The 68,477-nt window shown below is 31.6% G+C and overlaps 4 protein-coding genes across 5 annotated transcripts; 2 read left to right on the top strand and 2 right to left on the bottom strand.

The window, feature by feature from the left end:
- The first annotated feature begins 8,066 nt into the window (after window positions 1-8,066).
- On the top strand, window positions 8,067-14,533 carry LOC139497937 (vitelline membrane outer layer protein 1 homolog). Of its 2 annotated transcripts, none has more exons than XM_071286188.1 (4): window positions 8,067-8,485; window positions 11,087-11,187; window positions 12,028-12,132; window positions 13,846-14,533. In XM_071286188.1, the coding sequence occupies exons 1-4, from the start codon at window positions 8,158-8,160 to the stop codon at window positions 14,086-14,088; spliced, it is 777 nt and encodes a 258-aa protein (XP_071142289.1). In that variant the 5' UTR covers window positions 8,067-8,157; the 3' UTR covers window positions 14,089-14,533. The 2 variants fall into 2 exon arrangements, with proteins under 2 accessions (XP_071142289.1, XP_071142288.1); XM_071286187.1 differs by having other exon boundaries at window positions 12,028-12,216.
- A 10,878-nt stretch (window positions 14,534-25,411) lies between these two features.
- LOC139497761 (putative nuclease HARBI1) lies at window positions 25,412-27,580 on the bottom strand. The gene is made up of 4 exons (XM_071285998.1): window positions 27,475-27,580; window positions 26,575-26,861; window positions 25,927-26,111; window positions 25,412-25,472 (listed from the first exon to the last, which is right to left on the bottom strand). Exons 1-4 carry the CDS (start codon window positions 27,578-27,580, stop codon window positions 25,412-25,414), a joined length of 639 nt encoding a protein of 212 aa, XP_071142099.1.
- A 37-nt stretch (window positions 27,581-27,617) lies between these two features.
- Window positions 27,618-28,028, bottom strand: LOC139497760 (putative nuclease HARBI1). The gene has a single exon (XM_071285996.1). It carries the CDS (start codon window positions 28,026-28,028, stop codon window positions 27,618-27,620), a length of 411 nt encoding a protein of 136 aa, XP_071142097.1.
- A 1,193-nt stretch (window positions 28,029-29,221) lies between these two features.
- On the top strand, window positions 29,222-36,975 carry LOC139497936 (vitelline membrane outer layer protein 1 homolog). Its single transcript, XM_071286185.1, has 4 exons — window positions 29,222-29,691; window positions 31,205-31,305; window positions 31,885-32,073; window positions 34,705-36,975. The coding sequence occupies exons 1-4, from the start codon at window positions 29,373-29,375 to the stop codon at window positions 34,945-34,947; spliced, it is 852 nt and encodes a 283-aa protein (XP_071142286.1). The 5' UTR covers window positions 29,222-29,372; the 3' UTR covers window positions 34,948-36,975.
- Window positions 36,976-68,477: the final 31,502 nt, after the last annotated feature.

Raw genomic sequence — 68,477 nt, 5'->3', positions numbered from 1 at the left:
ATAAATATTGTAATTACCTTGCTGTTATCACAGTCCCGTCTTACAATTCATTCCAATTACCCTACGATGTTTTACATACTATTGCGTATCTAATACTTTTTCTGTTTACCTTATACATGTACACTGTCGTTATAATGGAAAATACTGCATTATTAAACTTCTTTATAATGTTATAAAATGTTGACTAACTTTAGATATGTTTACTCTGCACTTGATATTGAAATGTCATAATAAGTATGATTATACCTAATATATTCATTAGGTGTTTCAAATTTGTCTTAGTCTGCATATCATTTTTATTGCATTTAATTCAAACCACAAAAGAAATCATATCGATCTGTAACCAAATACTCTTTGCAAATCAGAACTTAACTAAGGAATATATCTTTCATTTTGATTTATTATACGATTACATGCCAATGAAAAAAAAGTACTTATGCATAATATTTGAACCCATTGTACATTACTTTTTATTATACGGTTGAAAATAGCATATTATGAAGATTGTAACTTATATTAGAGTCTCTCAAATTTCCGTTATATTGACAAAAATGTGCGAGCAAAACAAAATAACATCATAGGTAAACATGAAAAAACAGAAGAGTACATCAATCAACATTATGTTATAATTATAATCACTATGACCACAAAGTAATAGAATGACGCATAGGAAACGCACAAGATCAGAAATGTCACAGAAGTATACAAAAATAAACGATTCATCCGTACGATTTGCAGTCTTCAAAAAAGAACTCCAAAAAGCAAATAGTGCTACTTTTATGAATTTTTATTTTTGTTATTATGTATATTATTTTTAACTTCTCTGTAACCATTGTATTTGCATGGTTGTATGAGAATAAACTATCTATCTACACAATTATCGCTCACTTGTTTAATTGCTTTAGTTTTTTCTACATTTATCCGTTCGCAAAAATCAGAAAATCTTAAATGGAGATCACAAGCTTTTTCTATTCATTTTGATTATTTCATATTTCATCAGCATTGCTTTGTATATATCTTATATTTTCTTGTTTTATCATTGTAACATAATGATATATACGAGAGAGGGACGAAAGATACCAGAGGGAAAGTCAAATTCATAGATTGACAATTAACTGACAACGTCATGACTAAAACTGAAAAAGACAAACAATAGTAAAGACACAAGATATAAAACTAAAGACTAAGCAACACGAACCCCTAATACAACTGGTAGTGATTGCAGGTGCTCTGGAAGAGTAAAATGATTCTGCTCCACTTGTGGCACCGTCGTGTTGCTTTCACAAATCCGAATTGCTTATGTTAATACAAATCCGAATTGCTTCTACGAATTATCAACGATCTATCTTCACAACCAACATGTCTCAACAGTTAAACATACATTTGGAGTTATGGCAAAAAATGTGTGACGAAAGACAATTCATATTATGTCTTTGAATATCCAGGGGTGAATTATAAACGGCTAATATACATTGATAATAACAAATATGAAATAACAAATACACCATATGACAATGATCAGATGATAAAATGCACTATAAAACCTATTAATTTTTTTTTTCAATTAATCTTAACGTATTACGGATTAATTTTTGAGTTTTTGAAAGAACACGTGTTTTAAATGTGGAACTTTATTATGATATATTGAAAACAAATATTTAATTTTGTATGCCAATAAAACATGTAAACATGGACAGTTGAAGTTATTTCATACATACAATATATAAAATTAAAAAAAAAAAAAAAATACGCACAACTTTAACATTTTTAAAGGACGATCAAAGGGTTGCAAAAGAGACAAGGGGGATTTTGAAACAAATAATTGAAAATGAAACGACAACGTCACTAACGTCAAAGGTAGAGATACTTTTCTAATTTGCATAGCAACCATTTTGCCTTATCATGATGACAACCATTAAAATAGGAATATACATGCCCTTTAAATAAAAATGTCTAAATCCTATGTCGAATCACTAATTTGTCCGCATACAAGTGAATTGTACAAGTTCTTTTGCTTCTTCTCGTGTACAAATGAACATTGTCCACTTTGAAAAATGTTAGGCCTCTTTAGCTTAAAATTCGGAAGCCTAACCGTAGTATAATTGCTATATATATAATAACTAATATCTTATAAAGTCCTAAAAAGCAAGATTCAAAATAGAAATTAAGATACAACATCACTTGTTCATGATTTTTCGGCATAAAGGGAAACACCTTATAGGTTGAATTGTATAGTTAAATAAGTTTTAATTTACCGTCTTTCTTCCTAACTGTTTTAAAAACATGATGATTTTAACCTTCCCGTTTTGCAAAAAGTAAATGTTTAAGCGTTTGTCTTAGAATTATTCAACATTTTTTTGTAAATATCCGCCAGAGGAAATTTTCAAAGGTTCATGACTGAAAATGACTGGATAATCCGCGAATTAGACATAGTATCCTTGTATTTCCTAGCATGATTTCCTTGATAGAGGATTGATTCTCACGAGAAAGCTATTAAACCAAGAGTTCCAACTGGTGAAGTTGAAATCATCCCGTCGTAAATTTTAGGGACGCCATCACGAGTTGGTTGACCGTTGTGGAGTAACCGTTTCGCAGATGATATCGGATATGTTCCTTATGTCGTAACTACCATACCCTTTCCCTTTTCACGAATGTAACCTTCCGAATAAGACTATTTACCAGATTTGTAAAAACATAAGCAACACGATGGGTTGTAGAAACTGCTTACCCTTCCGGAGCACCTGAGATCAACCCAAGATTTTGGTGGCGTTCTTTTTGCTTAGTCTTTGGTTTTCTATGTTGTGTCTTCTTTACTATTTTTTAGTGTTTATCTTTTTATTTTTAGCCATGGCGTGTTCAGTTTATTTTCTATCCATGCGTTGTGTTAAATATAAACTAGGAAATATAAGTTTTTTTGTTCACGCATCGTTGTCAACTGTGATACGTTTGAGATATTAAGCTAGCTATAAAACCAGGTTCAATCCACCATTTTCTTCCAAGTCATGAATATGACAGTTGTAATATATTCGTTTGGTGTATTTCATATTTTGATTTTTACATTTGATTAAGGACTTTCCGTTTTGAATTTTGCACGGAGTTCAGTATTTATTGTGATTTTACTTTTTCCTTACAGATTATTTCTAGTAAATCAGAATACTTGTTGATCACCAGGTACAACAGCGAGGAAATGAATAGAAAACCATTATATTTTGTTTTTTTTTCGAGAAACACAACTAAGGTAAAATAACGTAGAGATACGAAAACTTCATCTGAGTCTCGTACTAATTTTTTGCCATAAATTTTTTTTTTTTTCAATACCTATGCATATATCATCGATAAACACATTTGATTTATTTGAATCAGGTCAATTCCCTTTCACTGTCAATTTTGATATACCATAATGTCTTTATAAATATAATTTGCAACTTTAATGCATTATTGCATCATTCTATACATTTTATTTGATAATATTGTTGTGCCTGGACACACTGTTTGCATCATTCCAACAGGATAATTTAAGAAATAATTAATGGAGGCTTGAATATATTGTGATTTTACCACGAGCTGTCCCTTTATGACAAATATTGATGATCGTTTTATAACACTGGTTATCTTTTTTCACAAGATGAATTGAGACTTCAGCATACTCAAGATGTTTTTTATTATAACTACGATCAAACTCCAAAGCAGTGGGGCAGTTGCTACGCTAAACTAATGAAGTCAACGAAGCGTAGTGCAAACTCCTAAGCAATGGGGACGTTGCTATGATCAATTGTAAAGGTCAACGAAGCGTAGTGCAAACTCCTAAACAATTGGGACGTTGTTATGCTCAACTAATAAAGTCAACGAAACGTAGTGCAAACTCACTAACAATGGGTATGTTGCTATGCTAAACTAATAAAGTCAACAAAGAGTATTGCAAATTCCTAAACAATGGGGACGCTGCTATGCCAAGCTAATAAAGTCAACGAAGCGAAGTGCAAACTTCTAAACAATGGGGACGTTGCTATGCTGAACTATTGAAGTCAAAGAAGCGTAGTGCAAACTCCCAAACAATGGGAACGTTGCTACGTTAAACTAATAAAGTCAACAGAGCGAGGTGCAAACTTCTAAACAATGGGGACGTTGATATGCTAAACAAATAAAGTCAACGAAGCGTAGTGCAAACTCCCAATTAATGGGGACGTTGATACGCTAAACTAGTAAAATCAACGAAGCGTAGTGCTAACTCCTCAACAATGGGAACGTTGCTACGCTAAGCTAATAAATTCAACGAAGTGTAGTGTGAACTACCAAACACTGGGGACGTTGCTATGATAAACTAATAAAGACAACGTAGCGTAGTGCAAACAATTGGGACGTTGTCATGATAAACTAATAAAATCAACGAAGCGTAGTGCAAATAATTGGGACGTTGTTATGATAAACTAATAAAGTCAACGAAGCGTAGTGCAAACTCAAAAACAATGAGGGGGTTGCTACGCTAAACTATTAAAGAAAACGGAGCGTAGTGCAAACTCCTGGGCAATGGGGACGTTGAAACGCTAAACTAATAACGTCAACGAAGCGTAATGCAAAATCGTCAACAATGGAGACGTGGCTATGGTACACTATTAAAGTCAACTAAGCGAAGTGCAAACTCCCAAACAATGATATGGGTACGTTGATACGCTAAACTATTACAAACAATGAAGCGAAGTGCAAACTCCCAAACAATAGTGACGTTGATAAGCAAAACTTATAAAGTCAACGAAGCGTAGTACAAACTGTGTTTCAATGGAAACATTGTTAGATAAACTTATAAAGTCAACGAAGCGTAGTGCAAACTCCCTAACAATGGGGACGTTGCTACTCTGAACTATCAAAGTCAACGAAGCGTAGTGCAATCTTCAAAACAATTGGAACGTTGAAAAGCTAAACTAATAAAGTCAACGAAGCGTAATGCAAAATCGTTAACAATGGAGACGTGGCTATGGTAAACTATTAAAGTCAACTAAGCGAAGTGCAAACTCCCAAACAATACTTACGTTGCTATGTAAAACTATTAAAGTCAAGTAGGCGTAGTGCAAATTCCCAAACAATGAGAACGTTGATGCGCTAAACTATTAAAGACAATGACGCGACTTTCAAACTACCAAACAATAGTGACGTTGCTATGCAAAACTTATAAAGTCAACGAAGCGTAGTACAAACTGTGTATCAATAGGGACATTGCTATGATAAACTTATAAAGTCAACTAAGCGTAGTGCAAACTCCCTAACAATGGGGACGTTGATACTCTGCACTATTAAAGTCAACGAAGCGTAGTGCAATCTTCCAAACAATGGGGACGTTGCTATGCTAAGCTAATAAAGTCAACATAGCGTAGTGCAAACTCCCAAATGATGGGGACGTTGCTATGCTAAACTATTAAAGTCAACAAAACGTAGTGCAATCTCCCAAACAATGGGGACTTTGCTATGCTAAACTATTAAAGTCAACGAAGCGTAGTGCAAACTCCTAGACAATGGGGACGTTGCTTTGCTCAACTATTAAAGTCAACGTAGCGTAGTGCAAACTCCTAAACAATAGTGATGCTGCTATGCTAATCTAATAAAGTCAACGAAGCGAAGAGCAAATTCCCAAACAATGGGGACGTTGCTATGCTAAACTAATAAAGTCAACAAAGCGTTGTGCAATCTCCTAAACAATCGGGATGTTGCTGCGCTAAACTATTAAAGTCAACTAAGCGTAGTGCAATCTCCACAACATTTGGTACGTTGCTTTGCTAAACTAATTAAGTCAACGAAGCGTAATGCAAACTCCAAAACAATGGGGACGATGCTGCGCTAAACTAATAGAGTCAACGAAGCGTACAGCAAATTGTGCAACAATTGGGACGTTGCTATGATCAACCTATAAAGTCAACGAAGCGTAGTGCACACTCCGAAACAATGTGGACGTTGCTTTGCTACAATAATAAGGTCAACGTTGCGTAGTGCAAACTCCAAAACAATGGGGACGTTGCTATGCTAAAATATCAAAGTCAACGAAGCGTAGTGCAAACTTCTAAACAATAGGGACGTTGCTATGCTAAACTTAGAAAAGGTAGCGTACGTAGCAGAGTGCAAATTCCTAAACAATGGTGATATATCTATGCTTAACTATTAAAGTTAACGAAGCGTAGTGCAACCTCACAAGCAATGGGGACGTTACTATGTTAAACTATCAAAGTCAACGAAGCGTAGTGCAAACTCCGAAGCAATGGGGACGTTGCTATGTTAAACTTATAAAGTCAACGAAGCATATTGCAAACTTCTAAACAATGAGGACGTTGCTATGTATACTACACTATGAAAGTCAACGAAGCGTAGTGCAAACAATTGAGACGTTGTTATGATAAACTAATAAAGTCAACAAAGCGTAGTGCAAACTCCAAAACAATGGGTACGTTGCTATGCTACACTAATAAAGACAACGTAGCGTAGTGCAAACAATTGGGACGTTGTTATGATAAACTAATAAAGTCAGCAAAGCGTAGTGCAAACTCCAAAACAATGGGTACGTTGTTACGCTAAACTATTACAGTAAACGAAGCGTAGTGCAAACTCCTGAGCAATGGGGACGTTGAAACGCTAAACTATTAAAGACAACGTAGCATAGTGTAAACAATTGGGACGTTGTTATGATAAATTAATAAACTCAAGGAAGCGTATTGCAAACAATTGGGACGTTGTTATGATAAACTAATAAAGTCAACGAAGCGTAGTGCAAACTCCAAAACAATGGGTACGTTGCTATGCTAAACTAATAAAGACACTGTAGCGTAGTGCAAACAATTGGGACGTTGTTATGATAAACTCATAAATTCAACGAAGCGTAGTGCAAATAATTGGGACGTTGATATGATAAACTAATAAAGTCAACGAAGCGTAGTGCAAACTCCAAAACAATGAGGGGGTTGCTACGCTAAACTATTAAAGTAAACGAAGCGTAGTGCAAACTCCTGAGCAATGGGGACATTGAAACGCTAAACTAATAAAGTCAACGAAATCTTTAACAATGGAGACGTGGCTATGGTAAACTATTAAAGTCAACTAAGCGAAGTGCAAACTCCCAAACAATACTAACGTTGCTATGCAAAACTATTAAAGTCAAGGAAGCGTAGTGCAAATTCCCAAAACAATGGGTACGTTGATACGCTAAACTTTTAAAGACAATGAAGCGTAGTGCAAACTCCCAAACAATATTGACACTTGCTATGCAAAACCTATAAAGTCAACGAAGCGTAGTACAAACTGTGTATCAATGGGGACATTGCTACGCTACACTAATAAGGTCAACTTTGCGTAGTGCAAACTCCCAAACAATGGGGACGTTGCTATGCTAAACTATGGTATGTTTGTTGCTCTAAACTATAAAAGTCAACGTAGCGTTTCCACTGTTTTGTATTTTGGAATAGAATCAGTTTTATCTTTGTAATCAATTGATGATGGGGAACGTAGACAATTATTACTCTGGAGACCAATAAAGAAAAATAAATTACAGCTGGAGTGTTTAAAAGCAAATAATTAATTTGAAAAAAAATGCATTAGAAATATCAATTACAGTTATCCACTGTTTTGTATTTGTAGCGTGGAATATAATAAGTCGTACCTTTGTTATCCATTGATGTTGAAGTGAGGTAGCAATTATTACTTCGGAGACATATAGATAAACCATGTTTCATATATCTTTAATAATGTCAGCAATCGCATTTAAAAGTAAATTAATTTGACAAAAACAAGCAGAGTAATTAATTACATCAAATTGATAAAAATATAAAATGTTTAACTACAATCAAACTCCTAAACAATGCTGATGTTGCTACGCTAAATTATTAAAGTCAATGTAGCGAAGCGAGGATGAAGTTTCCCCTGTTTTGAAGTATGGAATACAATGAGTCGTACTTTTGTAATCCATTGATCGATGTTACGTAGGTAGTTATTACTCCCCAGACTAATAAAGAAAAAATGTTTTATATAACTTATTGAACTGTCGTGTTTAAAAGCAAATGCATTTCACAAAAAAAGTCAGAAAAATTAATAACAGTTATCAAATGGATTCAAATATAAATGCTGTTTAGTATTTACTTTTAACGATTTTAAGTTTATATACAGTTTTTCGTTGTTTTAGAAATGCAAGTATATGTTATTGCTTTGATATATAGCTTTGTTTTTCAAAATTTTCAAAATGCAGAAATGTTTGCTGGGAATTTCCAAACGAGACAGGAATTGTTCTTAGTAGAGAAGAATAAGAAAATTCGGTCAGTGGCTCTCACATCTCTGGGGAAAATGTCTCAAACTCAATGTGCGGCACTATGTTTGAAATTTGGAGAGAGATGTTGTGAAATAACGTATATAACCTCTTCTCGAGAGTGTAAACTAGATCAGTCCGGATGCTGTCATTCGGATTTTGACTATATATCTGGTACAAACCTCATACAAAGAGATCGTACCCATGTCGGTGAGTAAAACCTGTTCTTTTTAATCCTTCTAAGAATAGTGAATTTTTGGTGCACATATAAGTATAGAATCTCCGGAGTTTTTTTTTCCTTTGAACGTTCCTGAACAATTTTTGAAAATAATTTCGGACGCTTTCAATTATTTAACGTCATGTTTTTAAGTTTTACGGCACTGAATCTATACGTCTGCTGAATGAATATATGCTTTATAATGAATTAAAACAAACTGTTAAAAGTTGTTTGTTTATAAGTTTTGAAATCATAAACAAACTATGGTGTTACACCCTCAGTCAAAGTTGACCTTAGATGGATATAACTAATTTTCATGTATTTTATTGTCATTAAGATCTTTATCTCTTTCGGTTCTCATACAACCTCGGCCATAGAAAATTTGACTTTAGGCGTTTTTGATAAGGGTAAATCAATATAAGAGCTTCGGACGTATGAAATTGCTAAATGTGTGTTTATCAATTTGTACATTTATAAATGTCTTTTTTTAGTATAACCTCTGCAAGAGGATCAGCAATTGTTTCCATTGTCACCATTCATGACGATACTTTTTTATCGCTATTTTGTGCATTTTTCCTTTGATCTTTTTTGTGATAATTTTTCATATCATTTTACTCGCTTGAGATGAAAATTATCGCTAGAAACTAAGGCGCCACGTGGCGTTGCTAACGAAATTGACATGAAATTGACAACGTCGTCATAGGTAAAATAGCGATAAACAGATTATCATTGGTCATCTCAACTCGATTGTTTTTCGTGACCGGCTCAAGCAAGAAAATCAATCTCGTTGAGATAACCAACGATAATCTATTAATAATATTAATAATAATATAGGGTTATTGCATGAATATTGGGGAATATTGTCCCGAGTAGAATCTATATTGCACGAGCTTGCGAGTGCAATATATGTTCTACGAGGGACAATATTCCCCAATATTCATGCAATAACCCTTTTATTGTATAGCAATATAATATTTGACAGTAAAAATTGGTTTAAACTAAGATTTAAACGTTGATGACGTCATGAATTTTGAAAATTTATTGCACTAGTGCAATATTAGAATTTATTGCACGCTAACTTTTGGTTACGTTCTGTGGGAAATATTATATTGCTATACGATAATATTAATGTTTAACTCATATAAAAATTTCAAATCGTTATGAAAAATAGTACACTATTATTACGCAAATTGTTTTTATTTTATTCTCTTCTGTGTTCACTATTAACAATTATAGATTTGTATTGACTGTGTTTACCAAATTATTGATCTGTAGCTCAAGAACTGAAAAAAAACATGTCATGCGCACTCAAAGTGTTGGCAATATTTGTTTCCCAAATTTTTCCACTGTTGGTACATTTCCGAATCAAATGTGAACAGTTTTTCTTCTCACTAGTGAAAAAATGATAAATCGAAGTTTAATTATGACGTCTTGGTTTCTATTAAATTTCATATTGTGACATCTTGAAAAAATGTGATCATGCCTGGCAACGTCACATTTATACTTCTGTAATTCTCTAAAAGAGAAGAATAAAAATCAAATTAGAAACAGATTCCATCACTATAAATCTAATATTTATATATCTATACACTCTCAGCAATATGGATTTTTTTTTATTTATTTAAATTGCTCGGCATGCCTCAAGCGTTCACTATTAAAATTATTAAAAATGGAGTTAAGAAATAACGTTACACATTTGTTGTAGTGATATATCAATATCTTTAATGCATCTCTCAACGGTAATGAAAGGTGAAAAATAAAATCTCAAAAAATACTGAGCTCCGAGAAAATCAAAATGGAGAGTCCCCAATCAAATGGCAAAATCAAAACAACAAACAGTGATTCTAAATATAAATAAGGAGATGATTGTCAATGAAATGAAAACCAGTATTCACCAAAGAACAAAAGCAATGATAATAAGCTACTGGTCAAATGCTTGCTTTCATAAATAAGCACAGCTTAGAACAGCGTAGTAACCTTTAAATATGTATACTGGGCACCAGATGTCAACATATAAAACAATTCAACGGATAAAGTATAATTTACGTTCATGAAAATAACGACACTGAATGAAAATATGCCTTATTCCTTTTTTAGTTTATTATTGTGTGGTTCATTGTTTCAACGCCATGTCCTTCACCTCTTATTCTAAATTTCAATAAATTGATATAAATAATCAACTGAAAGAAATTAAATTTGAAAAGTACTTAATATACTTAAGAAATATTTCAAACGTTGAACATAAATCATAAATATGAAATAGTTTTACCAGCAGTACATTATTGAAGAAAACAGTTTGATGCCATATATCTTTCGGTCTACATTGTATCGTTTACATTTTGCCTGAATGCACGGAAGTCACCGAAATAATTTATTCTATCTGAAATATAATGCATATATAATTTTCCTATGATTTGTTTGAAAAAGTCCATACATTCATTATGCTGATTGACACGTAAATTTTGTTTTAAATAAATTTGCACTTTTGATCATATGTCAAAATAAATCATAAATAACTTTGTCTCGTTTTAAGACATACAACATAATGTTCAATCTTAAGCTGGTCCATGTTATAAAGATGTTTTCTGTTTCAGTGAATAAGACATTATCTGTAACGAATGGCGGAAGTTTAGGTATTTGGGCATCTGCAGAATTTTGCACGCGAGGTCATTATGCAATTGGTTTCAGGATGAAAGTATGTATATTTTTATGAAATACGTTTAATCTTGATCTATCAAAACTTTTGAATAAGATTATAAAACTACTATACTGATTTGAGAACTACACCTGAAGACTAAATTCAGTTAATTTGGTCAAAACTAAAGGAAACAAAATTTCTTAAACTACTAGTAAATAAGCGATAAATGAAAGCCAAATTAACATCAAATCATCTTAGGTTAAGTATTGTATGAGACAATGTTACGAATAAAACAGTTTGCATGCAAAAGTTGATGGTAACTTTGGATTCATTATTATTTGTTGGATACCAATTTTCGTGGGTTTCGTTGTTACAGATGAACCACGAATTCAAATGTTCAACAAATATCATAATTTCAATAGGCTTAAAGCTTTGTAAACAGAGGTTGGTAAAACCACAAAATTAAATACCCACGAATATGCAAGATTTCAGCAATCCACGAAAAATGATACCAACTACAATAAATGAATTCACAGCATATGCATTTAGCAGCTCATGGTACATTGAGGAATTTTCAATCTACTAAGAAAACATTTGGTACATCCCTTTCAAGGTACCCTTTTCTATTTCGTGAATTTGTTAAGTGACATATAGCTTGTTAAATCAATACTTACCGTGTTTTTTTCCTAAACTAAGGAATTATTTTGTATCTGTGTCTTTTAACAGTCTTATTGACCGAAACAAATGTTCTGGAAGTTGTCACACTTAAACATTAACTCTAATTATATAATAATTGTATTAACCTTTTCGTCGTTTATAAATTTTATTTATAACGATTCCGACGTTGCTCACGTTGGAATAGTAATCTTTCGTTTTATGTGTGCATTCTTTTTACAGATTGAACCTCCACATGGAGACAATACAGAACTGAATGCTATTGCAATAGTCTGTGGAAGTAGAGCAAGTGATCGTTGTGGTGATATGGCAAGTTCTGGTCAGCAGGTATGGGGAGATTGGACAGGGGAAACACTTTGTCCAGCAAACGCATTTCTTGTTGCTTTTTCCCTACAAGTACATCCATACAGTGTAAGCTGCTTATATATTTAACTATTACTAATTTCTACTAAATTTCTTATTTAGACGTCCTGAAAAAATGTAACCTAGTCTGATGACGGAAAATATATAGAACACAACTTTCTGCAAGTGTTTGAAAAGGAAGGATACAAATCATTGTCATAAATTCTCTTCATCTTCGTACTTTATTTGGCCTTTCTAACTTCTTTGGGTTCGAGTGTCACTGATGAGTTGTTTTTAGACAAAACGCCTGTCTGGATCAAATACATAATTCCAATCCTGGTATATATGATGAGTTTATTGTCACGGTGCTGATGTTGGTACTTTTCTCCCGCCATTTGTCTTTTTTCAGATTAAGCTGATAATTAAATGCTTCTTAATTTGATTATTTGAAGGGTGTTGTAGAAGATTGATTGCATGATAGTTTTCCTTTCATATCTCATTTTATAAATAGATATAAGAAGATGTTAAATGAGTGTAAAATGAGACTAACAATTCAAGTCACAAGTTGTAAAAGTTCAAAGGAAATCCTTCACCACGGAGCTTTTGCTCAAACCGAACAGCAAGCTATAAAAGCCGTATAATGACTAATGTAAAACTATTCAAACAGGAAGAAACAAAAACAAGAAGCGAGAAACATTTATGAACAGCAACCACTAAACATCAGGTTTCTATCTTGTTTATAAGCGGTCCGTTGTATTATTATTTTAAACAAAATTTAATTCTTTAAATAAAATTGCATATATTTTCACTTTACTGGATATAGCATTATCATATGCGTTTTAGTTTACGATTTGAAAACAAAAACGATTTCATGGAAATTGTTTGGTTTTTTTTATAAATACCTTACGAAAAACCTTTATAAAAAATTATAATATGCATCATATTTGAAATAGAAATACGTGTTCTTGTGTAGCCATTATTGATTTTCAATATTGAAATGGAGAACGGGGTCTAAATTATTGATGTTTCTTTGTTCAGAAAGCTGTAAATAATAATTCATCATAGATACCATGATTAAATTTTGCATTTACGCCAGATGCTGCAAATTATCAATTACAATTTCTTGCTTTTATTGTTTGCAAGATTGAACGATGAATAAATGAAACTAATTTGTGAAATTGTCGTTAGAATAACAATATTGCTTTTACATCTGTAACATAATGTTTATAATTCATTTTGTATAAGAGTTTGCAATACATTTACCTATTTTTTTCATATGAAGTTTCATTTAAACGTAAATGACCTGACGATATTTAACTTAGTTGGCTTATTGACATGTGTACATGTACACGTGTTATTTCTATCTTTTGATTATTATGTTGTTCAGTTACTATTCTTTCTGTCTGTTTTATTGCCAACTTCTGTAAACGAACTGAGTTTTACGAATACCTTATTTTGCGCTTAGTCCTTTGAGTTCAATTTCGCGGCCATTTATGTTTGCGATATCAAAATGTACTTAATGTAGCTTAACAAGAAAAGATCAGACGATTGATATCGCCTTTATTTTCAAAACTTGAAAGGAGCGAACATTAGTTGGTTTACAGTTAGTTGGTAAACAATTTGCAGATTCTCCGAGTTTAATAGATATTTGCTAACTGGTATGAAATCTGAAGATATGACATATCTTTTTTTTGAAAGGTTAATGAAGATAGCACTGGCGCTAATTACGTCAGATTCAGATGCAGATATTTCAAAGATGAATTTGATGCCGTTGACCTTAACTATCCTCCTGGGTATGGACCATATGGCTCATATGGTGAATGGAGTGACGCCTGTCCAATGCACAGTGCCATATGTGGTCTACAGACCAAAGTTGAAGCTCACCAAGGATATGGAGATGATACCGCACTTAATGATGTTATTTTTTTCTGTTGTGAATAAGGAGGCTACCAAAGCAAAATGTACATCAATTGAACTCTTTTGTTGTTTTGGGGATAATATTACTCTGGTTGTGCCGAATGTGAAATAATTACATTTAAAATTATTTAAATTAAAACAGAAAACGAATGTTTACACATGTTACATTTAATAAATTTCATGTGAGCTGCGTAGGAAAGAAATCGATTTTTTACAAGTACACGTGTCCATCGACATGTATAATACTTTGAAAGATTTTTTACCATCTAAAAGACGAAATAAAAGATGAATTGTTGCCCTCCACATTAGTGTTGTATGTTTTATAGTTCACAATTATTTCAAACAGTTACATACTTTTTATTGAGATGCTTTCAACCCGTTATACATTTGTGATAGGTTAATAGATATCTTGATACTCATTTCCATCATGTCGTTTCCTAATCGACGCAGCCCATATGTATTTTATGAAGGAAAATATATTTTGTTTTTGTTGTTTTGAATGTTATAGTGTGTGATAAAAACAATTGAGAATATTCGATGTTTGCTATACCATGGTTCAATTAAACGCACCTTATGACAATAAAAAGAAGCAAATCAGAATTTAGTTTTTTGCAGTGTTCTAAGAAATATGTTTACTTTGTATTACTTGTTATTTGTGAGACAGAAACTGTTTTAAAAGGGTTAATTATCTTTATAAATTGAAGATCTATTTAGACTTTTGATGCCCTAGCTTTTTATTAATTCAAAAACGCAAATGAAAGATCCGAAAACTATACCATTACAGATTAGCAAGTTTCTGAAGTTAAAGCAAAATTTATGGTTGACATATTTTATCAGTTATTGCATTATTTTTATTTAAAATATCTATCATTTTCTCCCTATCGAATTTACCCCTCTTACTTAATATGATGTGGACCGGTCATTGCTATTAAATCTTATGCAGTTTGATTGGATTAATTTCTTAGTGTATGTACATAGATTAAGTTAGTAAGTTTATGCATGTGTACAGTAACTTTTAAAACCTTCAAACTGGACACAATATAATTATATTCCAATGAAATTAAGATTTGAATGGTTACAATTGCCACCTTTTATATTTTCACAATATTTTCCACATATAGAATACATATTTTTTTTTAAACAAATTCTAAAGAAAAAAGAGACGGTTAACAAACAGACTTTTTATTTCATGAAACAATTCATTTTTTCGAGAAAAAAAAGAAGCATAAATACTTAAACACACGGTTACGACAGGAAAAAATTGTTGATTACCTTAACAAAAAAACATATGTCAGGTTAATTATAAAAGTATGGTTAAATTCAATCTAAAAAAAAGGTAGTCAGTCTATAAAGTCAAAATATGTCAATCTACCTATTTCTTTATCCTCAAAATGTTAAATCTTGTTATGCACTATACTGAGATTAGAAGAAGACAGTTTGTTTCCTTCTTAAATTTGCCATGGATTTTTTTCTTCAAAACCATAGGAATTAGCGTAATCTTTTGAACTAAACAAATTGTACAAGTTATTATAATTCCGACGTCATTTTGGCACCCGAATTTCTTATTCTACTCCATCATGCAGTGTAATATGTTTTTTTTTTAAGAAATCGTTTTGTGAGTCTGCACAGCCTTTTAATGTTTGCTTAGGGTATATTCTTTTTTGTTTTGTTTTGTTTCTTATTTATATATGACGTGAATCTGTGCTTATACATCCCGTTATTGTGTTATTGCACTATCATGTTAAATTTTTGTATTTTTGTTTTTCATTTTTATTAGAATTCTTTTAAAAGAGGGACGAAAGATACCAAAAGGACAGTCAAACTCATAAATCTAAAACAAACTGACAACGCCATGGCTAAAAATGAAAAAGACAAACAAACAACAGCACACACTACACAACATAGAAAACTAAAGAATAAACAACACGAACCATTTTAAATGTCTATTTATGTTACTTTGTAACATATTTATTGGGTTTTTATAGTGATTAAGCTTATAACACAATGTTGTGACCACATTTTTGAAATTTTGACATATTATTATACAGTTATTATCTATTCTGTTGATGTTTTTAAACTTTTGATCTTGTGTTTTGATATAGGACTTACAACATTGAGTTTACGTCGAAGTTCGATAATTTTCTATTGACCACAACTTCATCTTAACGTACTCTATAATTGCAATGTCAAATTAAAATCAGATTTATATTTTGAGCGTTCCTTATGACGGTGATGAAAAAACTGAGATTTGGACTAACATATGAAAAAAACTTTTTTATTCAGGTGATATTTGTGAATTACCGTAACGGTAGACATGTTAGATTTTGGCATATCTTTGAAAAGCGTACATATTCTTTGTTCAAAACACATGTTAAAGAGCTGCATTGTCCTTTTCATAGTTTCTATGAACAGAAAAAACACACACAAACCAAAGGTTTTTTTATTTGTAAAAACATGATTACCAACTTCTTTTTTTCCATATTGTCAACTGACCTTCACTTCAAGATATCTGTTATTTCAAAACATCAATGATTAGTTAATTAATGCCTATATGCTACACCTTTCAAGGTAAAAAAGTTAAAATCCTTAAATGTAAACCTTAGTCGGAAGATGGTGATTTAAGAATTGCAAAAGACTATGTTCAGGAACAATGACATTATCTTAAATAACTTTGTTTTATATTTTATGTTACTGCTTGATTTATAGAAATGTTATTTGCAAATAAAATCATTTGAATAAAATTAGTGTATCTATGTTTTCTTGCGTCCGAAACAGTGACTTTTTTTTCTTTAGTTGTGTCTTAATGGTACACTTATGTTTTCTTGTTTTTCTTGATTTTTTGATAAAAATGTTTGGTCTGTGATACCAAGTGGTGCTCTCAAAATCATTCTTTCGTACTTTTTACGCACGCCATCACGAGCCTATTGACTGCAATGAAATGTCCGTTTCACAGAGGTTAGTGGATATGTTTCAAGAGCTATATTTAACCACACTCTCATTCATTATTCCCTCAAATGTGACCTACCGAATTAAACTTATTAAGGTGGCTCATGTGTCTTCCTCCATCTTGGATTTTGAAGAAGCAGATAACTTTGGTCTAGATATTTGATGAATGTGAAAATTTTGAGAGTTGTTTGTAAATTATGTAAAAAACTTTATATTAATATAGAAAATTGCAGGTTTTATCATATTTGCAGCTGTAATTTTGCACAACCTGTAGCGCGAAAAAAAGTCCGATGACCCATACTTTTAAATATATCTTTGAAAAAAGCATGATAAAAACTTCATTTTGACAAAGTTATCAAAAAATTCGATCAATTTTAATTTAGACTCCCTAACCATCTGATCAAGTTTTTGTTAAAACTAAAATAAACAACACAAAGGATGACGCTCGTGGAGACAATATTTTCAAGATTCCAGAGCACCTGCAATCAACCCCAATTTCTTTTGATGGTCCGTGTTGTACAGTCTTCCGTTTTCTATCTGGTGTATGAGAAACTATTGTTTGTCTGTTGGTCTTTTCTTTTTTAACTGTATCATTGTCAGTGTATTATTTACTTACAAGAATAAATGACCCTTTGGTATCTTCGGCCTTTCTTTGATATGTTATATATATAAAATACCCACTTTTCAAGACTAGGATGTGTTCATATCTTAATATAACGATTGTAGGTGTGTTTATTATTGACATATATGGGCCATTACATGGCTTTTTATATCGTGCCTTTTTTTCTTCCCATCGACATAATTTAAACATTCCCGTTTGTGTCTATAAAAATATCAGAAGTATTTGAATAAGAGTAGAAATATCAGAAACACTTTTATAGTGCAAAATGTTTGGGTTTTTTTTCTGTTTAAAAACAAACTAATGATATTGTGTTGAAATGAATAGATATGTTGACAAGTGGTCATCGAAATGTTTAGACATTTCGTACACTAACAATAATTGAAAATACATAACGTTAGCGACATGAAGAAATATGATACCAACGTGGTATTTGAACTCATAATTTGAAAACAAACTGAAAATGTATTGGCAACAAATACAAAAGAAAACAGTACCCATAAAAGCATAAAACGAGATAGAGTAACAAGCGCACATTCGATGTATATATTATGAGATACAAGAGGGACGAAAGATACCAGAGGGACAGTCAAACTCATAAATCGAAAAACAAACTGGCAACGCCATGGCTAAAAAAGAAAAGACAAATAATAGAGATCATATCTGTGAAATAGTACGTTAGCAAATAAACAAATATATGAATAGTATGCATCCCACAAAAAGAGGCGTGGCGTGTGAAACAGCTATATTTACAAAGTACAACCTATAATGTAGGAACAAATATCTAACATAGAATTGATTATTTCAGAAACTTTTTTCATATATCATATCACTGCATTAATACATACGTTTATCAATTGATCAGTTTATCTATTAATTTCAATAAATTCCTTTCTAATTAGGTTAAGAAAAATAAACTTGAAATTTAAGGCAAATTCTACTTAAAGTTTGTCAGAAATTACTGATTTCCTAAGATCTGAAAATTAATTCACATTAAAGTAAATTTACAATTAAATTTATTTCAAGTTTATAAGAATTTATTGAATGTCTGACAGTTGGAATTTCATAACGAATAACGCAAATCTAAAATATTTGTTACTTCTTACTTAGGAGAATGACTTCTGTTATGTTTATTTGTAATTAAAGTCTAGTTAAATAACATATAACCCCATCTTCAATGAGATTATTATTATAAAGGATACATAGAGTTAGGAGTAGTTCGAAGCAATTAAGTTTCAAATAATACCTAATTTCATATAAACAAATCTATAATCATGTGTAAAAAAATGTCGGTTTGAGAAAATATATATTTCTGCCCAAGTTTAAAAAAATTATAGCATTAATTTTTTACTCAAGTTATTCTAATAATTTTTTTGTTTTCTTTGTTCAATGAATTATCGAATTACAAGGAAAGTTAATACGACATGATTACTTTGTTTTACTCCAGAAGTCTATTAACGATAAAAGATAAAGAAAACACAATTAAAAATGTATTATTTTTATAAAAAGCTGAAAACCATTTATCAATAACGCCTGTGTATACTTTTAGGTTGTTTGGTTTCAAAATTACTGATTTATTTTTGAACTTTTATCACAAATGATTATATATATTAAAGTGAAAAGTGCAATTCAAGGGATCAACGTACCGATTGAGCCTCTGCTTCTAAATTTGTGTACTTGTTTAAGTACTTAACATATCTCTGCAGATTATAATGTGTTTTCAGCTAACACGTCAGAAGCCCGCATACGTCAATTTGTTCTATATGTTGAATTTCCATGTATCGATTTCATTACAACTAAATGACAATTTATCAAATAATTGTATAATATATTTAAAAATGTTTATAATAAGATATGTCTTGCAATTAAACAATGTCAATTTAGTTAGATCCTAATGACTTTTTTTTCGATAGACAAAACACCTCGCTTGATAATTGGTACATTTATTTAAACAGTTAGTATAGTACTTATGTTATTGAATATTGCTTAGGATCATTTATATTTTCATTCATCTGATTAGTAGATTTAAAAAAAAAAGAGATGTGGTATGAATGACCATGAGACAATTATCCACCAAAGTTAAAATGATGTGAATTTAAGCAATTATAATGAACCATTAGGCCGTCAACAATGACAAAAATCCATTTCGTATGGTCGGCTACATAAAGCCTTTTTCAACTAATTTCTATAGTTAGTTCATATTTTGTACTGTTACATCACTGTTCCAGGATGGAGGAGGATATTACGCCTTTGATCTTATTTTACCCTGCCACGTATCTGTTCCAAGTCGGGAAGCAGTAATTTAGTGGTTGTCGTTCGTTGCTGTTCGTTCCTTATTTTGTACAAATGTACATAAGACCGCCAGTGTTCTCGATGAATTGTTTTAAATTTGTTCTTTCGGGGCCTTTTACAGTTGACGATGCACTTATGGATGGATCTTATTCATTGTTGAAGGCCTTACGGTGATAGATAGTTATCAATTGATGAGTTATATGGTGTTTTGTTGATATTTTTCTTAATTGCAATCCTGAAATATCTTTTTTTCTCATTTCACAGATCTTGTGTCAAATTTTGCCATCAAGTAACTACCTGAAACTATTTAGACTATTTAAATCAATGTTTAATCTTTGAAGAAAATGTATTTAAGGAGAACGACACAAAGTAAATACAATTCATTTGTTTTCCTGGTTTTTTTTTGGGGGGGGGGGGGTTTTAATCATTTTAAAACATAGTTATCTCCAATCGCAAATGCAGCATTAACTTAAAGAGAGATAACTTTAATTTTCCATAGACTTTTACTCAACTTCATGATATTATGGAGCTCGATAAATTGCGGTTACTGTGTAATAAAGGATGACAATTTTATTTACCAGGTAGTCATATGAATATTCAGGGATTTTGTAGGTTTTTTTCAGATATAAAGCTCTTCAACTGAATCGGTTTTATGCATCCTTAACTTTCAAATATTCGGCTTTGAGCGCTCCATATGTAGGTTAATTCAGAAAAGCGGATCAAACGCGTGAACATTTAAAACGAGTTGTTTTCAGTTGTTAGATATTGTATAGGTTTAAATATGTTACAGCATTATTATAAAAGTTCTCTGTGATAGCTTAAATATCAGAATCATCACTGAAATGGTCAAGAATAAAGTCAACAGTAGTATACCGCTGGTCGAAATTCATAAATCGATTGAGAAAAAAAAATCGGGTTACAAACTAAAACTAAGGGAAACGCTTCAAATATAAGAGATCTACGACACAACAGAAACACAACATTAAAATGTTACGCACACAGAAACGAACTATAATACTACAATGGCCATTTTCAAGACTTGTTACAGGACATTTTAAGAAAAAAAACGCGAATATACATGTATTACTTATACTACATATACTTAAAGTAGATTTTGGAATGATTCTGTTAAGGTTAAGGATGTGATTGATTTAATTCTTCATTTCATTTCATTAGGAACAGCATTTTTAAAGTAATAGTATAAGCCCAAAAAATAGTAAAAAAAAAAAAGAAATAAGATTTTTATAGTTCAATTAAAAAACCATAAAATTGTAAAAAATAAAGAACAGGAGTAATCATTGTTTTATACTTATGCTTTAGTGAATTCCTTAACATGATAAGATGTCTGAATCTTGGGTTTTTTTCAGAAATTTAAAAATCATCCTACAATATGTTTTTTGTTTGATATGTTTTTTGTTCAAAATTTAAAAAAAAGAGGGATATTTTTATATCAACTTAAAAATCGACTAAAACAATCTTCAAAACAGATCCATTTCAACACTTGTATACAATTATTAAACTAATATTTGCTGGTATCCCTGACCTTAAAAATACACCTGTGATTTACATCTTCTATTCAAACTCAGCGTTATTTTCTTTCTTCAGGATTTGAGAGTTATTTTATATTATGCTACGGTATGTTGATTTTGATAGTGAAATCAACATTTGACTGGATGATACCTTCACACGTGACGTCGACCAAAATTTCAGATTCACTTCTGATGATCATATTCCCCTCTAACATGTCAGGACTAAATCATACGACGTTACGCACAAAGCTTAGGCAGTGGAATAAAACATTCATTTTACTTGGCCTCGGGAGATATGAAGATTCTTTCACTCTCGAAAAATCATATTTCCCTCGGGCAGAGCTCTCGTGAAATATAAATATTCTTGGGAGAACAAATCGTCATATCTCCCTCAGGTACGAGAACTATATGTATTTTGTTCACCTTTACTCATTTGGACGTATTGTCCTTTTTTGATATTTTAAGCACTTTCTTACAATAAGTGTTTTCCAACGGAAATATTTTCAAAGGACGTAATGCGATAAAGAATGCAAATTGTTTACAAAAAACAAGAAAGTAGTTTTTCACTGAAGTGAAAGACAATTCAATTCAGTTCATTATGTTATTTACGTCTCACCTGGGGCTGGTTGTTCAACTTGTCGTTAACTTAACGGTAGCGTTAGCCTTAACGTTTCGTTAAAAAAGTTTAACGTGGCGTTATAACTTAACGGAAGGAAAAAAAGCTGTTGTTCAAGTTGATTTAACGGTAGCGTTAGCTAACGTGACCGTTAACATATCTTAACCTGTCGTTAAAACTATGGTTTAGAGGCTATTTTAGTTACCCATAATTCAGATTTTCTGAACTTCCTCCATAAACAAATATGGCCGACTTACCTTCTGATAATGCATGTACCCAGTCTAGTGTAAAAAAAAAAACAAAGGAAAGAAAGCCGAATTTCTCGGAAGCGGAAATCAATGTACTCCAAGATGAAGTGGAAAAGAATTATGCTGTCATTTCTGTCAAAAATACATTTTGTCCTTAAAATGCAGGAAAATTAAAGATAATTGCATTATTATATTGCTCTGAATACTCTTTTGATCATAAACAGTTTCTGTCCAACTTTCGTAAAATTTCACGGAGAGTCATTCAAAAGACTATATCCACATTCGGAACCTAATTAAAATATTGACACCGCTTTGTCTCGCTTTTTGGACATAAATTACAGGCTCGAATACAAACAACATATCGAACCTGAGCAGATAGTGAATTGCTTTAAATGTAAGAAAAGTACGTAGAATTCATAGTAGATTCAGACTTTTACAAAAGATTCGAACAAATATGTTAAATGATCTATTTGATTAAATTTAGTCCCTTTTTATTCAAAATTACAATCCATTGAAAAAAGAAGCACAAGGCTGATGTACTTTTGAGACCAGTTTTTCTTATTCTATGTCGATTATTTGTTTTATTTTCAAAATTCAAGTGTACGCCCGGGTGTTTTGACGTAAACGTAGCTACGCCCATGACATTTAAAGTTTTTAGGAAGGAAAAGGAAGGAGAAAAGGGGAAAAAAGGGGGGTCTAAGAGATAGATGCACAAATTTAATTTAATTCATTCATAATGATTGTTTTTTCAAAGTGTACATAAATGAAATTGAAAACCGAGACTCCGTTAGTTGGACAATGCAATCATATATGGAAATTTCACTTAAAAATACAAAAGTAATTTGTATTTATCTTTTAAAATAAGAAGTCAACTTCTTCATATTAACGAGCTGTTCTGACAATTTAATTACATGTATACAGGTGAAACGCATTGTTCCGTATTCTATCATTGTGACACCTCCAGGTATCCAGGTAATCCATAACCAATTAGTGCGATGAAAGGATTAATCTTAAGTGTTAATTTGTTAATTAGCTAGTTATTGAAAAAATAGACACGTTAAAAAAAAATTGAGGTTTGTCATGCGGGTGGTCCGGTGCGCTGTGGGACCACCCCCTGGATCCGCCACTGCGGTGTTGCCCGTAGATCAGCTAAGGAGTGTATATCCTGTCTTGCTAGAATTTTAAACTTTCAAAAAGAACACCATACTAACTTTGTCCTAATTAACACTTTCTTACAAGATGTCTTTAAGGGAATCAACATGAATGTTTACCTCTATGTATTATGAGGGTTATAAAAAGTTTTAACGAAAAAAATTGCAGCATGTATATACAACCTGTGACATGGCGTGATAATATCTCAACTACATTCCACTTTAAATGTGTTGTCCCTTCTTATAACTATTGTTCAAACCAATTGATAAAATATCAAATATATATAATAAATAAAAAAAAAGAAGTTTAAAAAAATGAAAATATGAAAGAACATTTCCGACACCTAAAAAAAATGGGGATCTACTCAATAACGTATCTGTGATCTAAATTTAAAAATGTTTAAACCCAATCGAATTTTTGAAACTAAAACTTTTGCGTATTAATTGGCTTACGACATTGCATTTAAGAGCTATTTTGTCTTTGTTTTAGCTGGTGCAACTGAGGCTAGATTGTCAGAAGATTCTGAAATGGCTTTTACAGGGTCCCATGATTTATTTGAGTCAGCTCTTGAATGTCAACCTGCCTCCTCACTGCAACCTCCAACACCTCCTTCACCTCAGTCACCATCAGTTCTTTCAGGGTTTATTGGTAACCGGGGAGTACCAATTATGGTAAACCCAACTAGACCTGTGCTCAACAATGATTCCAATGCTGTCCCTACAGCTGCTACAGCCACAAAGAAGAGAAAAGCAACAGCAGGAGATGTTCATGAGCTTCAGGTGAATTTATAACAGTTAACTCTGTCCGGTAGTATAATGTGTCCCCCATACTTTGTTGGCAATACATGTACAGCTCTTTTTTTAATATATGTACTGGTAGTAATATTAAAAATTGATTGTTAAATTATGTTTTCCTTAACATCCAGGAACAAATGTTTCATGCATATTCAGGACAATTTTCCGATTTATATACTGTCTATACATATACAATTTAGTGCACTCCCACAGAGTGTTACACTGGGATTGAAAACTTACATTCACCCTGTTTGTCCGCTCCTCCTAATAAACCGAACAAATTCAGATTTGGTCAGCAGATCATTTATGACATGTGAGAACTTTCAAATTAGTCAGATGTTGTTGTTGACACATGAATGCTGAGTATCCTTTTTGTAACTCTTTTTAACCGACACAGACAAAGTAATGTTCTCTTTAATGGCGTCCAAGCAAACATTCAAAAAGTCCATTACCAATGATTACCTTTATTGCAAAATACGACCTTCCTTTACATATTGTTGAAGTATTTGACCCTTTTCTCTTAATGAAGTTTCGAAATTTATTTTCATTGGGTTGCTATATCCTACATCTATTTATATCATTTTTCTATACTGATCAATTTTCTTGAAATGCATTGTATTCATTCAGCTGTACAGGAGCTTGTAATATTTTTTTACAAATTAGTCATGTACAATTGTTGATAAATTCATATCAATAACATTTCTGTTTTGTTGAACAGGTTGTGTATTTTAGGTGAGATTGAAAAGCAGAAAAAGGAAATGAAAAAGCTTGACTTACAGATCGAACTGCTAAAAAGAATCAAGCCAATGTCGTTATCTCAGTGTCTTGAGGAACTTGGTTCTACTAACTAATATTAACTTAATTTGTTATGTTCTCATGTTATATTGATATAATTTTATTTTTAAAAGAAAAAATGATTATATATTTCACATAATTATATATTTGATTGAATTAAAGGAGGTCTTAACTATTAACCTCAATGATCTACATGTAACAGTTATCAATAAAACTTCCAGAAATTATTGAACAACACAGAACAGAATCATGCACCTGTTTTTATATCATGTTGAACTTGGTAGGGAAAACGGTTGCCAATTTCTTTTCTTAGAGTAGTTTGTAATGGTTGTGGATGTGGATTATGTCAATGTCTATCATGTTAATATCGAATACGTTTGTAAATGATGTGAAGTGTAAAATGGGAACCAAATAGTTCTGACAAAAAATAATAGAAACTGTAATTGATCTGATTCATGAAAAGCATCGAAAGTCTTCCTGTGTCACTAGTGTGAATTGTTTTACTTCATGAGCAATAATTGAATCTTTTACTATAAAAATTATACACTTATCGAATAAAGTTTTAATCTTATTAAATCATTTCAATATCGAATCACGGAGATAATAAACCGTCGTTGTGTATGGCCATATACATGTATATGGTAACCAGAAGTTGCTTAAATCAAAGTATTTTGTACTTTGGTGAATAGTTGTTTTACTGGCAGGCACCCCATGTCTCCTTATTTTGAACATCAACAAAATAAAACAGTGTTTCCATTAAGACCATAGTGTATTAAAACTGGTCTTCAATTAGTTATGATCATGTGTCTATGAAAAAGTAAGAAAGCATATTAAAGTGTTAACAATATGTATTTTAGTGGTTAAAAAATACTCTGGCAACGTTTTCTCTCGTGTTTCTTCCATCCTGTATTCCCAGAAAGAAACTTGCACGGGCTGATCAAGTCTAACACCAGCACCGTCGTCATTTACTAACGCTTCATTTCTGGACAAGCCAATGTTATGCAACACTGCACAGGCACCAAAAATTCTACAGACTTTTTCTGGTTTCATTCTTACCTTAAATATGAAAAAAGTATATGCTCATTTAAGTTTCAAGTTATGTAGAGCAATTCATAGTAAATGAAAAAGTGTCATGCATGCATAAATATATATCATATTTTATATGTCTTGATATATAGATAATATGCAATAGTCATTTAAAATACCTTCATTCAATGTTTTGAAATTATAGATAATTTTTTGCACTTAGATAACTCTTCTAGAAAATTGATGGCGGTGATACCAAATGCATATTCAAAATTCTAAATTGAAGACAAATTTACAACACTTGAAAAAGATCCTTAAGGGCAGCCTTTTGTTGATCAAGGCGGGTTTTTTCTCCAAATTTATATATTCGGGTTGCAATCTCACAGACGTTTAACAAACATCTCTCAGCCATTTTGGTGTGACCATTTCATGGATTTTGTTATTTATTTATGTATGAATTGCAATGTCAAATCTGTATTTAATATAAATATACCTCAGAATGGAGAACATGAAACCGTCTTTTCAAAATACCAAAAGTCCTCTCTATAACGGATCTAGTACTGGCATGGCATCTGTTGAACCTTTGCTGGTGTCTCTCTGTTGGATTGGCATATGGAGTAAGCAGGTAAGGGCGACAAGCGTATCCACTGTCCCCAAGAATAACACCATCTATCAATCCCCTGTGATTTGTCTGGAGGTAATTAGACAAAGTTGATGTGTTGAAGATGTGGGAGTCGTGAGTGGAGCCTGGCCAGTTTGCAAATATATTCGTAAATCTGCCTGTAAATATAAATTCAGTGTTTAAAAAAAAAAAAAAAGACAATTTAAAAAAATAGCAGATTCTTTAATTATGCAAGTACGTACATTAACGCACCTGCTAATAAAAGAAAGTCATACAAAGTACTACACAGTTATTCCTCAACAAACTTCATTACTGACATTTTTTAAAACAAGAAAATTCGGATATAAACACACATAGATAGCTATTACTATATGTTTAAAAAGGAGAATTTGAAATCACAAAGAGTAAAAGAAATAAATGCAAATCACACGGTATCATAGAAAAGTCATATTTATTTAACTAGAGTTATGCCGCTTTGTACCGTGATTTGAAGTTCTTTGTCGTATAAAGCAAAAATACAATGTTGCACAGTGACAAACGTCACACATATTGTAGAGTAGTTTATGTTTTTACCTTTCTGTGTTGACAGATGAATAAAATGGAAACCTTTAATCTTTTTCAACTGTTATAAAGACCGGACTAAAATTAATAGAACCTCCGAAATTTCGGTCGAAACAGAAGGACCCAGTTGTCTCTATTGATAGTGTCAAGGAAATTTTAAAGGAAGAGAACCATTTTTAAAGATCAACAACGACGGGAATAGCAAAATACAGATTAAAATGCCTTCAAAATCACAGACAGCTTGCACATTTATGCTGTGGTACCCCTTTCTGTTTACATAGGATGGTTCATCATCTGTTGGTGCCTGTATTCTCATATGTGTGCAGTCAATGCACCCCAAAACATTCGGAAAGTTACTTTGCCTGTAAAACCCACATTTTATCCTGTTGATCGGATTCACATCTGTAGGCCAAACTCACAAAATCGTCCTTAATGTCAATCAATGCATCTGTCACATCACTTACAACACGAGAAACTGTTCCTTTGTCATACCCCAATGTATCTCCGATAACTTGCAAGAATGAGCCGGATGCGTAGAAACGCAGTGCAATACATACTTGCTGTTCAACGGTCAGTGCTGTTGCTTTATTAGTTGAACTTCTGAGTCTGTCTTGTAGAAAATTGCAAAGGTAAGCAATCGGGTCCTTGCCAAATCTATACCTCCTTCTAAGTTCATCGTCATTTAAATTTGTTAAATGTGAAAAGGTTCCTCTAAAAACTCTGTCCTTTCTAGGTCTTAGTGGTGGCATTAACAAAGCAGCCATTTTCTAATTATACCTTGGTTAAATGGTTTAACGCTGCTACCTACCATCGTTAAATTTCACTCAAGTTAAAAACATTATAACGGAGCGTTAAAACTAACTATGAGATGAACAACATGATTAACGAGACGTTAAATTTAACGAGACGTTAAATTTTAACGATACATTAGCCAAATTTAACGGAGCGTCAGTGCTAACGACAAGTTGAACAACCGGCCCCTGATGTTTAAAATTACACAATATATTTTGTATGAATAAGCCAATCTGTACAGATTAATGAGAGACGATAATCATGTATGTACATGATGAATATAAAACATGAAGGTAAAATAATGCAACATAATTTCAATTAATATTGACAATATAAAACTTCTAGGCGTTTTTGTTGAATAAAATTACAGGTTTGACTAAGAATCTTATAATATCTTAATTCGAAAAAAAAATACATTTTCTGACATTCTGTTAAATTTTTAAAATGCTCATCAGTAAAAATAACTTGCCTAAGATCATTATAAACAGGACATTGTAAAATGACATGATAGTCATCTTAAACAGTATTGAAACAATTAAAACAACATCACTCTTCAAGCGGCAAATGTTCATACCTCCCAGTTTCAAGCTCAAAAGGATCATTCCTACATTTATATTTTGTAACGGCGCTTCTCTCACAAAAAGGCATCAACAGTTTGCAGTAGTTATCAACAACATAACCCTGCTAAAACATATTATATGTTCTCAACTTGTTACGCCATTTCCGCGTCTGGAAGAAGATAAAATAACAATGGTTTTCTTTTCATTATAATTATCAAACATTCTTGACATGACTATTTCAACAAACATATTTTTATTACTATAAGTGTTTTTGTATTACAGAAGTCAACCAATCAACTGTTTTTTAACCATGCAACTCCATTTTTTATAATGTTTTATTTCAGACTAACCTCATCTGCACATATCAATATCTGTCTGTCAATACGATCTGGCTCATTGGGAACAACACGGGGGTTTTAAAAGAAAACCATTACATTGTTGTATTCATTAGATAATATATGCCCCTGGGGATTGTAAACCTCATCAGTGTAGTTATGGAGAGCTCACTTTCATAATTTATCTACAATAAAAAGTCATTCATGTATAGCATTGTATAGTGCATGGAAAGCAATGTACTATAAAAATAATTGCTTGCATACATATTTAATGAAATGACAGGTATCGTGGTTAAAAGCAAATTGAATTGGACAAAAGACGCAAAAAGAACAGCAGATATCAAATGACTTAAAATGTTAAATATTTGGTTGTAAACTTGTAAACTTATTAATTCATTTAGAGTTTTTCATTGTTTCAGACATGGAAGTATATGTTATCGGTTTGATCTATGGCTTCTTTTTTCAAAATGCGGATATTGCTGTTGGAATTTTTCATTCGAGAAAAGAAGATTTCATAGTAGAGAAGAACAAGAAAATTCTTTCAGTTGATCTGACAACTATAGGCAGAATGTCTAAAACTCAATGTACAGCATTCTGTGCACTACTAGGTGACAGATGTTGTGAGATTACGTATATAACCTCGACTCAAAAATGTAAACTCGATCAGTCCGGGTGCTGTCATACGGGTTTTGACTCTGTATTTGGCTCAAACCTCATACATCCCAGTAGTACACATGGCGGTAAGTCAAACCTGTGCTTATTAGTCATTTCGTAAAACGAAAAAATGTTCGTACTCTCTAGGATCCTCTAATTTTTTTCATTGATGAATATTTTATTTTTATTTTAGTATGACCACTGCTATGCACAAAGAATTACAAAATATTTCCATTGTTAATTTTTTCATTACACTTTCTCATTAATCATAAAAATGCTTTGATTCTTGTTACCATTTGACATTGTGTTAAAAGAGGAGAACAAAACTATTACACAAACTGTAATAAAGTTACTTTTGATGTTGTTGCCTATAAAATATTATTGTTGTGAATTGTATTTCCCAAATTATTGATACAACCCGATATTACGTGTCATGAGCAGAAAACAAAACGATAGTAAACACGTGTATCATTATCTTTTATGCATCAGTCAACGGGACTGTTATGTGTAGTGGTGTAATTAAAAAAATATGGTAAATAAAAAAATAAAGATATGATTGTCAATAAAAAAAAGCAACCAGTATCACCACAGTTCAAAATCAATGATGATAACTACTTCAACTGACTGACTTTATCTATTAGCAAAGCTTTAACCACATAGTTACCAAGTTGACCTAAGATGCATTTTGCTATTACCTTTAGGTGTGTTTGTCATATAGCTCTTCAACTGTTTTGGTACTTATACATTCATCTAATTTTAAATGTTTGACTTTGAGCGTTCCTGATAAAGGTTAATCCAGAAAAGCATGATATTATTTAACGTGTTGTTTTAATTTTGTAACTATAACAGGCACTAGATGACAAAATGTGACACAATCAATCAGATAAAGCTCGCTGATTTACGTTTTTCTGAATACAGTGTAATTGAAAAAAAACTTATCTTAAATAGACACTAACTCAATGTGTTCTTGGCATCGTCAATGGTATTGATTTCAGCTGTATGTCCATTTTTCAGTTTTAAACAAGTATCAAACAAGCTAGATGTTACCAATTTCTCGTGCATATTCACGGGGGTTTGAATTACATCGAAATGAGATTTTTACCTAATATTGAAGGCTTTACCTTTTTTTTTTCTTTCTTTGCTAATTATAAAATTAAAAATAGAAACAATTACCTGAGAAAAATTTAATGTGAAAAGTGTACCTAGTGTACTTAAACGCTTTTCTAGCTTGAAGTTTAAATGTTAACGTGTACATCTTTTCATGGACGGACACAGGTCACCGAATCAGACGAAATAATTGTATATGAAATACAATATAAAAAAGAAGATGTGGTTAAATTGCCAACGAGACAACTTTCCACAATGCACGACTAACATCGGAATTGTTAAGAAATTCGGTTCGCTCATTACTATTTTAATGAATACTCACAAAATATAAATAAAAACATAAATTGCACTTTTGATAATGAGCCATAAAAGAAAATGAATTGCTTTGTCACGTACTAAGACATAGAACATAATTTTTTAACCATCTAGATAATAGTACTCAGCTATAGTGTTATAGTGTGGTAGTCTTTATCTATATGTTTGTTGTTTCAGTAACTCAGACATTATCTGTTACAAATGGTGGAGCTTTTGGTGCTTGGAAATCTGCAGAATTTTGCACAATAGGTCATTATGCTATTGGTTTCAGAATGAAAGTGTGTATATTTCTATTATAACTGTTTAATCTCTTAAAACGGAAGAAAAGATTGTTTAAATACTCATATCAAGCCAAATATTTATTATATTTTTCGTTCAAATGAAAGAGAGAAATAAATCAAACTATATAAGCAGAAAATATAAGCCAAATTAACATCAGATCATCTAAGGTTGGATATTGTATGAGACAAAGATAAGAATGAATGATCGTCCATGCAATAAGCAAGTGTTGATTGCTGCATGCATTTAGTATCGCAAGGTACTTTAGTGATTATCGATTTACGTATACCAATTTTAGCAGGGCTATTAAATTAAAAGCATTACTAGTCGTGTATTTCTTACATAAACACTGCATACAAGTGTTTAGTCATTTAAATAACTCATCTGTTTTACTCTTTGAAATACCTTAAAATTTGCAATTTGAATGGGCACTTGGTAGGCTAACAAGGTCTATTGTTGAAAATACTTAATCACAAGGTGTCAAAAATATGATTGAATATAAGAAAAATCCGTTAAATCAGAATATAGTCTAAAGCATGTTTGTATTTGTTCATATAATTTGTGCATTTCATTGACAGATCGAAGGATACCATGAGGATAGGTCAGAACTGAATGCTATAGAAATCATTTGCGGAAATAGAGGGGGTGAACGTTGTGGTGACACAGCTAGTTCTGGTCAGCAGGTATGGGGATACTGGACAGGGGAAGCACTTTGTCCACCAAAAACATTCCTCACCGCCTATTCTCTACAAGTACATCCATACAGTGTAAGCTGGTTATATCTTAAAATTATATAGATATTCATAGAAATATTACATCGCTTACAACTCTTACAAGTATGACCATACAGAATAAGATCTAAAACTAAGATGCAGATTTTATCGCATAAAGCTATTAAAAGTATTTATTTAGGAATAATACACTAAAAAATCTATATTCCCCAACAAAACGTTGGCATGGACATCGATTTTGAAGAAAAAAAAGATATTTTGGAGAACATATATGCATTGTCCTTAAATTTTCCAATGTTTAGCCATTCAGATTAGTTTTCCATGTATTTATTTTTGTCTTCTTACTTGTATATATAAACATATATTTTATGATGTTTCTGTATGGGTGATTTTCGGAATAGTGACAGTGGAACAATACTGTGTGACATTATTATGTTTGTGTGGTCATTAAGTCCATATAGTAAGGCCGTTCTTATATCAGTACTTTGTGTCCGTCTTCACTCAGACAAATTTAAACAATTTTACATCCAATTCATTTGAATTTTGGTGGAAAGTTGCAAGCACAGCTGCATATTGTTATATTACGTAGTCAAAAATTTGCTCATCGTCATTTCTTTTATAGTTTCATTTGAGTCTAACTGACCGGACGGTCTTTTTACAAGGCTGGCTCATGTGCACACGTGCAATTCTTTTTTTTTGTTATTATGTTGTTCCGTTATTTTTGTTTACTAATTTATTTATTATTAAATTTCAAAACATAAATACAGGCGATTTTTAAAACAGTGTGTTTTTGGAATTGCCTCTTTGTTTATGTAAGTTATTTGTATGAAAATGTAAATACCTCAAAAATACTGAACTCCGATGAAAACTTAAACAGAAGGTCCCTAATCAGACGGCAAAATAGAATGATTAAACACATCAAACGCATGAACAACAACTGTCATATTCCTGGTGTAGGCATTTTCAAATGTAGAAAATGGTGGATTGAACCTGGTTTTTTAGGGAACACATTAATGCAGTTCTATTTTAAAAGTTGCAACGTATCGGACTTACAGATGAAACATGAAACACGAAAACTTAATTAAACGCCTATTTCTACATATACAATATATAATGTATGGCGTTGTACATAAATGACATATAAAATACAAAAATACAATATGTATGTAATATACCAAAAATTGAAAATATACACTGTGATACACAAGAAAAAAGTCAAAAAAGTTCAAAATAATTTTCGAAATACAATGTTTTCAACCGACATTTAAAAGTATCCAAAGATGAACTTTTTCGATAAGGAAATGTCTGTACCAAACATGCCAAATAGAGGCAACACTAGTTCAAAAGTCATAAATCGAGCGAGAGAAAAAAATCTGGGTAACAAACTAAAACCGAGGTAAACACATCAACTATACAAGGAAAACAAGGGAACGACAGGAACACTGAAGTACAACAAAAAGCAAACGGTAACATACAAGGACACGAATTATTTTATGACAAATGACTTGCAACAGGACATTTCAAGACAACAATGGTGGGTAAAACCTGGTGTAAAGGGTAGCCAAACCTCCCGCGTTATGACAATGTTCAAAATATTGCTCAAATGACAACTCTTAGTGGCGGAAATACAGCACAAACACACGCAGGAATAATCATCAAAGTGAAATGCTTAATCAAATAATAGCATAGTCGACACAACATGCAAAGCACAGAACAACATCGAACATAGTCCATCAACGATAGATACTAAAGGATATCACAAACAGTGACGCACTTACGTAACTAACATGCATGATCGAACGTTATACAATTATTTTCACAATACTCGTCCAAACAATTTTCTTGATAAAGATGTTATGGAAGTAAAATTTTATAATTATTTGAACAACAAACGGTAAGACTTAACAGATTATCCAACCGAAATCATTAAAGAAATATCAAAAATAAATATATTAATGTTGTTTGTACAACATACCGAGACATGTCAAAAAGCAAATCGGAAATATAAAAATTGTTTTCCAATCGTTTCATCTGTTTGAGGTTTTGGATGTGCCATGTGATGAAAGACTTCCGGTTTTGGATTTTCATATGATTTCTGTATTCTTGTTGTTTTGCTTTTAAGTATGAGTTTACTTTTTTACACATTAATAGTATATAAGATACATGTTTTCAGATTCCACGTAAATAAGACTTAAACATTTGCCTATTTGATTAAGGTTCATTTAATTTTAACATCCTAAAATTTCTATATATTTCGATTCCAAACCTTAATTCTTGTACCTTCTTAAAAAGGAAACACCAAAACTTATGCAATGCACTAATATCGTTTCCAATCTTCAAAGTTTTGGAAATCTATATCAAAAGTCATGGCACTGTCAACTTCTGTAAATCGACATATGTTCGCGAACATTTTAGGTTGATATGATAACATGTTTTGTTTTGGACCATGACGCGGCGATTGAAAATGTACTGAAAATGGCTTAATCAAGAAAGATCCAAGTGTTACATATCAACGTCAATTTATATTCGCGTTCATTTTCAATCGCGAAGGTAGCGAACATTACAGTACACAACCTTTTGACCAACGGTTAAGGAGAAAATAATTTACAGATGCTCCGATTTCAATAAATTAATTCTAACTGGTATGAAATCTCTTTTGTTTGATAGGCTAGTTATGATAGTACTGGTGCAAATTACCTCAGATTCAGATGCCGATATTTCAAAGATGAATTTGATGTCGTTGACCTTAGCTATCCTCCTGGAATTGGACGATATGGCACTTATGGGGAATGGAGCGACTCTTGTGCGGTGAACAGTGCCATATGTGGTTTACAGACCAAAATTGAAGCTTACCAAGGACAACTAGACAATACTGCTCTGAACGATGTTAAATTCTTCTGTTGTGAATAAAGATACAACAGTCATTGTAGAAAAATGTACAATAATTGAAGTCTTTTTTCTCCAACTTAAAATATGTATTTCACTACTGTTTCGAACAATGTCCCTTAGCGCTACAACAATGACAATTGAACTCTTAGAATTAGTTTAACTATGTAAGTTCAGAATATGGAACGATAACATTTCAAATTATTTAACTTAAAACTCAAAAGGATTGTGTATAAGTCAGTAATCACTTATATTTTTTTATGCAGCAAAATGTTTAATGTACTTTATTCGTTGTTCTAAATGTTAGTGGAATTAGAAGCAGATATTCACTTCCTTTTCATTTGTCAAGTGTTTTGCCATTTGATTTTGCCATGTGCGTAGTGACTTTCCGACTAGATTTTCCTCGGAGTTTCAGTATTTGTGTGATCTTACTTTTTTTCTAAATTTGACACGGTTTTTTTTTTCTTCAAAATTATAGACATGACCGTAATCTTTTGCACTTAACCATTTGTAGGTGTTATTCTTCGGAATAGTAATACGTCACACTCGGTTGCATATGTAAAAGGGTCGAAAACATATATATTCCCTTGAATTTGTCAGAAATTAATCCTGCATTTCATTGCAATACACTTTTGTGAGTCATAAACATATGTCTTTGGTTTTTCTAAGCGCCATTTTTTTATTTGTGCTTCTATAGAATATTTTGAAAACTTGCGGCTACATGATAACTACAGCTTGCACACAGGGTAAAAGTTTGGTGAAAGTTTGATTGGATAATTTAAAGTAATTGCTATTGTCTTATATGCAATAAAATGTCGTGTGCAATTTTTTCTATAGTACTGGACCGAATAAAACTTTGCTCATGCCAAGTATTCCAGTATTTGAAATAAACATAAATTCAACACAGTTTTTTTAAACTGCAAATTTAACAAAGGCTAATAGGGATTAATCAAGGGTGGTATTACACTTATAATGGGAAACTGCACATGCACATTTGCTTCTATGTGTTCTGTCATTTGTTAAAATTTCAGTGAGGTATTACAAAAATGAATTATGATTTGATTGAGTTTCAAAGACATATTCTATTAGAAATTTATTTTCTTCGAAATATGTGTTTCAAAGCACCAATATTATTATATTTGGTGTTTCTAGAAAAGGGATGAACACTATATTGGTCTACTTATGTGATGGTTATTTTCCTATATGCAATGACATGTTATGTTACATTTTGTCTAAAGTACTGGACAGGATATACAGCTACTTATGCAAGTTGCTTTATTTGAAACAAAGACAAATTCTACAATTTTTGTTTTTAAGTGCAAGCTTGACAAAGACAAGGCACCCGTATCTTATATTCAATCCCACCCAGCAGTGTATTTTATGTATTGTAGTGACATTGTTTTTTCATTCCGCACTGTGTACCCCACAACTTCACCATAACATATTATTTGATGTCAATGATAGATTAAAAGTAGACTTATAAAACGACCGTTCCTGGTGACGGTTCTGTCAAAAACAGACATTTGGACTCACGCAATCTAAACTGTAAACAAACTAACGGCAACATTCTTTGCAAATGTTTTTATCTAAGTAATGTGCCATACACGTACACCAACATTTTATTTCTAAGTCTATTTGAAAAGAAATATACCCAAAAATCAAAAGCTATGTTGATATTGTAATAAACTTGACGAAGACTTCCATTTTTGTCTAGATTGTTGACTGATCTTAACCTCAAGGAAGCATTTGTTTTAAAAAACCGATAATATAAAACCTGAATAAAATGTCCAAGCGCTTTACAGTCTAAAACAACTTAAAATCTTGAATCTAAACCGTTGTCAGCAGTTGGTGACTTCATAAAGCAATCTTTAGAGTTTGGAACATAAGGTCAATGTCCTTGACAATGTATCTTGCATATGTTTTAATTGTTTTATGTTTAAACTTTTATTTTTTTACTTTCGTGTTAGGTTTGTTTTATATTTTGTGTTATTGCTTAACTTATATAGTGTAATTTGCAAATAGAATTATATTAATAAAACAAAATTAACCATCTACGTGTGTATGTGTTTCTGTAGTCAGTGAGAGTGTTTGTGTTTCCTTAGTTGTGTCTTATTAAGATATACTTGCTTCTTCGTGGTTTTTTTTTTAATTGTAATTCTGTCAGGATGCAAGCTCTTTAATAGAGTCTGTAACTTCGAATCCCCTCTTTAAGAGATTAGGATTTTTCATATAATGACATAATTACACGTCTGTTTACTTTGGAACAACAACATATCGGCTTCTCCATTTCTCTTGTTTTTTATGTCGTTACTTTGTTTTTGACATCGACGAATATCAAACATATTCATTTATTCAGAAAAGTATAAGTATTGTTTTTTAGTGCAGAAATTAAAATGTTAAAAAAGACATACAAATAAAATTGGGTTGAAATACAGACCCTACAAAACATGATGATCTCTGAAACTGCGAAAGGGTTAACATAATTCATAGTACTTTCATACGGCTTGAAAGTAAATAGATGATAATCAAAATAATGTTATAACCTCAACTTCAAATATTTATGATAATGTTAACAAAAAAACAATCAAATGAAAATAACAAAATTGAGCTCGAGTAACCATAGTAATACCAACACGTGATCGTCTACAATACCAATAGAAAAGGAAATATTCTAATGAACTGAAAATGTGTTTCTCACATTTGCGCTTGTCCATTACCCTTTCCTTATTCTGTTTACGGATACTGCTGTTTTAAGGCGTACGAATGTGTACCAAAAAGTTACACGACAACAACATTATGAACACAGTATTCGTAATCCAGATCCAAACTCTTCCGTAACAGGAAAAACATATCTCATATTATTATAATAAGGTATTACAGTTAGTATTTTTCATATTAAAGAAAAGTGTCACGTGGAAAGAGTTCCTGGTCTTGCAGTAATTTGTACAAAATTTAGTCCTGGTATCTTTGATGAGTTTATTTGTAGTGACGATGTGATCATAATTATAGTGAATTTGATATAGTTTTCTTTATGGAATGACTGTAATATTTTGTCTGTCTATGAAGAAATAACATAAAAAATGTGGTCCACACTGAATAACCCACGTAGTGGGTTATTTTACCGTGTGCACCACATTTTTATGTTATTTGGAATAGACAGAAAAAATAGTAGTTATTTCCTATAATTTAATTCTAAAATCCGTTTTAAACCGGAGTAAACCATAAAAAGCGTTGATGACGTCACGGTCACATAACTAAATTATGTGTATGGGCTGATAAAAAACAAAATTAAATTATTGACACTTAACGTTGGTAAGGATGATAATATTAGTTACACAGTTTGCAATTGTCCTAATACAGGAATTTATCAGCACACTGTGTAACAAATTTAACCTGATATATATATATAAAATCTATCGGTTTTTCATATCAATATGTTAAATTTATGACAAGTTGGAATCCAAAATACATGTATAGCTGACATATCTTAATTTTGGTTTTGTTTAATATTGATCATCTATGACCTATTCTTTTCAGTTCTGAAATCGCTGCTTTGAAATTTACATTTGCATCGATAAATGCAGTGTCCTTTATGATGCCAAATGTTTTGTTGTAAGGGGATGGCCTCAATTATTTTTTCAACCCATATCTAATGATCAAGTGACGAAATCTTGTAGTGGTTACCGTCTGGTTTTCTTGCATTGATATAAAACTGCCCCAATATTTCATTCAGACGAACTTCATCGTATTACTCTAATCTTATATCCAGTTCTGATTGTCTCAAATATTCCTTGAGGGTGTTCCCGGCCTTTTTGTTTGACCTTATTGTGTTTGCTGCATTTATCTTAAGCCGTTGGTCAATCATTCTTTCGTCCGTCGTCTGTCTAAAATGTTTAAAGTTTCCAATCGTCATTTTGCAGACGTAAAAAAAACAAAAGGGAAGCAACTCCAAATTTCTTTTTTTTTTATTAAGTCAATGGTACAAGGGAAATAATTCCAATTGACCTAATAAAAAATTGTACTGAAATTTATTTGGACAATATCAGCCAATCAAATTGCGAGAAATTACTATAAATCAGGATAACATTAAATTGTCATAATTGTTATTATAAATAAGGGATTCAACTTTGTGAACAATTACTAATCGAATGATTCTATCGAGTTAGGCCTATATTCGAATTCGCGTTAGGGAATATATCTACAACACAGAAACGCAAAAAAAACGTATTAAACATTATGTGGTGTATTTTTAAACGAACGAAACATTATCAACAAAAGTATATTAGGCAAAGAATGACATAGTTATCAAAGGTACCAGGATTATGATTTAGTACGCCAGACGAGCGTTTCGTCTACATAAGACTCATCAGTCATATTTAGTACGCCAAACGCGCGTTTCGTCTGCATAAGACTCATCAGTATACGATACACAATAATTACTAACTATGTCAACCTAAATGTTTAGTACTAATTAAGTAAAAAATATTAATCTTATCAAATTTATTTGATAAACACCTTTTCTAAAATTATAACAAGGAAAATATATGTCAAACACATGTATTTGGTAATCGTTAAGAAAACAGATTAAAGATTTACAAAGGCGTCAGAATTAGAAGTTTAACTTTGCACTGAGGGTCGATAAAATTTATTTCATTTAGGGGTAATCGGGTTTGCAACTTTGTCAATTATTGTCTTGCCACCGAACATAGTTTATCTGACGGTACTGATTTGTCGCAATGTCTAACATATTTGTAGTGTAAAGTGTTAGCCTAAAAGGGTTATGTATATTGAAACAAGTTGTATGTGTTTAACTTGTATGATTAATCATTGATTCCTTTTTTAATTTTCCGAAATAGGTTCTCAGGAAGATCAATCTTTAATACTAAAAAACGAGGTCCAATTTGTCAGCCGTCATCACGTAAAAACGATGGATCAAATAATTCGACTTTATATATATAACTTATATAGTACTAAAGTGTAGATTAAGAATTACACCATTCCAGGCCCTTTTGTTTTCCACGTAATTAATATTGCCAATAATTAAGAAGTTCCGGGTCGAGTCCGATACCGATACCAATAGTATATTCACATGTTACCTATTACCTTATCTGTACGTTCCGCATCTGACAGGCGCACCACCAAACGGTGTATTCAGGATTAATATGCTATAAACACGGGTCATTATCACAGGGTTGACACTACTAAATTGTCAAATTGTTACCTATTGTAGTATTTTAATCAGTAAGACTTTCTAAGATAACAATACGAATACTAAAAATATGGACTAAAAATAAGGCGTATAGGTACAGTTTTCAATTTGTTAGCGGGCATGACGCTGTTTTACGGGCATGACGTAAACTGTCGAATCAAAGAATTTAACTTTATTTAAAACTAATATAGGACAATGCTGTTGATTAGAAAATACTCCATTCCAGGACTTTTTGTTTTCCAAATAATTAATATTACCAATAATTGATAAGTTCCAGTTCGACGGGTTCAAACAGAAAGATTTGAAAGCAGAGAAAACTGTGTATCTTATAATCGGCATGACTTTATCAGATGACAATACTAATATTAAAATAAGGCTTGCGCATATAGTTATATACTTTAATTCAGTCACGGACCCGCGATATCACGGGTGTGTTCTAGTGTTACATAAAGAAGAAAGCAATATTCTAACAAGAAAGTGTCCAGTATCGTTTTTGGTATTCGATACTCGGTTCTACCGAGTGTACTCCAATACTCGATTCTACCGAGTGTACTCCAATACTCGATTATTCATTGACATTCTTAGTATAAATACAAACTTCACAAAGGGCATGGATGATATCTTCCGATATACATAGTGTATATATGCTATGTAAGAAATGTTTTTTATACACTAAATAAACTAAATAAAAATTAAACATCTTCTGTTTAATCATCAATTGACAGCATAACCTTAAATCGGAACAATGTATACTGGGTCGATGCCACTGCTGATGGAGATTTATTTCCCCGTGGGTATCAAAAGCTCAGTAGTCAGAACTTTTTGTGCTGACATGAATTATCATTGATATTGTTTTATTTATAAATTAACTGTATACAAAATTTTTATTTTTTTGAAATAATAAGGCTTTTCTACCTCAGGCATAGATTACAATGTACCTTAGCTGTATTTGGCAACACTTTTAGGAATTTTGGATCTCAATGCTCTTCAACTTTGTACTTTATTTGTTCTTTTTTAATTTTTTTAGATTCGAGCGTCACTGATGAGTCTTTTGAAGACGAAACGCGCGTCTGGCGTATTTATCAAAATGTGGTCCTGGTGTCTATGATGAGTTTATTATTTAATATTACCCACATTGATATTGGTTAAGTCTAATCCAGTGGTCAATGTGTGTCAAATATAAACATGTCAAAGAAAAAGCCTAGATTTTATATATTTTTTATTTGAAAACTTACTACTAGTAATTATCTTCGTTTCTATGTGTTATGTATTTGGAAAAAACTATACTGAAAACTAGTATTTAAAAGGCATAAGAATACATTTCAAACAAGAAAATTTACGGCCACATTTAAAGTGTATTATGACGCGAACATCAGTTATGATTATTTTTCAGCTGACATTGTTTTCATTTCTACATGTAAACAACCACATCTTCCTATATCTTATTATTCGTAAATCCAAAACTATATTCACGAATCACCATGGACTTCTGTATTTGAAATTTCTCCTTTTCAAAAATACCGTATAGAATCACGGTAAATTCATGTTTGTTTATATATCATATAAATAATGTATCAGTAATATAAGCAAGCTTGGGGGTTTCCAGAGTTTTTGGTTTTTTGTTACAAATAAGCAAACTAGTTATTTAAAGCAATTTGATAATTCGTTTCAATAAATGCATATTTATTTTGTAAATTAACTTTGGAATCTGGGAGATACCACTATCTTTATATCTGTGATGTTCAGTTTTAATTAAAGATTTAGTTGTTATCATCATTTGGAAATTAAAATTGTGACATTACCTTTATTGTTTCTATGCTATTTAACAAGTTATTAATTAAATAACTGGTGTACTTAAGTTATGTTCAGTAACTTTTTCAAATATAGTCAAGTAGTTTATAGTTTATAAGTATTAACTATTAATGGATTAGAGAATACAAAACGTTGTGTGACCATTCAATGATTGATTTGTTCTCTTAAAAAGGCCGTTAATTACAAAAGGAAAGAAAATGCTTGGTAAATACCAGGGATGGCAATGAGTACCCGAGTACTCGACTACTCGCTCGGAAGGTCGAGTACTCGAGCAACTTTAAGTACTCGAATACTCGATAGCCTTTAATCAATCTTTAGATATTCAAAATTCTTTTTACAATTCGTCTCACTTTAGTTCCCCTTGAAATATCCTTAGTAATTCTTAGCAAAATAATATATATTCACAACGTGAATTATATGTTTATCCGGAAACTTCCATGTGATATGACTTATTCCCAGGTTTATCTATAACCGCAAAACGTGTTTTAGCAGTACCTGCATATATAGTCCTTCCTAAAGTATTGTTCACGTGCAGGATTTGTTGTAAAAAAACTAAGAAAGAGATGTAGGTCGCATCATATTTCTAGCACAACATAAAAGTGCCCTGTGTATAGGTCGTAAAATGACTACCTTATTGTGCAATCCTTGTTTTAAAAGTTCAGATGTAAGGGTTTATTGTGAAATTAAATCAAGAAAAATCCTTTAGACAAACGACTTTTTTAAGGGGTGATTAAGTTAAAAAGTTCTCATGACAAGGAGTAAACTAAATGTCTCTTAATTTACTAGTCAAGTGTAGCCTATTTTAGCATTATAAAACCTGACAATGTTTTCAACGGATATTGGCCAATTGTTGCTACATGTATATATTAATTTTCAGCTCACAGTTGCTTTGTTATTTATGTGCATAGTCGTCCCCAGAATTTTGAGTTCACATTTATGTAGATTTAAAAGGACACTCACAAATTCAAAATATCATGTTCTAAAATAGTTATTAAAAGTACCAGGATTATAATTTATTACGCCAGACGCGCATGTCGTCTACATTAGACTCACCAGTGACGCTCAGATCAAAATTGTTATAAAACCAAACAAGTACAAAGTTGAAAAGCATTGAGGAACTAAAAGCTGTACGACATATATTTCTTTGTAGTGCGATCTACCAGGCTTATTTTTGTTTCAACACATGTGGAAAAGTGTAACACTGTTTGCATGAACTTGTTCAGAACGTATCATTTATCACAGCCTTATCTTTAATATATCAATGTTTATCAACAATGTATTATCATTACATTGTGTCCAGTTCTCATGCAATGAATAATCTGAGTGAAATAAAAATTGCTAAAGATTAAATGTATTTTATTTTAAATTGTGGCAATATTTTTTTAAACATAAAATTGAGATTGGTAATGTTAAAGATAGTCAATTGTATTTTCTTTTGGTTATTTTGCCTTTAAATATTTTGTAATTTTGAACTTCTAAACATGTAGTTTCTAGCGACCTCGGGAAGGATTTTTCATTTACACCAGTCCTGTGATTCACACGAAAAGTGTATAAATATTTTGTTGATAGTTAATATCATTCGATACCTTCTTTAAACTATGTCAGGTATCATTTTCTAATCAGAACAGATCGGCATCTTGCAAATTTATTGTAAAATATCCGGTTTAATTAATATTGGTGACCTATAGCTATTAATTTCTGTGATAATTGGTGATTTTTCGAGAGTCGTCTCATTTGCTATCATACAACATCGTCTTTTTTTTTATATATTTAATATTTAAAGACAAAAAAGAGATTATGGACCGAGTTTCCAGAATAAGAAATAATTGGCAATTATTTGAAGAAAAGATTTTTGACCTTGCCCACAATTTTATTCATCCTTTTAAAAGTTTTTTTTTTCAGTACTCAATCTTCATTTTGCTCCAACCAATTGAAAAAACTCATGAAACAATTAATAAAAAATCAAAATAACAGAGAATTGAAAGTTCCAAAGTAACGGATTGGTTCTAACTCAATATCTGCTGCACGTTCTAGAATTTCATTCTTCATCACCATCGATGTTCATTTGATGCAACCTAAAATATCTATTGTTGTTCAACGGTGATTTATAACAAACATCCCAAAAGTAAATATATAATAAGATGTTGTGGTATGCTTTTCAATCCTGACTTTGGAAATGATCAGACAGGATGGGTAGGGCTTAGCGAGTCTGCCTGCTATCATTAACCGAACTGAACAAAGAAATAGCACGACGGGTGCCGTATGCAGTGCAGGAAATGCTTACCCTTCCGGAGCACCTGCTTTCATTCCCGGTTTTAAGTGGAGTTCGTGTTGTTTCTTATTTTTTTGTTTATAACTGTTGATGTAAATGTCCTTTGGTTTTATGAGTCTTTGTTTACTCCTTGGTTTTTGATTGTTATTGTCTCAAGTTATGTCTTTATAAGATGAAACATAGATATCATACATGTATATGGGAACCAGTAAGTAAACAAAACAAAATATCTTTGAATATCTCTCCAAAAAGAAGCGTGGTTTGGGAAACAGCTGTATTCACACGTGCAACCTAAAATTGAATTATTTATTTTTATTTTCATTAATCATTTTAGACATTTGCTAGCATTGGTTTTTTGATTACGTGATCACTTGCCGTTTTTAAAGTGATTATTTGATAACCAGACCAAATATTTCCTGATTATTTGATGATTTGATAATCCAGGTCTAGAATTTTGATTATTTGATCATCTTGTTTAAAAACGATATTAATGATTATGTGATTATCTAGGCAAAACAATAGTGACTATGTGATTACTCTTACACCCGCTTGAGAGGCCTCATTTGCTTACATTGACATACACTAAGAACAAGGATTACTGTCAATTAAGAAATTTTCACGAGGGTTTTATCTATACTAATACCACGACTGGTTGAGGGTTGAGTATCACTATTATAAGAACTCCCAATCTTAAAATTTATACATATAACAGTATAACTGTATGCAAACATTCCTTTAATCGTAAGTATTAATCGCGCAGTTTGCAATTATGAATTCACACAATAATTACAGCATTATTGCACTTGCAGGGTGACTAGAAAACAGAAGCCTCATGTATGGAGTGTGTCAAGGTCTTTGTATTTACGAATGGTTGCAACAGTTTTTAGGGTCAGCAGGTAGCCAATATTATGATCAAATATCTGCTTTTATCCTGCTATTAGATAACTATTGTACAAATAAAAGGTTCACAAATAAATGTTTGCTTTATTTGTACAAATAAAGTCTCCTGTTACCCACTTTTTTTTCTTTCTGAGGAAAAGTTCATTTTGTGGTCCACTTCGCAGTACGCGTTTCAAATATGTTGATTTCTTTGAAAAATCAAAGGCAATGATTCGGATTTAAACAACGAATGCTCATGTTCCGGGATTAATTGAAGGATAAAAACAATATATGTACATTGCAAGAAATATAAAATGTATTTGTACTCGCAACGAATAGTAGAAAAGCTCGGTTAGACTCGCTTTTCGTTATGTTTATAAAGCTATAAAAAATAAATTTCATATCTTCCGACAATGTATAGATATAGGAAGATGTGGTATGAGTGCCAATGAGACAACTCTCCATACAAATAACAATTTAAAAAGTAAACCATTATAGGTTAAAGTACGGCCTTCAACACGGAGCCTTGGCTTACACCGAACAACAAGCTATAAAGGGCCCCAAAATTACTAGTGTAAAACCATTCAAACGGGAATAAATTTCTCGCATCTACTCAATACAACTGGATGACTAGATTTCTGCCCTATATGTCTGTTGACCAACTTTGCAACACATATCTTTTTATCGATTGTTCTATATATTTTAAGATAATTCCAACAGGACGTTAAGTAAGCAACGGCCAATCAATACAATTCAAATAAAGGTTTCCACTAAAATTATATCCATGAGCTTGGAGCACGCTTACATTTTGGTGTTCTGGTTTTGTTGTGTCGTAGTTCTCTTATATTTGATACGTTTCCCTCAGTTTTAGTTTGTTACCCGGATTTGTATTTTCTCTATCGATTTATGAATTTTGAACAGCGGTATACTACTGTTGCCTTAATTTATACAATTAAAGACCTTTCTTGTTGAGCTTTGGCATCATGCTCTACATTTACTTATTATATAAGATTTTAAACAATTAAATAGGTTACAATCATCTTTTTGTAACATTTTAAATCTGGTTATCCTTAATATCTTACTGACATTTCAATGTATGTTGGTTTTTGTTTTTGTTGCACTTCTGTTCCGTTGTTTTCATCTTATAGTTCTTCTCTTATAGTTGATGTGTTTCCCCCGGTTTTTGTTTGTAACCTTGATTTGTTCTCTCTCAATCTATTTATGACTTTCGAACAGTGGTATACTACTGTTACCTTTATGTCTTTCAGTATCATATTAAAACACTTGTATACTTTTTATTTGATTTATTTGCCATGATAGCGACTAAAATGATAAAAGAGGGGCAACAGATACCGAAGGAAAAATCAAACTTATAAGTCGAAAATAAACTGATAACGCTATGATTAAAAATGAACAAGAACGACAGACGAACAATAGTATTGTTATGCTATTGTGATTATTGTATTTATTTATGTTGGCCAGATCTGTGTTGTGTGGCCTGATATCTGTTAACCAAATAATCTTATAACAGCGGAGTTTAGAAATCACTGGAACAATCACAGAATGATTGGAACTTTCCATTTGACTTTCATGATGATTCCAGAATGATCCTTATAAAAAATGCATGTTTTAAACTTCTACATTTTACTAGAAACTTCCGTAGTAACTTTCTAGGACGTTCAATTTCTAGAGTGTTCTAGAAATTTGTGTGACAACTTTATATACAGACACTAAAGTTAAACTCTCAGACTTAGACATCGATAGACATTGGTATTAATAGCATTTGGATTGACACTTTTATTCTACAAACAACATCATACTGGATTGTGACCTTAGTAGTTAACGTAATATTCAAATTGGATTCCGAAAGATTTCCGGATACAGATAAAGATAAAAGATTGGACTCATATTTTGACTGTTAAGTTGTTAGTAAAATTTGTGTAATACTTCTTTTAAACTTTTGATAATAAATCTTGTTAAATTTTATTATTGATTTGTGTCTTTTGTTGGCTACAATTTAAAGGTGATTTCTGACCGTAACACTATACGAAAACTAAAGACTGAGCAAAACGATTTCCACCAAAAGCTGTGGGTGATTTTAGGTGCATCGGAAGTGTAAGCAGACCCTTCTCTACAAGCTGTCGTGTTGCTAACTCTTACACTATCAAAGTCGATTCAAGTCACAGTTTCATCTTTTTTCATTTATAGTTTAATTGTTCTCATCCAAAACATGCATGACATATGTGTCACCTGACCTTGAATAACACACAATCAATCAATTAATTATTACAACATTTCAAGCTTGAAGCTCCACTTCACCGATGGTTTTATAGGTTTGTTGGTCAGGGCTTTGCTACTGAAATAGCAGTATATATTAAGAGCTAGGCATTACAAAGCAAATTTCATTCAGTTTGAATTGTCTAATTTTTACTGATTTCTGTTCACTAATGGAACTAATTAAAACATACCTTTAAATTTTGTAATTTCTTATGCCTTCACTGGGAATCGAACCCGTCCTCGAAATCTGTTATGTGCTACTGACATCAACATATCGACGGAACCTCTCGGCTTCCAATATGTTACGATTTAAATGTCTATTAGATATATATATAAATGAACATATGATATACATCGGTACAACGGACACACAGGGCATGTACTTTTATATATACATAATAGGCAAACGTATAGTATAAGTTGATAGCCGCGAGCTTAACATGGTGAAGATAAAAGAGTTAAAGATTGGAATATATCGGTTTACGTTCGAATCCCTGAATTCTCTTTGTCCCGTTTTTTTTTTTTTTTTTATGTGTTATTGTAGATACTTTTGTAATAATAGCGAATTTTATCGTTTAATTTAATAGATTAATATTGGCTATTTCACATATATGTGTTCATCTGTTTAACTACATTTTTTTTACAAATGTTAACTCGCAAATTCCTATCATATTGTCATGTTTTGGAATTTTTGTCACATTTTCGAAATCATCTGGTTTTATTTATTTGAATGCCTTAAAAAAAATTCCCATGGACCCCCGATTTTCTTTTTATAATCTTTTACAGTATTATTAGCCATTTGTAAAAATCTAAAGAAATCTAATTGATTTTTTAATAGTTTTTGAGAACTTTTACTTGTCATTAATAAAGTATGAAAAATCAAGAGAGAACATTTTCCGACAAAATTTCAATGACTTGTATCTCGAAAACAAGCACATTGACCTATATATATATATTTTTTTTGCTGTTTTGCTTAAATAATCTCCTATCCATATATACTAGTTTTATGAACAGCTATCTATTTTGAAACTGAGTAGCAAACTTCCTTGAATATAAATTGTTATAGAAGATAAACATGCACTGCAAAGCTATCAGGACAATTAAATTGCAAACTTTGAAAATAGACGGTAAGAACTGCATGAACTGCATGAGGAATTATCTAAATTGGAAGATTGTAAACTGATCATTTACAGCTATTTGTAAAGAGGGGGTCGGATCTTTATCGGGAAACCGGGATCGGGTGTTTTTTAGCTCGGAATTTAGGGATTGATCCTTTTGGGATCCGGGAATTCTTTTTGCGAATTTCGAGATGTCGAGATTTAAATTTCTTTAAATTCGGGACCTCGGGATTTCATGTTTTTAAGCCTGGGATTTAGGGATCAGGACCCCTCCGATCCCCATCCTCCCTGTGAATATTACGTTGCCAAATGGATCAAATGATTAATGTATTAAAGTATTAAACCTTTGGGATCTGATAACCTCCTAGAAGTAATGTTGTTGATGGTTCAAATGATACCTTACAATATAAAATGCGTTGTGCTAACTCGGTTCAGATGAAAACAACATATTAAATACGTTGTGCTAGAAACATTTGATATAAAAAATCAGTGTGTTATCCATATTCAAAATATTGTGTAAATGATCTTGTATCAATCTAATTATAAAATACTGTGTACTACTGTAAATTTATAAAACTTGCTTCAAATTATAGTCTAAAAAACACAAACCCGAACAACACCATTACCTGGGGGAATCCCAGATGCTCCTGACTGGTTAGCAAATCCTGCTCCACATGTGACATTCATCGTGCTGCATATGTTAGTACACATTTTATGATATATCTCTTTCAATATTTCACATGCTAGTAAAAGACGATGTACAAGTTCATTGTTGAAGTTGACCTTCTAAAATATTTCAAAAACCTGTCTATAAACTATTATAGATATAAATGATCGAATGTTGTCAGATAGTTTCATAAAATTGACGAGTTATCTAATGGTTACCTTTTTAATACTTCAATCTTAATTTCTTCTTGTTTAATGAAGTGGTCAATCTTTTCCACCAATTGAAAGGCTACATTCTTGGATTCCTGAAATTTATCAGCACTAGTGAACAAATTTCATTGAGCACAATTCAAATATAATAAAAACACCAAAAAAAAACGCGATTTTTCTAACAACATCGTAGCAGGTAAATCCTTCAGGTTGATCAAATCTACATGTGTTTATCGTATGTCATTATTGATTGATGTTTACATTACTTTTCATTGTACATAAAATATCTTCAAAGTCTTCTTGAATGTTTAATGAGTCACATACATGTTTATCATGTAATATCCTTCAGACTTGGTTTGTTCATTGAGGTTCTAATTTTCTAACTTGATGAAAACTCTGATTCCTTGTTATGTTTTGGCTTTACGCTCCAGTGTTGTTTGATTAGCTCCTCAATGTTTACAAGGTTTTTGATTTTCAAATATGTTGATGTCGAGCATCATGCAAGAGAGATGAATTGTCAATGTCGTTAATTATGCGACATACGACTTTAAATGAAAATGAGCAAATACTAGTATCGCATAAAAAATAAAGGTACACACATAATTCATTTTGAAATGTGATTACCCTTAAATTACATTTATTTATAAATTTTTAGGTTGTTGTATATTTTAGCAATTGAATTCGTAACGCCTATGATAGTTTTAGGATACAGGTACATCAAAATGGGATTGAGTGGTATAATGTACTTGTTGTGCATAGTTCAATTGGTCTGATAACTGATTTGTTATGCTTTTTGACATTCTGACAGCAAAATATAGATAACTTCATGCACTTGTTTATAACAAATCAAATTAGTATACGTAGAGTCATATCAGTTTTTAAATGTTTTTAATCGACTTAGAAATTGAAAAAAGTAAAATCACAAAAAAGCGCATACTGAACAGACCGTGTATATTTACGCCAAACATTTTTCATTTTAAACTGAAATATAAATTTTGCAAAATACTCTACAAATTTTAAAGTTAATTTGTTTGATAAATGTAACAAAAATTTGATAAAGTCACTTCTTAAAATTCACTTTCGTTATGAAATTTGAAATTTGTTATTTTCATGAGATTACATTATTTGATTCCAAGAGGATAATATAAACAGTAATGATAAGTTTGCGTTAAAAAAAAACTTCATCTGATCAACATTTTGAATAAATTAAAACATTTGAATTTGATAGTTTTAGAAAAAAAAACAAATTTCAATCTCCTTCTTAAAATCACAATATTGAAATTGCTAACTTAAGCATTTTTTAATTTGCTTTAAAAAATTGAAAAATGAAAAATGCTCTAACGTGGAGCATTTTTCAATTTAACTTAAAAATTGAAAAATGAAAAATGCTCCATCGTGGAGCATTTTTCAATTTGTCTTTCAAATTTGAAAAATGAAAAATGCTCCAACGTGGAGCATTTTTCAATTTGCCTTGAAATATTGAAAAATGGAAAATGCCCCATATGGGTTGAATTTTCATTTTTAGAAAATTTTCTCAAAAATGAAAATGTTTTTGTGTGTAGCATTTTTCAATTTTAGTAATCGTGTGACAAAATGAAAAATGCTCTAAAAAGGATTAAGAAATTGATATAAAAGATATTGGAAAATAGATAATCAAATCATTTTTTCATTCATTGTTTACACTTTAGAAATTTTGTTTTTATGCTTTAAATATAATACACATGTGTGTATGTGTGAACCCGTAAATTGACATTTATTACCTAACCCCGAAAAGATAGGAGAACAACAACGCACCAGCAAAATTTTGTGATGTGGCGCAGGATTATTATGCAATTGTTATTTTCCTTGTTAAAAACCATGAATTTTATATTTCCTTATTTTGTTATTTACATTCAGGTTAACTAAGTATTTTCTACATATTTGTTAAATGAAATAGATATTGGTATGTTGAATTCATTGATAGAGATATTTATTTTTACTCCCAAGATTAGTATTTGCATCGTTGCAAAACATTTGTAAACTTCTTTAAACAGTTAATGTACATTAATTATATAAGATCCGAGCAACATGCTTCTATATTGATCAAAGCATAATCATGCCCGTTCTTCATAACACGTATTAGTTGTGGCCTTACAAAGGATTATGCATAGCTGAAAGCAATTACAATATTCACTATAAAGCACTCAACGACAGAATAGTGTAACCGAAGCCGAGAGAGTTATTCCTGAATGAAAAGTAAATAAAAGATATTGTAACAGGAAATTTTATTAACATAAATCTTAATTTTATTAACATAAAATTTCGTACTTTCATGCACTGGCTACGGGTTTGGTGATACCCTCGTTGACAACCTAGAAAAGGTGTAAATATAAAAACAACACCTAGGAAAGCTGTTCTTTTCCCAGTCTCCCTGTATAAGGTTGATGAATATGCCATATTCCTTCTAAATACTGCTTATTTTGGAAGTCATTGAATGCTCCATTTCTTAACTAGATAAAAATTAATTTTATATTTTGTTATGTTTTTTTTTGGTTGGTATTTACTTAGCTATTTAGATACCAATTGCTTTAACATTTGGCATCCATCGTCTCTGTTTACAACTAGAACAAGCTGTGGTCCACATCTCCGCATCTCAATCAGAATAACCCATGCTAAATTTTGGTCCCGCGAGGTTGATGTTGAATTTTACAGAAATTTTTCTGTTTTTAACTGAAATACATTATTTTGGAAAAACAGAAGCAGACATTTGAGTCAGTGCTTGGTGGAATTAGATACGACTGTCTCTAGGAGACAAGTTTTGAAAATTTAAGTGTTTAATTGATCCTGTGGTCTTTTATTTTTATTGTATGGTTTATTTGGTAAATGTATAGTCAAAATAGGTTTGAGACTGATATTGCTGATCACTTTGTTCATTTTGAGACAGATTTCTCTATTATTTGGAATGAACGTAATGTGGCATTTCAGTTAAAAATGAACTTCAAATGTGAAGCTTGTTTACGTTTCTCTAGATATAAGAGGATGTGGTATGAGTGCCAATGACACAGCTCGCCTTCTAAGTCACAATTTTTAAAATAAAAACCATTATAGGTCAAAGTACGGTTTTCAACACAGAGTCTTGGTTCACACCAAACAACAAGCTATAAAGTGTCCCCAAAATGACTAGTGTAAAACTATTCAAACGGGAAAAACAACGGTCTAATATATATACAGAACGAGAAACACTAATGAATCACATCAACAAACGACAACAAGGAACATTAAAAGATAACAAGACCTTTAAACAGACTTATTAAGAAGGGATAATAGTTACGATACGGTTGTCAGGTCATTCAAGTTTTCATATTTTGGCTTTAATATTGATTCACTTATAGGGTCTTTACATCGAAATTAAACACATTTATTACAAAACCATTTGTTGGCATGACACGGGTTATGTTTTTCTCTTAAATATTTTATGTGTATAATACTGAACCCCTAACGGAAGTTGCCTGGTATTCCCATGATGAAGACATACTCTTTCAATCAGTTTAATTGAGGTCTTTAGCTGGCATGTCAGTAACTGCTAGTAGTCTGTAGTTACTTATGTATTATTGTCATTTTGTTTATTTTCTTTTGTTACCTCTTCTGACATCGGACTCGGACTTCTCTTGAACTGAATTTTACTGTGCATATGGTTATGCGTTTACTTTTCTACATTGGTCAGAGGTATAGGGGGAGGGTTGAGATCTCAAAAACATGTTTAACCCCACCGTATTTTTTCGCCTGTACCAAGTCAGGAGCCTCTGGCCTTTGTTAGTCTTGGATTATTTTTAATTTTTTTTTTTTTTTTTTAATTTGTTTAGTATGAAGTCCATTATCACTAAACTAGTATATATATTTGTTTAGGGGCAAGCTGAAGGACGCCTTCGGATGCGGAAGTTTCTCGCTGCATTGAACACCTATTGGTGAACTTCTGATGTTGTCTGTTCTATTGTCGGGTTGTTGTCTCTTTGACACATTCCCCATTTCCATTCTCAATTTTAGAAAAGGGTATTGTCTATTTAAAAAGATAGGGATACAAAATTTATTTTGTCTGGTCTGAAGCTGTCAGGGAGAATTATAAAACCCTTAACATTAAATTATCCATATTTTGAGTCAGAGACGGGAGATCTTCCCATAATGCCCGCCCCTCCTCCCCTCCAAAAAACAGTAAACAACACAACAATCTTATTGACTCGGTGTGCGCCTTTTCCTAAATTCCTTTTTTTTGTTGTTCTCCAGATCCCACCTTTTATGTCCCCTTGATTTCACTACCCCAATTTTTATAATCCTGTATCCAACATCCCCTTTTTGTAACCTCAACACCACCCCTCTATATATTCCGAGGGCTACTTGCAAGATTCATTTTGATCAAGATGGATTTTATGCCCAAAATTGTCAGCATGGTATGGAACAGGATTAAAGTTGCGTGATCCCTGTAAAAAAACAAAACAGTTGTGACTTTCTGTTTACATAACGAATATAAAATGGGAGCGGACGAGCTACACAAAAAATTATAGTATCACCAAAGAGGCAATATCGGTAAATGTTTTAATCAAATTATTTAAAAATTTTCAAATTATGACAAGACTGCACACGCTGAAGTCTCTCGCCTTCTTTATCAACCATTGATAACATGTTGAGGGGGGTCGGAGGGTTCCTGATTCCGAAATCCCGGGCTTAAAAAACATGAAATCCCAAGGTCCCAAATTTAAAAAAAAACCTATGAACATAATACCGAAGAAACGTTGCAATCTTATTTTTTCTGAGTTTCCCCAATAGCAATAGCAAGTACAGAAAACATCACCAATTGATACATGTACATTTATAAAAATTCAGATATATATAGCATGTATGGCACATGAAAATATATAAAGCTGCCGCGCGCTCTCCGTTTATTCATTTACTCGATTCGTGAATAGCGTGCTTTGTAACTGAACTGACAAATACTAGTGTTTGTTTTATTCATAATTTCATAAAAAAAGATGTGGTATGATTGCCACTGACACACTTTTTTCCATAAGACATTAATAAAGTTAACGGTATCAATTTTCTTGCACCAGATGATGAAGTAAGCAAGTATAATTCATAGTACAGTCTTCAACGTTGATGAAAACCAATACCGCACAGGAAGCTATAAAAGATTCACAAATGAAAAATTTAAAACAATACAATCCATTCGAGAAAAAATATCTTTACGGCGCATATATAGAACTCTTAGGGATTAGAATGTTTTAGGTGCACAACCAAATTCAGAGCGAATAACAACCTATAACCCATCATGTGTCTGAGCCTACAAAATCAGTCAGTACAATTGCAATCGATTTTAATAATAATAAAAAAAAAAAATACTGTAATTTTAATACCGATACCTAGGATTACGTTAAGATTATGAATCAATTATGTATCAAATATATCGACAGTTAATTTGTTAGTTTGTAAGTTAGTATTCTCAGCAGAATCTCTATGAAAACTATGGCTTTATAATTCTCTTCATACCTTTTCTTCTATTACATCGCAACACGACGATTTGATATATACTGATATAAACAGAAAAAGATGTCGCTTACACAGCATCGAAATAACAACCCAACTAAACACACAACCAAAAGTCCCTTGGAAACACTTTAATTGTATTCAAGAGAAGACAAGTGTCTCTATACATATATAATGTCAACTTCCGAATCGTTTGAAAAGTCTGATATACCTTAAGCAACTATCCAGTCACACTGGAAAACTATCAAGTTATTTTTGAAAGTCACACTGGAGGTGCATTCGCTTGCACAAACTACATATAAACAAGGTTAAGTACTATAATAAATAAAAAAAGAAGAAACTGGTAGCCTTATAAGTTCGTTTTGTTTGTAATTTTTTTTTATTTACTTTTATTAATATGTTTCGGAATTTAATGTGACGTCCATTTTCGATGAACTAGTACACATTTGTGTAAAGGGTCCACCATGTTCCCGATTTTCTCGCTGTATTGAAGACCCACTAATGGCCTTGGGTTGCTTTTGCTTTTTGGTCGGGTTGCTGTCTCTTTGTCAAATTCTCGTTCCTATTCTGACAACAGAAAGGAAAGGGTTTTATTTTATTTATAATTCAGGGGAAAGTAAAAAGTATGAAACAGTTTATTTTACCCTACAGTGGTTAAAGTTCCATAGCTTTTATATATTGTTACATAAAAAGGAGAGACATGAAAGCTATGCTACCAAGTTTATCAACTTTCTGCCATTTACATTAAGTTAAACCTTGCATAATCATGTTTCCGTAAGCGTATCACAACATGATATGAAACAATATTCCAAAACATAGTTCCCTGCAGAAAAATGATAATTATAAAAAAATATGAAAGGACCATTATGTACATTTGTAACAAATAATTAAGTGCTGGATTAATTGACTGTTGGTTGCTAAACAAAAAATAGGTAGACGAAGCGAAATAAACTAATTATAACTTTTAGTTTGTTATCATCATTATTATAGGAAATTAGCACGAACAAACCCAAAAATCGAAACAATAAAAGAAACGAAAAAAAAAGATTTTAATAAAACGATGTAAAAATAAGTTATAGATGACAACAAATTGGACAAAAGACCACAACTGTAATACATTCATACAAATATACAAATCAATAGCTTGGGATACTAGTAGGCAGGTACAGAAAAAGAAAGTTACTGTTTTAGAATATTAGTAGGGTTCAAGTCTCTGTCATGCTATTTGGGAGTAGTAAAGAACGCTACCAAAATAATGATATATAAGAAAAAAGCGACATGACTCGATAGAAGACGATTTTTACACACACACACAAAACTTGTACATTGACAAAAGATTTATCTATTAAATATTAACTTTTTATTTACCTTTCTTTTGACTAGCAAACAAAAAATTAAGGTTATTCAAAAGAGATGTGTTATGTCCCGAATAAAACGCAAAATCCATGACCGATCATGGTAACAGTCACGAAAGCAGAAGGAATGTAGGATGAAAAACTTCAATCAAATAGTTTGGGGTGGGAGAGGAGGAGGGGTTGTAAAATTGCTGCGAGTTTGGTTTATCAAAAATCGATTTTACATATTTCCATATTTTACAATCAATTTTTCTCAAATAAAGTTTAGAAAAAAGGGGGGTGTCAGTTAAAAAACTATGTTTTTTTATCCTACATTGAACTTTTGATATCGTCCCTTACTTCTTTACTTTGTGGAAGCGTCAACCATGTGCATTATACGCTGTCATCATTGCAGAAGTTGAAACACTATGTATTTCCGTTGGTGCCCCTTTTTGTGGGGAAAATTTGGTTAATCATATAGGGAATCACTAAAGCATGACTGGAGTCCTCCCCCCTGTATGTTAGTCAGCCCCCCTCTCCCCCTTATGAAAAGTTCGTGACCCGCCACTGCTTTTTGCTGTCGCTAATGCTTTACCAACTCTAGCCTCAGACACGTTGATTCCTCTGCTTGATAAATGGCCTGTCATCATTTTCCAACCGTTTGTGGGTCCAGCCTGAAAATAACACACACTGTGCGCACACCATGTTTTAAATGTAACTACAATGTACTAGAATATGTTCCATGTACATGATGCATATGGTTTTGAATACGTGTGTGTCGATCAGTGTCGATCTGGTTGTTTTTTTTACTTTCTTTTATTTCAAAAGAATATTGTTACTGACTGAGACCCATTTTTTGTGTCGACATATTTGTCCTATAATACTCGTTTTGCTTTCACATATTAAAGATGTAAAATCATATTGAATAAAAGGTAATGGAATGTACATAAAACAGAACCTCATAGGAACTGTTTTATGTTTGTTGAAATACTATTCACATAATTATGATATAGTCTTTGCTACATTTTGTTTCGGTAAAAGCAAATATAAAAAGTCATTCATCCTTCGAAATATACATTTACCACACCTACATGCATGCAAGCTAAGTTCATATTTTCTTTTATAAGATAGTGCTTATTTGATATTCTGCGAGAATTGTGAAGATTATAAACTTTGGAAAAACAAGTTTGTATTAAACAGATTCAAAATTAGGAAATGATATACAATGCAGAAAAATACAAATTTGAAGACAAATACTAGCGAAGTGATCAGAATAATATAACATCTACACCCATCCATCCCCATCCGCGAACCCTGCTCCTTCAGCATGTACAGAAACTGACATGGACACTATCTAATATTCTAATATTTTCCCTTCTTTCCTAACATGTTTGACACATTCAGCCACGATATGGTTTAAAACTCCTTCGTCTACTCCTCATCGGCTAGTTATTCCATTTTCAGAAAAAAAAACCGACTTATTGTTCGCGCTGATGCATGCTTGATTCCTATAGAAGTCAAGTGTTGAGAAATGTCTTTGTGTGTTCTTCCGTCAAGTATCATTTGTTGAAATAAACATCAATGGTCTAAAAGTTCTACCATTCTTACAACATGTACATGTATGTGAGTAAGAGACTTTTTCACTTCGAGAGAACTGAATTAAAGATTTCGACCCCGACAATTCAAACAAAAAAAGACAAAGAAAAACAAAATTCAGATAGATAGACAGATAAATATATACAATGAATGACAGATTGCTAGATCGAAAGATATATATGAAAATGTATCTACAAAGACGACTAGGTATATAAATATAAAAGAAAGAATGATTTTTTTGTGTGGTCATTATCGTACTTGTCAGTGTACCATTCTTGTTTGGAATTTGTTGATACCACACATAGTTCACACACACACACAGTGATACACACCTTAAAAAGATCTTTAAGTTTAAGATATATTGACTTAAAACAAGAAAGAAGAGAACGGAAATAGTAAAACATTTAATAAAAAGTGTCAACAATTGAAACATTCGAAACGCCTATATTGAAACAAATTACATTTCGTTCTCATTATTAAACATTTAAATAATGAACATTTTTCAAATTTGAATATTGCACAGTAAAATGAAAAATGAGAAATTGAATCATTTTTCATTTTTCATTTTCAAACGTCAAATTGAAAAATGCTCCGCGTTGGAGCATTTTTCATTTTTCAATATTTGAAGTCAAATTGAAAAATGCTCCACGCCAGAGCATTTTTCATTTTTCAATATTGTAAGTCAAATTGAAAAATGCTCCACGCTAGAGCATTTTTCATTTTTCAATATTGTAAACTAAATTGTAAAATACTAAAGGTCATTATTTTCAAAATTTGCTTTTAAGAATGAGATTGAAATATGTTTTGTTAGCTAAAGCAAGCAAATGCAAATGTTTGAATATATGAAAACTTTTGACAAAATAAAATCATTTTTAACACAAACTCATTGTTATTTGTTTTAATATCTTCGTAAAATCAAAAATGTAATTTCATGAGAATAACAAATTTCAAATCTTATAGAGAAATTGGTTTTTCGAAAGTGATTTGAATAGATTTTTGTTACATTTTTCTAACCAACTACATTTAAAATTTTCAGAGCAATTTGAAAATTTATTTTTCATTTTAAAATGAAAAATGTTTGGCGTAAATGTACACGGACGCTGAACTCTGAGGAAAATTCAAAACAGAAGTCCCTAATCAAATCATTTGTTAAATGGCAAGATCAAATGATAAAACACATCACACGAATGGACAACAACTGTCACAACCCTGACTTGAAAAAATATTCAAGAAAACTATTCATCAAGTATGCCTTTGTCACAACAAACGTATGATAACAAAGGTGTTATGATACATAAAAGGAATAACAAGCACATTAAAGGTAATCACATTAACCGCCAAAATTTTAACCCTTCGAAAAAAAAACACCTGTGATCCCTGGTGTATAGTTGTCTGAAAAGCAATTATACAAAATTTCGTTATTCCTATTTCAAAGACAAACATCAAAAAACAACTCATGATCAAGATATTATGTAACTCGTTAGATGATCATTGTGACTATGTAGATAATTTGGAGTATTATATCATGTATATAGTGACGTGAGTGTCAAGATAAGATGACACTTGCATAAAAGTAATATAAAAGGGAAGCACTGAAATTCAAAATTGATTTTGCTAGCCTAATCCAAACCTATTATAGTATGGCATATCTTTATGTATTTCATTATACTGAAAATCGGAAAATAATGGCAGATGTTTGATTGTTTTTCGCCTATTTTTTTCTTTTTTTTTTTCTTTTTTTTTACAGGACTACATATATTGTTTAAGCACCTTTATATTGAAGTTTTGTTTTTCGCTCTGGCCTGGATAGGTTCAGATAGATATAAAAACACCACTATATAATCCACCACTTTCTATCTAAAACATTGCCTGTACCAAGTCAAAAAAATGACAGTAGTTTTCTACATTTTGTATTTGTGTGATATATTTGACTTTGATTTTGCATTTGTTAAGGTATAGTACTTTCAGATATGGATTTTCCTTGAAGGTTTGGTATTTTTTGTTGTTTTACTATAAACATAAAATTCACAACATACAGTAAAAAAAATAGCTATCATATTAGTGTAGTGTTGCTATGCCTGGGGTGAAAATGTTTATACTTCAGGTAGTATACTTTCTGATGTTTTTTATCTGCCAAAAACAGTCACAAATTGATATTTTGTGTACTGTCGATTTCAGGCACGACACTTTTTTCACAACTGGAGGTATGTTAAGGGGTAAAAAATAGCTTTATTGTTTTCATAACTATTATGATGCACCCCTTTCAGTTGCTGTTATTATTCATCGGTTACCTCGCCCTTCCACCAGGTTCAATCCACCATTTTCTACATTTGAATATGCATGTACCAAGTCAGGAATATGACAGTTGTCAAACAAAAATTCTCTGAAACTGATATTATCAAGATGCTTGATTTCTTGATTGACAACATATTTGTTACGTTCGGAGGACGTATTTTTCAACAGACTGTCGGTATTCCAATGGGAACAAACTGTGCCCTTCTACTTGCCGACTTGTTTCTTTATTAATATGAGGCCTACTTCATTCACGAACTTCTTAGGAAGAAAGACAAGAAGTTAGCAATATCCTTTAACTCTACTTTCTGCTATTAAGATGATGTTCTTTCACTAAATAATTCAAAATTTGGTGACTATGTGGAATGCATCTATCCCATCGAACTAGAGATAAAGGATACTACAGATACAGTTAAATCTGCTTCATATCTTGACTTACATCTAGAAATTGACAATGAGGGTCGGTTGAAAACAAAACTTTACGATAAAAGAGATGATTTCAGCTTTCCTATTGTGAACTTTCCATTTCTAAGTGGCAACATTCCAGCAGCACCTTCATACGGGGTATATATCTCCCAATTGATACGATATTCCCGTGATTGCATTTCATTTCATGATTTTCTTGATAGAGGGTTGCTTCTCACAAGTAAGCTATTAAACCAAGAGTTCCAAATGGCATCCCTTCGTAAATTTTACGGACGCCATCACGAGTTGGTTGACTGTTATGGAATAACCGTTTCACAAATGATATCGGATGTGTTTCTTACGTCGTTACTACAATCCCCTTCCCTTTCATGAATGTGACCTACCGTATTTGACTATTTACCGGATTTGTTATCACATAAGCAACACGACGGGTGCCACATGTGGAGCAGGATCTACTTACCCTTCCGGAGCACCTGAGATCAACCCTAGTTTTTGGTGGGGTTTGTGTTGTTTATTCTTTAGTTTTCCATGTTGTGTCATGTGTACTATTGTTTGTCTGTTTGTCTTTTTCGTTTTTAGCCATTGCGTTGTCAGTTTATTTAAGATTTATGAGTCTGACTGTCCCTTTGGTATCTTTCATCCTTCTTTTGTTTTCCATTCGTTTGGTGTGGGTTTTTTTTTCGATTTTGCCATTTGATTAGGGACTTTCCGTTTTGAATTTCCTCGGAGTTCAGTATTTTTGTGATTTTACTTTTTACCAAGGTTTCTCATCCTCATACAAAAAAAATGATATGTTCTGACATGGTCCTAATATTAATTTATCGTTCTATGATGACGATTTAAATTACGAAAATTCGTGTTAATAGGAAAATGCCAGAGAATTTGAACAGAGTTAGCCAGAAAAGATTAAAAGGTGGCCTGTCAAACTAATCCATAACATAATGAAACGCTATTTAAAAATTAGAAAAAAAACTTTTTGACGTGTCGATATCACTACAAACCATTAAAGTCTGAAATGGCCTATATCTGTACTCGACTGTACTGATTTGTACTCGTCTGAATTGGTCTGACTTTTACTTGACATTGCTCGACCCCAGTCTGAACCATACTTGACTGTACTGAATCGTACTTGACCCTTATCGTTGCCGTTGAAAATAGTCTGAACTATTACTCGACCAGTCTGAAACAGTCTTAACCCATTCTCGACATGTACTCGACCTATTTTTCCAGTCTAAACCATACTTAACCAAAGGTCTGAACAATACTCGACCAGTCTGAACCATACTAGACCAAAAACCTCTACTTTTTTAACTGTTAAAATAAATTTCTTTTTTAACTGACATATACAACAACAGCCAACAAAATTTATAAAAAAAATTAACCTTATAAAAGAAATATATCTTTGATTATATTTAGAATAAAAAAAATATATATATTATTTATAACTTATATCAAAAAGGAATAAAATTAAATAAATAAATAAAATTGTTTTTCTGATTAGTGTTGAAATATAAAGTATAACCTCTGCTTGGGGGCATAAATAAGATCACACCTGGTCAGAGGTATTAAATTCTAAATAACATTGATTCAAAATTGCAACATCCTGTTTAAATTAAATAACAAGGCCTTTCGAATAAACATGTATGTACTAGATAAGTAATATACGAATTTAAGAAAATAGGGCTTACTTTTTACCTGTAAAACAGACATGTACTGAGGTAATTAGAGCATATTAAATTGCTGTATGTACGCCATGTTAATTTGACAAAAAAATACTTAAATTAATTGAAATTGTTTTGTACTGTTACTTTGGAATACATTTCCTTTTTTGAAAAGGTTATCAAGGATTGCTATGGAAATTCCATTATAATGATTATATAAAATTCTTGGTTTCATAAAACAAAACTATTAAGCTCTCATTTTTTTAAAATTTATTAAGTTGTTTTATATACTATTTTATATATATCTTAATAAAAAAAAACATTCACTGCATTATTACCTGAACTCAACTGACACCATAAATCTATACTAGGCTTAAGTAAATGGTGAAAATAGTCCAGTTACCATAAAATACTTCCGAAATATTCATAAAATTTTGAATAATATTGAAAATATTAGTCCCAATTCATTTTTTTATATTATTTGATCAGCTTGTTTTATTAATATTTTAAAAGTTGATATTATTATGTAAGTGTTGATTAATATTGAGTTGAAGTTATATTATTATTGATTATTGTAAAATTTTAATTTCAATACTGTATTGAATACATTTTTAATTTCAAGTTGTTGTTCAAATTTCATTTTTATTAAACAAAATCCTAAATTGATAAAATTCAGTTGATAGATACAAAGAATAGGTCTAGTTTGGTTAAGACTTGGTCGAGTATGGTTCAGACTAGGTCGAGTATGGTTCAGACTAGGTCGAGTACGGTTCAGACTAGGTCGAGTACGGTTCAGACTCGTATAAAACGGTTAAATAATGGTCAAGTACACGTTCAGACTGTTAAGTATGATTCAGACTACAGTCGAGTATTAACAAGTAAATCTCAGACGAATTCAGACTGGTCGAGTAAAAATCAGTACAGTCGAGTACAGATATAGGCCATTTCAGACTTTTATTGGTTTGTAGTGTATACATATAAATTAACAAAAATCAATCTTTATGTTTCACTACCTGTTTCAACTTAGTTTCACTTTTTCAGATGACAAACGTTTCAACACATGAGTTTACTTAGTACATGTACAATTAATTTTAGAACATACGCAATTAACTTGAACTGAGATTTATTTATTGTTTTGTTTTCAGAAATAAAACCAAAGTACCTGTATATAAAAATAGTCAGTTAACAAATGTCAAGTTCTTATGAATCATAAAAACTCAAATCTTTTCAACTCATATCGTCACAATAGTACCTTACGTCCTTTAAGGAACGAAAAAGGTAGTATCTTTGTTTTTCCGCGCTTTCATAAAAAACTAAATTGTCAAACTCTATAATTACGATTTCACCAAGTTGCATTAATCGCATTTTGTTATTAACAGAAAACTATTAACAATTTCTGATTTTACAGTAGTCAGATATGGCCATTTTGATTTTAAAGAAGAAAATTCCAAACTATTCTGTCATTTTTATTAATTTTTAATGACACTTGTTTTAATGTCATTTTCACAGATAAATCCTTCTGCTGTATAAATGTGAACCATAGCTATGGTCTGATTGATTTTAATATAGCTGGTGATCTATATATTTGTGTGGTCAAAGAGACGTTCGCACTAGCACGCACATCTATGAAGATATTAAGTACAATCTGTCTATTTTACCACATTTTAACGTATATCGAATATGCTTTTTTATAAGGATAAATTATATTTTTCGTCATGCTAAATACTTTAAATTTTACAGTATGCTTTAGATTAATATAAATATAATTTTGTATGAGAAAGGCGAAAAACAACACAGGGTTATTGCAACTCAAAAATCGACCAAAAACTGACAATGATAGAAAAAGAAAGAGAAGGGGTATCTACACTGTCTACAAAACACAAAATTAGTACATGCATAGCAAAAACACAAAAAAGCAAAAAAACATCGAATGTATTATCGTTTTTCATCTCAAAGTCATAGTGACAATGTATTTTGTACTAAACAATTATCCTTGGTTCAAAATATAGCTCAAAGGTATGCATGAAAACAAACATATAAGTAATAATACAATATGTCATGCCTCGTTATAGCCAGCTTAAATCGGTGATAAAGTGTATCATAATGACAAAAGTTAAAGTGTGTATTGCTTTATCTACAAGAAATATAATTATCTTGTCATATCAAAATCATGTATGATGTAAATCCTAAAGCACAAGGAATTTGAACATGTATATGGTAAATACATGTAACGAGGAAATTGACATTCGACAAACATCCGACATAGATATTAAGTAATCAAATATCTGAACAGACTTTTTTATATGTATCATGTCTATTATTCCAGGAAAAAAAGTTATTTAATTTAATTGTTGAACTTATGATGTAAAATCCATACTCATCTTTAGTAAAATGCGTAAAGATATAAATGAATATATGTTATGAATCGATAAATCTAAAATATGAATTATTTCTAGGAAAAATACATGAAAAAAAATGTTTCTTTCTATTTTTAATTTTTTTTAAAAACGAATTAGACTATTTACCGGTTTATTATAACATAAGCAACAAGACGGGTGCCAAATGTGGAGCAGGATCTGCTTATTCTTCCGGAGAACCTGAGATCACCCCTAGATTTTGGCGGGGGATCGTGTTGCTTATTTTTATTTTTCGATGTTGTGTCATGTGATCTATTGTCTGTCTATTTGTCTTTTTCATTTTTAGCCAGGGGTTATCAGTTTATTTTCGATTTATGAGTTTGACTCTCCCTGTGGTATCTTTCGTCCCTCTTTTAACGCATGTTATGCATGCTTTCAAGATCTTAAATTTCTGTACACAAAAAAAATAATTAAGATTTGGTTAACAAACTACCTATAGCTGCCATTTGAAAACACAGAGATATCTCGCCGTTCCTTAAAGTGAAAAATAATCGGATACTTTCGTTCATATTTCAAATAACGTTTATCGTAGTATACTTTAGGTTTGAAGCCATAACACACCCAGGTAACAATGAAAGCAACGCTTCGAAACGTATAAGATTGTGAACAATATTTACCAAAATTATAGAAAATTCAAAAGGCAACAGATAGTATTTTGAGAAATAACAATAAGGTAAGAAGACAAACAAAAGTCTACAGAAAAATTTAGATCGAGTTTAACAAAAACTTTGGGTGTTCTCTGATTATACGTCTCAAGTGAATTTCCACTTGTTTTTGTCCAGACGATCTCAGTTTGTTTTCAATTTATGAATTTTAATATTCCTGTGGTATTTTTCCACTCCTTTCTACGTGATATAATTCTGAATTAAATACAACATCGTAAAGGAGTAGTCAGATCCCTTTTTGCTCTAAAAAATAGCATTTAAAAGATTGTTTAAAATCGAAACTTTTAGGCGTTTATCAGAAAGTAGAATACTTTCATTAAAAAAATATGGGCTGTTTTTGACATTACACTGCACATTCAACAGGTACTAGCATCCTAAATGCATGCAAAATTACTGTAATTTTCACAATATCAGAATTTGATTTATTTTTTAGACGGTTTTTGTCTTAATTGGAAGTGGCCGTACTTGTGTGCAGTCTAAATATTTAAATAGATGTTGTTTTTGAGGATGATGATACATATATAAAGGTTGAGATTGAACACGAATGTCGCCACTTTCATATCAGAAAGCAAAAATCTAAAAATTGACGTTTTGTGGCATATTTGATAGATTTTTCATATTTAATAGATATAGGTAGATGTGGTGTGAGTGCTAATGAGACAACTCTCCATCCAAATAACAATTAATAACAGTAAACCATTATAGGTCAATGTACGGCCTTCTACACAGAGCCTAGCCTTACGCCGAACAACAAGATATAAAGGGCCCGAAAATTACTAGTGTAAAAACATTTAAACGGGAAAACCAACGGTCTAATCTATATATAAAAACGAGAAACGAGAAACACGTATAAATTACATAAACTAACGACAACTACTGTACATTTTTCCATTCCGTAAAATCATTTTCAAAATCATCTGCTGACATAGGTAGAACAGATCTGGTAGATCACACAATTAATACTGGGGATGCCCTACCAATTCGGCAACGTCCGAGACGTATCCCCCTTGCTAAAATGGAAGCAGCTGAAGCTGAAATAGAAAGAATGGCCAAAGATGGTTTCATTGAGCCTTCTAATAGTCCATGTAATTCTCCAGTTGTCATGATACGTAAATAGGGGTTTGGAACAATACAAAAGACCGGAGGTTGTAACATTGAATGAGGATCGCAGTTACGGAATATGGAGTAAAAAGGAGTGCAGTAAAGAACTCTTACAAAAACTGTTATTAAATGTTACACTAATTAAGGCGTCTTTAATGACCAAATTAGTTCAAAAGTCTTATAGAAACTAATTTAATCCACTAAAAAAAATCTTACTTTTCTACTGACACCTTTTGACAATCTCTATTTGAATCAGTAAAATCAACAGACTTATTTTTATTATTTGATAACCTGCATTTATTATTTAGCATTAATTCGATTCAATCTGTTATCAATTTAAATTTTAAAATTGATATTAAATGCAACACTTTTGAAGTTGAATAATATTGCAATTTTTGAAAGAATCATCATACAAATAATGATCAGTATATACTAGTAGTCAATTGGAGTATCACTTCTAATGGATTATATATTTGTATACAATGTCTTAATAGTCTCAAAGGTACCAGGATTCTAATTTAGTACGCCAGACGCGCGTTTCGTCTACATAATACTCATCATTACGTCATACGTTAATGTAAAATACAGTAATACAATTTCTAATCATTACTGTAATATGATACCTTACTTCTAGCAGTGCTTCTACATTGAGAGTAAAATGTATATCGTAATTCTTTTAGATAGGCAAACTGGTTTGAATTTCTGTGATAAGATTATCATTGTATTAATATATATATATACACGCACATAGATTGAAAAGGAGGCCTAGATAAAATCGCAAGTGTACTTGTAGGTATAAATATGTATTCTCATTGTTTGACCTTATGATGTAATGAATCTAACAAATAAACTATGAATCAAAAGCATTAAAGAAATTAAAATTTATTTTGCTGTAAATTTGTCATGGCATTTATTGCAACAAAGAAACACAACCAACTTGTCAATCAAAACTTGATGACGATTGAATTATTGAAGGGCGATCCAGCAGTTATAAAGTTATATCAGGAGCCACTGGGTAATCCATAGCAGCTTAAAGTAAATTCGGCTTGTCCATTTACAATACACGAAAGCACTAAACTCGAGTCTGTTATTTATGCCATGACGCTGGTTCTATAATCAGTCTTCCAAAACTGAAAAGATTAATGAAAAGCAGCAGAAAATATTCATAATGGGAAACTGGGAGGGCGGGTAAATCTTATAGTTTTGGTCAAACTCCGTGTAAGGTTTTAATCCAAATGACCAAGCTACACGAGGTAAATTGCACGGACTAACATTTCGCGGGCTAAACTAATTAGCATATGAGAGTGACCAGTAAAAAATGAATCAAACACACCGTCAATTAAAATCATACCAAGTTATATAATAACAATAACCGAATTTAATTATTATTGAATTAAATTCTATTATTGTATATATATTTATATATACACGCACATAGATTGAAAAGGAGGCCTAGATAAAATCGCAAGTGTACTTGTAGGTATAAATATGTATTCTCATTGTTTGACCTTATGGTGTAATGAATCTAACAAATAAACTATGAATCAAAAGCATTAAAGAAATTAAAATTTATTTGGCTGTAAATTTGTCATGGCGTTTATTGCAACAAAGAAACACAACCAACTTGTCAATCAAAACTTGATGACGATTGAATAACTGAAGGGCGATCCAGCAGTAATAAAGTTATAACAGGAGCCACTGGGTATTCCATAGCAGCTTAAAGTAAATTCGTCCAAAAGTACCAGTAGAGTAACTAGTTCCGCAACTGGTAATCCGCCATAAAATTTACCTCATGACAAATTTAACAGCAAGAATCAACATTTCAATTAACATCAACTTCAAAATAACATCATTATCAACTTCAACGACATTATCAACTTCAATATCATTATCAACTTCAACATCATTATCAACTTCAACATCAACACATTTATCCACATCAACACAAATACAAACTATAAAAGTTATTAGATAATTTAATTGAAATATTAAGATCAACTTAATTTCAATATTGTCAACATCGAAGCTATTTTATTCATTGTAAGGGAAAACCAAACAATGAGGAAATTTGAAAAACATTTCCAGAGCTCCTTGAATCTGATTTA

This window comes from Mytilus edulis, chromosome 12 (genome assembly GCF_963676685.1).
Source record: "Mytilus edulis chromosome 12, xbMytEdul2.2, whole genome shotgun sequence".
NCBI lineage: Eukaryota > Metazoa > Mollusca > Bivalvia > Mytilida > Mytilidae > Mytilus > Mytilus edulis.
Note: the sequence above shows the minus strand (reverse complement) of the source record. Positions and strands in the feature narration are given on the sequence as shown.

Bases quoted from the DNA above. Each gene is read 5' to 3' on its own strand.
- LOC139497937 (XM_071286187.1), top strand. From the start codon at position 8,158: ATGCAAGTATATGTTATTGCTTTGATATATAGCTTTGTTTTTCAAAAT. The intron at 11,188-12,027 runs GTATGTATATTT...TTCTTTTTACAG, and splicing joins CAATTGGTTTCAGGATGAAA to ATTGAACCTCCACATGGAGA. The intron at 12,217-13,845 runs GTAAGCTGCTTA...TTTTTTTGAAAG, and splicing joins TACAAGTACATCCATACAGT to GTTAATGAAGATAGCACTGG.
- LOC139497761 (XM_071285998.1), bottom strand. From the start codon at position 27,580: ATGAGAATACAGGCACCAACAGATGATGAACCATCCTATGTAAACAGA. The intron at 26,862-27,474 runs GTATTTTGCTAT...TTATATTTACAG, and splicing joins TTTTGAAGGCATTTTAATCT to GCAGATTTACGAATATATTT. The intron at 25,473-25,926 runs GTATTTTTTAAC...ATTTTTTGTCAG, and splicing joins CGAGAGAAAACGTTGCCAGA to AACTATTTGGTTCCCATTTT.
- LOC139497760 (XM_071285996.1), bottom strand. From the start codon at position 28,028: ATGGCTGCTTTGTTAATGCCACCACTAAGACCTAGAAAGGACAGAGTT.
- LOC139497936 (XM_071286185.1), top strand. From the start codon at position 29,373: ATGGAAGTATATGTTATCGGTTTGATCTATGGCTTCTTTTTTCAAAAT. The intron at 29,692-31,204 runs GTAAGTCAAACC...TTGTTGTTTCAG, and splicing joins TCCCAGTAGTACACATGGCG to TAACTCAGACATTATCTGTT. The intron at 31,306-31,884 runs GTGTGTATATTT...TTTCATTGACAG, and splicing joins CTATTGGTTTCAGAATGAAA to ATCGAAGGATACCATGAGGA.